The 72,089-nt window shown below is 36.7% G+C and overlaps 2 pseudogenes; both read left to right on the top strand.

The window, feature by feature from the left end:
* The first annotated feature begins 29,577 nt into the window (after window positions 1–29,577).
* LOC143639465 (RNA polymerase II subunit A C-terminal domain phosphatase SSU72 pseudogene) lies at window positions 29,578–30,162 on the top strand (annotated as a pseudogene).
* An 18,705-nt stretch (window positions 30,163–48,867) lies between these two features.
* On the top strand, window positions 48,868–50,407 carry LOC143639392 (G2/mitotic-specific cyclin-B1 pseudogene; annotated as a pseudogene).
* The last annotated feature ends 21,682 nt before the right edge of the window (window positions 50,408–72,089 follow it).

The following is a 72,089-nucleotide window of genomic DNA, read 5'->3' as shown; positions in this document are numbered from 1 at the left end:
ATTGATGCAAAACAGCTGAAGTGGCTATATTAGTATCCAACAAAGTTATTTCAGATCAAGTAAGATTACTACAGACCAAGTAGCATTACTTAATAATAAAAAGATCAATCTACCAGGAAGATATAAACCTAGATATGTATGCACAAAACAACAGAACCTCATAATACATGAAGCAAAATGTGACAGAAAGGAGAAATAGTCAAGTGTAGAATTGTTGTTGGAGATTTCAACAGTCCTATCTTATGGTAATAACCGCACAGAAAATCAAGAATTCAACAACACCATTGGCAAAGAGTAAAGTTGACATTTATAGAACATTCTTTCCAGCAATAGCAGAATAGTCATTCTTTTTAAGTACCCATGGTATATACAGATGCTCTTCAACTCATGAAGTGCTTATATCTCAATTAAACAATTACAAGTTGAAAGCATTATAAGTAAAAAATGCAATGCATACATTAAATTAATTAATATAGCATACTGTAAAATATTAGTCATTTCCTTTTGTGATCAGATGGCTGAATAGGAGCTGCAGCTCACTGCCACCACTCAGAATTGCAAGACAGGATCAGGGTATATTGCTAGCCTAGGAAAAGAACAAAATTCAAAATTTCTGCTGAATGTGTATCACATTTGTGACACCATGAAGTAAAAAAAAATGTAAGTAAAACCATCAAGAGTTGTTACACCAAATAGACTATATCCTGGGCAATAAAACAAATATCAACAAATCTAAAAGAAGTCAAATCATACAGAATGCTTTTTATAACCATGATGGAATTAATCTAGAAATTAAAGAAAGGCCAGAGGAAATTTTCCAAATACTTGGATATTAAATAATATACTTCTAAGTAACCCATGGGCCAAGGAGGAAATCTCAAGTGAAATTGGAAAATGGGTTGAACTATAAAAACTATGTATCAAAATTTGTAAGACACAGCTAAGGCAATATACAGAAGGAAATTTATAGCACTACTAAACACTTATATTAGAAAAGAAGGAAAGTATCAGATCAATATTATAAGTTTCCATCTCAAGAATTACAAAAAGATGGGGCTGGAGCTGTGGCTCAGTGGTAGAGTGTACTTGCCTAGCATGTGTGAAGCACTGGGTTTGATCCTCAGTACCACATAAAAATAAATAAATAAAAGGTATTGTGTCTATCTACAACTATTTTTTTTAAAAAAAAGAATATACAAAAAGAATGGGAAAATAATCTCAAAGCAAGCAGAAGGAAGGAAAGAATAAAAAATAGAAATCAATGAAATTGAAAACAATAATAATAAAGAAAATCAACAAAACAGAGTCAAAGTCTTTGGAAAGATCACTAAAGTTGACAAACATCTAGCAAGACTCACAAAGGAAAAAAGAGAAGATGCTGTTAAGGTTTGGATGTGAGGTGTCCCCCCAAAGCTCACGTTAGACAATGCAAGAAGGCTTGGAGGAAAAATGATTGGGTTATATATGGCCTTAACCTAATCAGTGAATTGATCCCTGATGGGATTAACTGAGTGGTGACCAGAGGAGGCAGGTGGGGTGTGGCTGGAGAAAGTGGTTCATTGGATGGACGTGTCTATGGGGTATATATTTTGTATCTGGAGAGTGGAGTCTCTCTCTCTCTGCTTCTGATCATGGTGTGAGCTGGTTCCCTCTGCCACATTCTTCTGCCATGATGTTCAGCCTTACCTCAATCCCTGATGAATGGAGCTGGCCTTCTATTAACTAAGACCTCTGAAACTGTGAGCCCCTAAATAAACCTTTCCTCATCTACAGTTGTTCTAATCTGGTCTTTCAGTCACAGCAGCAAAAAAGCTGACTAAAACAGATACTGATTACCAATATCAGGAATGAAATAAGGAATAGTAATTGTAGATCCTGAAAAAAAATTTAAAAATACTATGAACAACTTTATAGGCACAATTTTGACAACTTAGGTAAAATAGACTAATTCCTCCCCAAAAGCCACATAAAATATTACAACTAACCCAATATGAAATAGATAATTCAATAGCCCTATAACTATTTAGAAAATTGGGTCTGTAATTTTAAACTTCCCCAAAAAGAAATCTTCAGGCATAGATGCATTCACTGGAGAAGTCTATAAAGCATTTAAAGAAAAATTAATATCTATCCTACATAACCTTTCAAGAAATAAGAAGGGATATTTTTCAATACTTTCCTTTTCTTCATTCGTTCTTTCCTCTTCCTCCTCCTCCTTCTTACTCCCCTGCCCTCTCTCTTTTTCTTTATATTTTTTAGCATAGGGGATTGAACCCAGGAGCATCCTACTTCTGAGCTATAGCCCTAGCCTTTTCGTAAAAACATTATTTTGAGACAGGGTCTCACTGAGTTGTCCAGGCTGCCCTCAAACTTGTGACCCTCCTGTCTCAGTCTTCTGAGTCAATAGGATTATAGGCAGACAACACTGATTGGTTTTATGAAGCTATGTATTACCATTATACTAAAACCAGACAAAGACTACCAAAGTACAATTACAGATCAAAAACTCTCATGAACAGAGACACACAAACATCAACACAATCTTAGCAAACAGAATTCAGCAATATATTAAAAAGAATAATATGATCAACTGTGGTTTATTTAAAGTATGCAAGGCTGGTTCAATATTTAAATACCAAGATAATCAATGTAATCAATGTAATAAAGAAGAAAAAGCACATTATCATATCAAATGATGCAAAGAAAGCATTTGAAAAAAATTACTACACACTCATGATGAAAGACTCTCAGAAAAACAGGAATAAAGGGGAACTTCCTACACTTGGTAAAAAAGCATCTACAAAAAAATCCTACAGCTAATATTATGCTTAATGGTAAAAGACTGAATGCATTCCCCCTAAGATAACGAACAATGCAAAGATGTCTCATACCATTCTTATTCATTATAGTGCTGCCAACAATGCAAGAGAAGTAAAAAAAATCCTTATAAAGAAAGAAAGAAGACCACCACTATTTGCAGCATTCATTATTATCTACATAGAACAAGGAATCTACAAAACAAACAAAAAGAGAAGAAAAAACTCCTAGAAGTAAAAAGTGAGTTCAGCAAGGCTGTAGGATACAAGGTAAACATACAAAAAAACAATTGTACTTATATGTACTAGCAACGAGCACTGAAATTAAAAATAACATTAATCATTATGCAAAAGAAAATTAAATTACAGGGCTGAGGTTGTGGCTCAGCAGTAGAGCGCTTGCCTAGCACGTGCGAGGCCCTGGGTTCAATCCTCAGCACCACATAAAAATAAATAAAGATATTGAGTCCAAAACAACTAAAAATAAATATGAAAAAAGGAAAATTAAATTACTAAATGTGACTTTAAGACTTACATGCTAAAAAATGTAAAATGCTGATGAAAGAAATCAAAGAAGACCTAAGTAAATGGAGAAACATGTTCTGTTTGTGGATGGGAAGACTTACTGTAGTAAATATCTCAGTAAATATCCTCAAACTGATATATGGGTTTAACATAATTCTTATCAAAGTCACAGGAAGATTTTTTTTCTAGATACAGGCAAGATTATTCTAGAACTTATACAAAAGTGTAAAGGAACTGGAATGACAAGAACAATTTTGAAAGAAAGAATTAAGTGGGAAAAAAAGCAATCTACCTGATTTCAAGACATAATAGCTACAGTTATCAAGACTGTAAAAGGATAGATGCATATAACACAGTAGTAAATCCAGGAATAGAGCCACACAAATATGCCCAACTGACTTATTTTGGGAGGGGGTTATTAAGGATTAAATCCAGGGGTGCTCAATGACTAAGCCACATCCTCAGCCTTTTTTTTTTAGAGAGAGAGAGACTTTTTTAATATTTATTTTTCAGTTTTTGGCAGACACAACATCTTTATTTTATTTTATGTGGTGCTGAGGATTGAACCCAGCAACCCGTGCATGCCATGTGAGCGTGTTACCGTTTGAGCCACATCCCCAGCCCCAGCCCCAGCCCTTTTTATTTTTTTTTTTAAATTTTGACACAGGGTCTCACTAAGTTTCTTAGGGCCTCACTAAGTTGCTGAGGCTGGTCTTGAATTTGTAATCTCCTGCCTTCAGCTTCTCGAGTTGCTGGGATTACAGATGTGTACCATTGCCCCCCAGCTTCAACTGACTTTTGATGTAGAAGCAAAAGTAATTCAATGGAGAAATTATAGCCTTTTCAAAAATGGTTCTGGAGCAATTAAAAATCCAGAGGTAAGTAAACCCTGATCTAATTCCCATGCCTTATATAAAAATTAACTTCAAACGGAATATGAATTTAAATATACAATTGTAAAAGTCTTAGAACAAAACAGGAGAAAAGCTTTGGGATCTGGGGCAAAGCAAAGAGTTCTATATTTGATAGCAAAAGAATGATCCACAAAAGTAAAAATTAATTAATTGGACTTCATCAACATTAAAAAGTTTTGCTTCATAAAATACCCTTTAATAGTATGAAAAGAAAAACTATAAACTAGGGGGAAAAGACTTGTATTTCAAATATATAAGGAACTCTTAAAACAACAATAAAAAAGAACAACCCAACAATTCAATTAAGAACTGGGTGAGCCGGGCGTGGTGGCACATGCCTGTAATCCCAGCGGCTGGGGAGGCTGAAATAGGAGGATCACAAGTTCAAAGCTAGCCTCAGCAACAGCGGTGAGGCATTAAGCAACTTAGTGAGACCTTGTCTCTAAATAAAATACAAAGTAGGTCTGGGGATGTGGCTCAGTGGTTGAGTGTCTCTGAGTTCAATCCCTGGTACCAAAAGAAAAAAAAAAGAATCCAGTAAAATATAGGAACAGGCATTTCACCAAAGAAGATACCTATATATCTTACAAACAAAAGAGGATATTCAACATCATTATTCATTGGGAAAATACAAATCAAAATCATAATGAGATATCCATACGTGGGTAGCTATCAAAAAGGCAAAAATAAAAATTAGTGAAAACACAAAATGCTGAGAAGGATATGAAAAAATTCTGTCACTCATATATTATTGGTGGGAATGTAAAATGATATAGTCCTTCTGCAAATAACTTGATAATTACTTAAAAAAACTAGATAAGCAATTACCAATTACCTAGCAATTGTACTTTTGGACATTTGTACAAGATAAATGACAACTCATAGTCACACAAAAACCTGAACACAAATGTTCACAGTGACTTTATTCATAACAACTAAAACCTGGAATCAGCCCATATGTCCTTCAACAAGTGAACAGTTAAACAAATGTGGTATTTATTGTGGGCTACTACTCAGTAATAAAAAGGAAAAACTATTGATACATTAAAACTATATTAATGAGTCTTTAGGAATTTATACTGAGTGAAAAAATCAATCCCCAAAGGTTACATATTATACGATTTTATTTATATTATATATATATATATATATATATATATATATATATATATATATGTTTTAAAATGACAACATTTTAGAAATGAAGGACAGATAAGTGATGCCAGAGGTTAGAGACACTGAGGGAGAGGAGGAGAGTGAGAGTGGTTACATGGTTACATAAGGGTAGCATGAAAGATCCCCATAGTGTTGGAACTATTTAGTATCTTGACTATTGTGGTGGATACAGAAAACCACAAAGGCAATATAACTGTGTGGGATATAATACATATAAATACACACGAACACACACACACACACAAACACATACACACACACAGGTAAAACTGGGGAAATCAGAAAAAAAATCACTGCATTGTATCACTGTCAAAATAATAGTTATTATACTACTGTTTTGAAAAATATTAATGGATATAGTGCACAAAGGATCTCTGTACTTTTTCTTACAACAGCATGTGAATCTATAAGTATCTCAATAAAAATTTCAATTAAAAGGTAATATCAGTAGGATCTCAATTTCATTTTTAAAATACACAGAAATATTCTGGATTACTCAATGATCTGCTAACCACTATTATTTTGATATTTTGGAATTATGGGTGATATTTATTTTTATATGATTCTGAGTTTTCAAAAAATATTCATGATGAACATCCAAAGATGGTACTGTCAGAAAAATAAACTATTCAGTCTGAGCTTCAATGTAACAACACTATGTTTTGAGAAATGTACAAAGAGAAAGATTGAGTCTAGGTAGCCAAATTGATTCTAGTAATATTTTCATTTCTCTAAAGATGGAATATATATATATATATATATATTTATTTATTTCCAATGTCTCTTCTGCCACCCCATATGTCTGTGTTCATAGCATCTAGATTTCTAAAGACTGTACTGATTAGAAGGCACAATTTACTAGGTTATAAGTTTAAGTGGTTCAGCTTTTAAAACAATATTACTTACTTATGGACCTACATTTATGAAGTTGATCCTTTTGAAGTACAGAAGAAACACTAAGGAGATAAAGCCTATGGGTGCTAATTAAGGAAGAGGAGGAGTGTAGAAGGAAATCTAAAGTGTGACCAGAAGTCCAGGTGAAAGGCAGTGAGAGCCTGATGCATGTAAAACAGTGGCTGTTAGAGGAGCACAAGAGAGAACAGCCACCAAACATATTAAAGAACAGGAATTTGACTGGATCACTTGGGAGATTTAATGCAGAAAGTTTATTGAATAGTGAGAAAGGGGCAGAGAGCCAAACAGAGGACAGGAAAGAACTCTAGAGAACAGCAACACTAAGGAGCTCCTGCCATGCCCCAGCTGGAGAGAGAAGGGCTTCAGCCATGTTACTGAAGCCATAATTGCTCACAGGAAGCTGGAAATATAATAGCCTGTCTGGCAATAGCTAAGGCCACAGATGTAGCCACATCTGGAAAATCTGCCCACATCAGAGAGAAAGGGTGAAAGCACCCTAGCTTATTTATTCTTCCAACTCTCCAATCCCCTACCAATGCCAAGTCTAGTTGGAGGCCAGATGACTTGAGAGGTTGGGGAACGAAGCCATAGGAGTCAGCCCTTAGGGTACACAGCAGAGCTTGAGAAGAGTGTGAAACAGATCTGATGGCAAATGAGCCCAGGACAGAGTCGATCTTTTTAGCTACTCAGCATCCATTCTCATCTCATAGCCTTATTAAACAAATTCATGCTTCTTTCAGACATGAGACAACTACCCATGATAAAACTCAGCATCTCTTCAATTTTCCATCCCAAGTGCAACATCTCCAGGCGTTACAGAATTTGTCCTAGAAATATCAGATGTGGCTCCTTATAGTCTGGTGATCAACAAACTACCAGTCATTATTACCAATACTTCTCATACAAAACAGCAGGAAGGAGACTGTTGGTTAATATATGGAAAATAAATTATGCTAGGTGCTACAGTTCTTGTTATGCAACTGGTCATGTGGCCATACTTGATATTTGTCACTTTTTTCTTCTACCATATATTTTATGTTATTCTTGCTCTTTCAGCTAGAATATTAGTTGCAGTTCTTTGCCAGTGCGGTGCGGTGATCCAATTTTTCATTCCTGCAACGTCTGAATCTTTGGTGGTCCATACTTATCAGGTTGCTACAGACTTTCATCGACTTTTACTATCAGAAGAGGAAGTACTAAAAATGCCCCCAATGAATCCTCCTGTATTTGTTATGTAGCAGCAAACCAGTTTTCCATTACTAATCATGATCAGTCACACCTTAGCCAATATAGTCACTCTCCTTTGCTTGTTGACTCAGTGTTCTGAGAAGCTCCAAATGCCAGTTGATGGTCTCAAATTCCATTAATGAGACTGGGTGAAAGCATTTCTTCTTGAGAACAAAGACCAGAACTGAAGGTTGTGGACAGGAAGCAAAAATTCTGTGACTATATTATTACATATAAGAGTGAGAAAAGCCATCCCTACTTCTGCCTTTTAATTCCTGGACCCATGTATGTATTCCATATAAGGGGGAAACACACCACTGTTCAGGCACTGGTTCAAAGCATATGCCATGTCTTGAGAGATAACATTCTAACCCCACAGAATTTGATCTCCCATTTGGTACTATAAATATATCTTAATTAAGCCATTCCACCATTTTATCAGGCCAGCAGCTCCTGAGTGATGGGGTACATGCCAAACAGCCAATTTTAGTGACATGATTTATTACTGTACTTTCCTTGTAATGAAATATGTCCCTTGAACAGAAGCATTGTTATATGTGATAACATAATAGTGACTTAGGTTTTACATAAGCCTTTAGATGATAGTGATGAGAAGGTGTTTTAGTCAGCTTTTTCATCACTATGACTAAAAGACCCAACCAGCACAATTGTGGAAGAGGAAAAATTTATTTGGGGGCTCACATTTCCAGAGGCCTCAATCCAAAGACAACTGGCTCCATTCCTTGGAGCTCAAGGTGAGGCTGAACATCATGGCAGAAGAGTGTGACAGAGGGAAGAAGCTCACATGATGATCAGGAAGGAGAGAGAGAGAGAGAGAGAGAGAGAGAGAGAGAGAGAGAGAGAGAGACTCTCCACTTGCTGAATACAAATATATACCCCAAAGCCACTCCCCCACAGCCCCACCTCCTCCAGCCATACCCCACCTGCTTTCAGGCACCACTCAATTAATTCCATCAGATGATCGGTCCACTGATCGGGTTAAGGCTCTCATAACCCAATCATTTCTTCTCTGTACCTTCTTGCACTGTCTCACACATGAGCCTTTTGAGGGACATTTCACATCCAAACCGTAACAGAAGGCAAAGCTATACTCATAATAGTAAGAACAGAGTGGACCCCTCCATGGTAGGAAAAGGTTAAATGTAGTCAACTTGCTAACAAGTGGCTTGCTGGTTCCCCCAAAGAATGGTGGCAAATTAAGAACTCGGTATCGGCCTCTAATTGGGTGGACAAAGCACTCAGCAGCAGCAGTGGCAGATCATCATTGGTAAGGAAAAGACAACATTCTTAAGTTTTGCTAGTCTCTAAACAAAGGGCTTCCCAATTGATAAATCCAGCCAGAAGCTGCCTGATTAAAAAACTTGGGAGATGCAGGTTTCAGAGGATCAATCCCCTTGAGTTAGAGCAGAGAAATGGCAAGGAGCAGTTCTGAGGGAGAACAGGCTCAGCTTATTAAATGGAGATTAACGGAGAAAAAGTTCTTTCCCAGTGTTCTGACTAAGGTAACTGGGTGGATAGTAATTAACCAAGATGAGGATACAGGAGTTTGAGAACATGTCGAGTTTAAGGACCCTGTACAATGTTACAGTAAAACTGCCCAGGGTACTGCAGTCTGAAATTCAGGAAAGAAGTCTATGATGTAGAACCAGGAATCATCAGAATATAGAGTCACTGAAGTCATGGGAATGGGCACAGTCACTCAGGCTCAATGTAGGATGAAAAAAGAGAACCAAAGATCAGGCATCACCAACATTCAAGTGACTGTGAGAAGGCTGTGAGGAATATGTCAAAATGTTATCTCAGAAACCAAGGGAGGAATTACTGTCAAAAAAGAGAGAGTACTAGGCTGGGGCTGTAGCTCAGTGGTAGAGTATTTTGCCTGGCATGGGTAAGGCCCTGGGTTCCATCCCCAGCACTTCAAAAAAGAAGGGAAGTAAGGAAAGTTGAAGGAAGGGAGGGAGGAAGGATAAATCAAAAGGTCAAATTCAACTGGGAGGTCAAGAAAGATAACTTAAAGGGGAACTACTGGGGAATGATATTAGCCAAATTTTATTGTTATATTGTGTGTATGTGGAACATCCCACCATTATGTGTAACTATAATGCACCAATAAAAATACGGGAAAAAAGAAAGATAACCTGAGTAGATGGAAAAGAACTGAATGACAAAAGGCTGATGAAAATTGTTGCATGGCTAAAGGTAGAAATGGATGCTCCCTTAAGGAAGTCCTGCCAAACACCAAATATGTGACAAGGCTGTCCTAGATTATCCAGCATCAAGCTAACCTACCAGCAGAGATTAGCAGAGCCTATCCAGACCAGAACCACCCCACCAATTCACAGAATCAAGAATGAAATAATTGGTTGTTTTAAGCTACTATGTTTTGGGATTTTTCTACACTGCAAAAGCTAACAGATGCACATATTTCTTCATTATGCTGACAACTGACTCCAATAAAGTAACTCATACTTCATGTCTCATAGTTTCTTGAATCAGGAGGCAAGGAAATATATTTTTCTTGTCTTAATTTTTGTTCTATTATTTTCATTTAGGTATCTAAGCTTCAAAAGAGAATTTATAGAATAATTTTTTGGACATGCAAGTCTATGTATAGCTCTTTGCAGGCCATCTGCTTTGAAAGGAGCCAATGGTAGACTCCTTTATTTTTACCATCAATCTCCCCTTCTCCTGCCCACGTCTCAAAGCATTCAGCATAGCTCTGTACATTCGGATCAAGGTGGTACTAAAGGGGAAAGGAGGGGGAAGGCAGCTCCACTCTAAGTTAGGACATGGTAGTGATATAGTTTTTTTAGTTTGATTCCAGTCTGGGGCTCTCTAAAGAAACACTTCAGAAGTATCTCCTCTAGTGATGCACTGAGGAAAATGAAGCAAAATGAATAGATTCCTGATCTGGAATATGTTGATGAACAGGCTGGAAACTCCTACTCCTGTCAAAGGCTCTAGGGATTTATCATTCTTAGCTATTCAATTCTATTGAATATTTAATTTGATATAAACTTACTCTTAACAAAAATGAACTTACAGGAAATGTCCACAATTGGCTGATTAGATTGATGAAGCCACACAAACTTTCAAATTCCAGTAATTCAATTTTGTGATCAAGTTTGATATTTAGTTTAATGAGATTATACCAAGCACAAATTTAGGCTCTGCTGCACAGCAAAACATTAACCTGGATGATATTGAGAGTTACCATTACATGCTTACACTCTCTCCCAGAAAGGAGACTCTGGTAGAGCATTATCATCTCTTTTTAGATTTAGTTCCTACAATCACACCCTGGTCAGTCAAGACTTTTTATATTTTATCATTTAAACAATGATATTATTTAATATCATTATTAAATGGTTGCCTAATATGTAAGATGCCCTCAGTTCCATCCCAAGTAAAACATACACACACTCACACACAGGTAAATATACTTGAAAGATAAGTAAATATTCTTTTTTTAGAGAGAGAGAGAGAATTTTTTAATATTTATTTTTCAGTTTTCGGTGGACACAACATCTTTATTTTTATTTTATGTGGTGCTGAGGATTGAACCCAGCACCCCGCAAATGCCAGGCAAACATGTTACCACTTGAGCCACATCCCCAGCCCCAATAAGTAAATATTCTTTAGTGAGATTTGCAGTGAGATATTTTACCTTTTATCTTATTGCTTGCTTTTTTTCATCATGGTGTTGTAGCAAGAAAAAAAGAAATGAAAAATAACCCTGTGAGGTCACAGATATATCAATGAGCTTGATGATTTAATCATTTCACAATGAATACATATGCCAAAACATCTTGTTGTATACCATAAATATATGCATATTATATTTATCAATTGTACCTTGATAAAGCTGAGGAAGAGACAAAAAGCAAATGTTGCTACATCAAAAAAAAAAAAAAAAAAAAAGGAAAAAGCCGCACTAGTATGATACAGAATCTAATTTACCATAATCAACTAATTGCTACATTAAAATTCTATGCAGTTTCAAAAGACAAGAAGTAAACTTAATAATCAAGAAGTATCCATCTTTAAGAAACCATTATTTACTCAACAGTTTATTGAGCACCTAATCATATGCCTCTGAAGATTCAGAAATAAACAAGAAAGATCCTCAACTCATCCCTAGGAAACTGTCAGATTGTCCTGTTCTTAGGCTGATTTCCACACTTCTAATTACATCTTAAGTTAAAGGTCTGTATCAAGAGAAAAGTTGCCTAGTGATATAATTTCTTTACAAGTAATAATAATAATAATTAATAGCACAGTAAGAAAAAAGCTAATACTTATATACCACTTACAATGAACCAAAAGCATTCTAAACACTTTCACAGATTAGCTAATTTAATCTTCAATGATCTTTCAATGTACTCTTATTATCCCTTATTTTTAAAAACAGATGACTTCACTGAGGCATAAATGTTAAGTAATTTACACCAATTTAGATTATTAACTTCACTTTTCTAAGACAGAATATTGTAAAATTTGTTGTTGTTGTTGCTGTTATTGTTGTTAATTTGTGGTACTGGGGATTGAACCCAGGGTCTCACACATGCCACACGAGGCTCTATATTATGCTATGTCCCCAGCACTCTTTGAAAATTTTATTTTGAGACAGGATCTTGCTAAGTTGGTGAGGCTGACCTCAAATTTCCAATTGTCCTGCCTCAGTCTCCTGAGTAGCTAGGATTACAGGCGTGCACCATGATGCCTAGTGAGCATTGCTTTTTTTTAAACAACAAATAAAAGGTGTTAGCCCCATGTTAATTAATAATTTTGAGCATAAAAGCATATCATTCTCTAAACACTCAGCCTGAGATTTAATAATCTAGCATGAATGCTTTCCACCTAAAAAGATGCTCATAAAAGCCACATTCAAAGGAAAATAAATTGTAGAATCTGTTAAATAACCTTTAAACCTACTGCTGATTTTCAGTCAGCCTATCTATATATTTTCTCAGATTTTTAGCTGGCATATCTGCTTCTATATTGAGTGGAATGTCAGGTTTCTCATATTCCCAAAAGAAACCAGGAGAATTTGGCCAAGTGTTTACTAGGTTTCCTTAGAGGCCCATTCTTCTAAATATTTGAAAATTTCCTGTCATGGGCTTTATGAAGAGGTCCAGTTTCAATGATTTACTCCATGTGCCAGAGCATGTATCAGATGAACCATTATGTTCTGTCTCATGCATAAACCTGTGTGTAACTGAGCCTGGTGAGCAGCATGCTTTACCTAAACTTATTCTGGTCTCCTGTAGATAACTGCAACCCTGCATCTAATACCTTGAGCCAAGAACACATGACTACTTGTTTTACTAAGAAAACCAGCATACCAATAAGACTTGCTTGCCCCGCCCAAGATATGAGTATGAAATCTTCTAATCTTAATGATTATCTTTTAAAATAGTAATGATGGTGTTGGTGATAGTAATAGCTGATATTTATTCATCTCTTATAACATGCCAGGTCCCAGGCTAAATGATTTTTAGTCTTTTAATTAAATTTTCACAATAATCCTTATTCTGAAGGAATTTTAAATAACTATGATGACATATTTTTGATCTTTGGTATGTACAAAATTTACCTGTGAAGCTTGCTAAAAATGTAGTTTCTCAGGCCTCACTCTGGAACATCTGATTCAGTAAGTATGAGGAAAGGTCCAAATACTTTTTTTTTTGGTACCAGGGATTGAACCCAGGGGTGCTTCAATCACTGAGCAACATCCACAGCTTTTTTTATACTTTATTTAGAGACAGATTCTAAGTTGTTGAGGCTGGCTTTGAACTCATGAGCCTCCCATCTCAGGCTCCCAAGCCTCTGGGATTATAGGCATGTGCCACCACACCAGGCTCCAAATACCCTTTCTTAATGAAAGTTGACTTAAATGACTAAAATCAACCTAATACAGTTAAATAAAATTTACTGTGCTTCTGTGTGGACCACACATAAATCAACAAAAGAGAGTCCATTTTGGGACTGGGGTTGTGGCTCAGCAGTAAAGCCCTCATCTAGCATGTGCGAGGCCCTGGGTTCGATCCTCAGCATCACATAAAAATAAATAAATAAATAAATAAAGGTATTTGTGTCCAACCACAACTACAAAATAAATGTTTTTTAAAAAGATAGAGTCCCTTTTGTTCATCATCTTATTTTAAAAAGCCTAACAATATTGAGCACATCCTCTTAAAACAAAAAAAAAAGTAGAAGGTAGCCAGGGGAAATGGTGTAGGCCTCTAATCCCAGCAACTAAGGAGGCTGAGGAAGAAGGATCACAAGTTTGATACTAGCCTGAGCAATTTGGCAAGATCCTGTGTCAAAATTAAAAAACAAAAAAGGGCTGGGGAGGTGACTCAGTGGTTAAGTGCCTTGGGTGCCAAACGATAACAACAACAACAAAGTAGAAAGTATGTGTTGATTATGTGCCATATTGGGGCAAAAGCAAGTGAAATTAACAGGGAGAAGGAGGAAGGAAAGAAGTTTCAAAGAAGGGGAATGTTCTGATTACCTCTTGTTTCACATAAAATTACTATGATTTTAAATGGTTTAAAACACAAGTCATTTATTTGGTTTATGAATCTAAAATTTGGGCAAGGCATAGTGAGGAGTTGTCTTTGTTCCATGTGGTGCCATCTGGGATAGCTTGACCTAGGCTGGTAAATCTGTTTCCAAAATAGCTCACTCATATGGCTAGCAAGTTGGTAATGGATACTGGTTCCTTTCCATGTTGGTCTCTCCATGAGGTAGCTTGGTTATAAAAGTGATCATCACAAAAGACAAGGAGTAGATTCATAATGGGGGGGCATGGAAAAATGGAGGAACTTTGATTGGGCAAAGGGGAGGGAGAGGAGGGAGGATATATGGGGGCAGGAAAGAAGGTGGAATGAGATGCACATCATTACCCTAGGTACATGTATGACTGCACATATGGTGCAACGCTACATGGTGTTCAACCAGAGAAATGAAAAGTTGTGCTGCAATTGTGTATGATGAATCAAAATGCATTCTGCCATCATATTTAAAAAAAGACAAGGAGTAGAAACTGCAAATTCCCTCAGGCCCAGGCTCAGAAGCCAGCACAATATCACTTCTGTCATATTCAACCAGTCAAACAGTCATGGATTCAAGGGGAAGGGACATAGATTTTGCCTTCTGATTGTAGGAATGCCAGAGAACACTGAGGTCAGACTTCAAATTGCAATAGGAACACAAAAAGGAAAGACTTGAAATAAGAAAGAAAAAAACTACCTGTTTTGCTAAAACAAGTTAAACCAGGAAGAGAGCAAACACACCCCTCTTGGATCTTCTGGAAATCCATGCCAAGTAGAATCTGCACCCTTTCTAGAAACTTGCTATAGATATAGTAAAGATGGAAGGTTTCCCCTACATACTCAAATGGAAAGAACACACTTTCAAATGCCACTCTCATTTCCACTTTCTTCTTGTTGTTTAATAAGTAGCAAATATACTTTACAGGTTCAGTACTGTGCTAGATGTAGAGGATATGGAGATGAATAACAATCTTTGACTTTAAAAGTGCATAGCTAGCTGGGCACGGTGGCACACACCTGTAATCCCAGAGGCTTGGGAGGCTGAGGCAGGAGGATTGCAAGTTCAGAGCCTGACTTAGCAACTTAGCGAGGCCCTAGGTAACTTAGTGAGGTATTAGGTAACTTAGTGAGACCCTGTCTCAAAACAAAATATAAAACTTACCTAGCCAGGGGCTGGGGCTGCAGCTCAGTGGTAAAGCACCTGCTTTGCATGTGTGAGGCACTGGGTTTGATCCTTAGCACCACATAGAAATAAATAAAGATACTGTGTGTTCATCTACAACTGAAAAAAAAGCATAGCTAGCCAGACACTATGGTGCATATCTATAATCCCAGCTCCTTGGGAGGCTGAGTCAGGAAGATGGCAATTTATTGGCGCCAGCCAGGGCAACTTAGTGAGACCCTATCTTGAAATAAAACTTAAAAAGGGTTGGGTATATACCTCAGTGGTAGAGTACTTGCTTAGTATGTTCAATCTCAGTGCCCTCCAAAAAATGCATAGCCAGAGGGAGAAAGCTGAGTATATAACCAGAAGAGTCATGCTACACATTGGATGTACACCGTTAAGAAAGACTGGTGGGGGGCTGGGGATGTGGCTCAAGCGGTAGCGCGCTCGCCTGGCATGCGTGCGGCCCGGGCTCGATCCTCAGCACCACATACAAACAAAGATGTTGTGTCCGCCGAAAACTAAAAAATAAATATTAATAAATAAATAAATATTAAAAATTCTCTCTCTCTCTCTCTCTCTCTCTCTCTCTCTTTAAAAAAAAAGACTGGTGGGTGTGATCACCTCAAATCTCACTGTCCTTAGGCCATAGATCCTTTATAGTCATGCATCTTGATCTACACCTTCACAACTTCCCATATCATGGTACTTTATTAAATATCTGTGGGACTCTATAAACAACATCTCTCCCTAAACCATGTCATAGAATTCATAGAATTTTCTTGAATATTGGGCCAGCTTTAGTGATTCACTTCTAATGAAAGGTGTAAGAAGAACTAACTGTATATGACCTCAGAGGTTAGACTGCCCAAGTTTCTGCCTGCTTATCCCCCTCCCCCACTTCTAAATATATACTTTGAGACCACACTGAGAGGTTTGTGTATGTGTGTGTGTGTGAGGAGCCCCAGCTGTTTTAGCCTCAGCTGTTGGAGTTTTACCAGCATCAACCACCAGAAGTATGGATGAGTAAGCTGTAGATGATTCCAGGCCCTAACCTTGAAGCTGCCTTAGCTGATGCTGAGTGAAACAGACATGCCTTCTTCTTTGTAGATTATCTGAATTCCTGATCTACAGAATCTGTAAGCATAATAAATGGCTGTTTTATGCTACTAAGTTTTGGAGAATTTGTTATGCAACCATAGTTATTAGAACAGAGAAACAGCAGGATCTAGACTTAAAGACACTTTTCATGAATGAGAGGGAGTATGTGCTTTTTTTCCTAGGGCTACAGAGAGACACTGAGAGATTTTAGGCAGAAAAGAACAGTCAAGAGTTTTACAAAATAACTCTGACTACATGTAGTGAGGATCTTATAGGAGATAACACAGGATATTGACAAAGAACAGCACTTAAGGTACAAATGATGAGAGTCAAGTTCCAGGTCACTGTGTGGCTGATAACAAGTCACTTAATAACCTCATTAAGCCTCAGTTTCCTCATCTGTGTGTTAGGAATAACAATTTTTCCCTTTCAATGAAGATTGTGAAGACAATCCAACTGTGGTCACTGAACATGTATCATTTCAAGCCTGCTTTTCCATTATGAAATAAGCTGGTTCCCAGGAGAATATGAACCATGAGTTAACAGTATGTCTTCATCACAAATAATACCAATTAAAAACTATTCCTCTGCTTCTAGGTGGTTTATTCAAAGTGAAATACTTTAAAATATAGTCAACAATTATACTGCTTCAGGACCAAAGTTCACGATTTTCCGCTGAGAATAAGATGCCTTATAAAGACTAAATTGTAATTCAAAAATTTCAATAACAAGATTTGACTCTTCCAACACTGCATGGTTTTATTTACTCCATAAAAAAAGTAATTGATATATCTTGGAGCAAATGTTAAAATCACATCTAAGTACTGCATGAGAACTTGAGGAAGCCAGGCACAATGGTGCATGCTTGTAATCTTGGCATGAGGCAAACATGCCTTCTTTGTAGACTGAATTCCAGTCACATGACTTGGGGTTGGGGGTGTACCTCAGTGGTAAAGCACTCGCCTAATATGTAAGATGCCTCAGTTCCATCCCAAGTAACACACACACACACACACACACACACAAGTAAATATACTTCAAAGATAAGTAAAAATTCTTTAGTGAGATTTGCAGTGAGATATTTTACCTCTGAGGAGGCTGAGGAAGGAGGATCACAAATTCAAAGCCAGCTTCAGCAACTCAGCAAGGCTCTGAGCAACTTAGGCAGACCCTGTCTCAAAATTTTAAAAAATAAAATAAAAAAGACTGGGGATGTGGTTCAGTGGTTAGGTGCCACTAGGTTCAAAATCTCTGGGAGTAGGAAATGAGGAAATATTTTCAGAAAAGACTATATGACCAGAGAATAGATCAATAATGTATTTGCTGTTTTTTCTTAAGCCAAAACATTCATCACTACATTTTTTCCTTCAATATACTATTCAGCTTAGCATTTGACACAACATTAATTTTTACTTGGAATTCTCTTCATAATTTCTAGTTCTATGCTTTATTCCAATATCTAAAATGCACCTAGTCAATGCAGCAAATACTTGATACTATTTCTACAACTCAAAATTGTCAGTTAGGGTCTTACAATTAGTAAATATAAATTAGTATAAATAAAGAGGAGAAAAAAAGAAATAAAGAGGAAAAAAAGAGATACATATGGAACTTGACCTAAAACACAAATTATTCAACACTGAGCCAGATATACAGTAAAGAAAGATCACAAATGATTTTATAACTTTCTCTATTATGAAATTATCATCACTATTTCATTAGGAATAATTATGAATTTTGCATTTACAAAATGAATTACAAATAAAAATGAATCTTTTAATTAAAAAAATTGTTAGTCCAAGTGTGTTATTATTCCATTAGATTCCAAATGTTTGAGAAAAACTATACAGATGGTGATGATATAGGCAGTTGGTTACATTGATCCAAAATAGTGTAAATGATAAGAAAAAAGGAACAAGAACAGATACCAGGGAACACCCACATAAAAAAGACAAAGAGGAGTTAGAAGGAGACTGAGGAAGAAGAGGCCGGAGATGTAGAAGGAAATATAGGAGAAAGTGTTTTCATGGCACAAGAAGAAGCCAGAGTTTGAAGAAGCTTTGCTGATCATAGAGAGGGCTCAACATCACATGCTTCACAAGTTACACAGGAGAAGAGTTGAGAAGACTTACCCAAAAGAACATTATTGAAGTCAATGAGAACAGTTACATCAGAGCCATGTGACTGGAAAACCTTTTTGCTTGGATAAAAGTGTAACAGGAAATAAGACAAGAGAAACAGGGAGTGTGTAATGCCCTTTCTAGATTCTTGGCTAAAATAATGATAGGATGTCAAGTGTGTGTGTGTGTGTGTGTGTGTGTGTGTGTGTGTGTGTGTGCTTCCTGAAATAGAAATGCAAATCATGTTAAAATACTGACTGAAATCAGTTCATATAAAGCGAATGTTCTAATTACAACAAAGGTTTGAAGAGGCTGGAAGGGATATGATCCAGATCTTGATGCACAGAATAATCACAAATAGAAAGGAAACAGAGTAATATGAAGGAAGTAAGAAAGAATGATTAGAGGACTGGAGACATGGCTCAGTGGTAAAGGGCTTGCCTAGCATACATGAGGCCATGGGTTGAATCCCCAGCACCACAAAAAAAAGATAAAAGAAAGAAAGAAGAATGATTAGCAGTTCTGTTTTTAAAAGATGTGGTCAATTAAATATTGGCTATGAGTTGATAATTATTGAGGCTGGATCACATATACATGAGGGTTCATTATACCATCCTCTCTAATTTTGTGTGTGTTTTAAATTTTTCCATTATAAAATATTTGAAAAAAATATTGACAAAAATATTGGGGTAAAAATTGCTATATTACTCAGGATGACTGTGAAGTAGAAGGAAAGATATTTGTTGATAGTGAAGGTTGTGAGTTGAAAGCTTAATAAGATTTTTAAAAAGTTTTTAGTTGTAGATGGACACAATACCTTTATTTTATTTTATTTTTATGTGATGCTGGGGATCGAACCCAGGGCTTCACACATGCTAGGCAAGCGCTCTCCCACTGAGCCATATCCTGGCCTGCTTAATAAGAATTTTGAAACTGCTGCTATGGGAATGTGAGAAAGAGTTGATGATCCAGTTAAGGTTGGAGGTCTTCTGTTTCTAGTGGCAAATATTTGTGTTTGTTATAAGATTATCTCTAGAAGCTCTCTGGAATGTAAGTATAGAAGCTCTTGGGGAATTCCATAATTGAATTTTTTTTTTTTTTTGGTACTGAGGATTGAGCTCAGGGGCATTCAACCACTGAGCCCCATCCCAGCCCTATTTTGTATTTTATTTAGAGACAGGGTCTCACTGAGTTGCTTAGTGCCTCACCATTCCTGAGGCTGGCTTTGAACTCGTGATCCTTCTGCCTCAGCCTCCTGAGCTGCTGGGATTACAGGCATGCATCACCACACCCAGCCCATATTGATTTTTTAAAAAATTTATTTATTTATTCTAATTTTTTATACCATAATTAATTTTTGATGGGGTGGTTCCAACCAAATATTTAGGGAAGCATCAATAAGAAAGATTTATGTGATGGAGAATGTTGCTTCCCCCTTCATAAAAAACCTATAGGTTTTTTTTTTTGAAATTTTATTGTATTTTTTTATTATTACTTGTTCCAAACATTACATAGCCCTTGACATATCATATTTCATACATTTGATTCAAGTGGGTTATGAACTCCCATTTTTACCCCGTATACAGATTGCAGAATCACATCAGTTGCACATCCATGTTTTTACATACTGCCATACTAGTGACTGTTGCATTCTGCTACCTTTCCTATCCTCTACTATCCCCCCTCCCCTCCCCTCCCCTCCCATCTTCTCTCTCTACCCCATCTACTGTAATTCATTTCTCTCCCTTGTTTTTTCCCTTTCCCTTCACTTCCTCTTATATGTAATTTTGTATAACAATGAGGATCTCCTTCCATTTCCATGTAATTTCCCTTCTCTCTCCCTTTCCCCCCACCTCTCATCCCTGTTTAATGTTAATCTTCTTCTCATGCTCTTCCTCCCTGCTCTGTTCTTAGTTGCTCTCCTTATATCAAAGAAGATATTTGGCATTTGTTTTTTAGGGATTGACTAGCTTCACATAGCATAATCTGCTCTAATGCCATCCATTTCCCTACAAATGCCATGATTTTGTCATTTTTTAGTGCTGAGTAATACTCCATTGTGTATAAATGCCACATTTTTTTTTATCCATTCATCTATTGAAGGCATCTAGGTTGGTTCCACAGTCTAGCTATTGTGAATTGTGCTGCTATGAACATTGATGTAACATATCCCTATAGTACACTCTTTTAAGGTCTTTAGGGAATAGTCCGAGAAGGGGAATAGCTGGGTCAAATGGTGGTTCCATTCCCAGCTTTCCAAGGAATCTCCATACTGCTTTCCAAATTGGCCGCACCAATTTGCAGTCCCACCAGCAATGTACAAGTTTACCCTTTTCCCCACATCCACGCCAGCACTTGTTATTGCTTGACTTCATAATGGCTGCCAATCTTACTGGAGTGAGATGGAATCTTAGGGTGGTTTGATTTGCATTTCTCTGACTGCTAGAGATGGTGAGCATTTTTTCATGTACTTGTTGATTGTTTGTATGTCCTCCTCTGAGAAGTGTCTGTTCAGGTCCTTGGCCCATTTATTGATTGGCTTATTTGTTTTCTTATTGTTTAATTTTTTGAGTTCTTTGTATACTCTGGATATTAGGGCTCTATCTGAAGTGTGAGAGGTAAAAATTTGTTCCCAGGATGTAGGCTCCCTATTTACCTCTCTTATTATTTCTCTTTCTGAGAAAAAACTTTTTAATTTGAGTAAGTCCAATTTGTTTATTCTTGTTTTTAACTCTTGTGCTATGGGTGTCCTATTAAGGAATTTGGAGCCTGACCCCACAGTATGTATATTGGAGCCAACTTTTTTTCTATCAGACCCAGAGCCTCTGTTCTTTTTTTTAAACCCTTTTTTTTAAGAGAGAGAGAGAGAGAGAGAGAGAGAGAGAGAGAGAGAACTTTAATATTTATTTTTTAGTTTTTGGCAGACACAACATCTTTCTTTGTATGTGGTGCTGAGGATCGAACCCGGGCCACACGCATGCCAGGCGAGCGCGCTACTGCTTGAGCCACATCCCCAGCCCCAGAGTCTCTGTTTTGATATCAAACTCCTTGATCCATTTTGAGTTAACTTTTGTACATGGCGAGAGAAAGGGATTCAGTTTCATTTTGTTGCATATGGATTTCCAGTTTTCCAAGCACCATTTGTTGAAGATGCTATTCTTCCTCCATTGCATGCTTTTAGCCCCTTTGTAAAATATAAGATAGTTGTAATTTTGTGGATTGGTCTCTGTGTCCTCTATTCTGTACCATTGGTCCACCCGCCTGTTTTGGTACCAGTACCATGCTATTTTGTTACTATTGCTCTGTAGTATAGTTTGAAGTCTGTTATCACTATACCGCCTGATTCACTCCTCCTGCTTAGAATTGCTTTTCCTATTCTGGGTCTTTTATTTTTCCATATGAATTGCATGATTGCTTTATCTATTTCTACAAGAAATGCTGTTGGGATTTTGATTGGCATTGCATTGAACCTATAGAGAACTTTTGGTAATATTGCCATTTTGATAATGTTAGTTCTGCCTATCCATGAACAGGGTATATTTTTCCATCTTATAAGATCTTCTTCTATTTCTCTCTTTAGGGTTCTGTAGTTTTCATTGTATAAAACTTTCACCTCTTTTGTTAGGTTGATTCCCAAGTATTTTATTTTTTTTGAGGATATTGTAAATGGGGTGGTTGTCCTCATTTCCATTTCAGAGGATTTGTTGCTGATATACAGGAATGCCTTTGATTTATGCGTGTTGATTTTATATCCTACCACTTTGCTGAATTCATTTATTAGCTCTAGTAGTTTCTTTGTAGACCCTTTTGTGTCTGCTAGGTATAAGATCATATCATCCGCAAATAGTGATAATTTCTTTAAGTTCTTCTTTTCCTATTTTTATGCCTTTAATTTCTTTCGTCTGTCTAATTGCTCTGGCCAGTGTTTCGAGAACTATGTTGAACAGAAGTGGTGAGAGAGGGCATCCCTGTCTTGTTCCAGATTTTAGAGGGAATGCCTTCAATTTTTCTCCGTTCAGAATGATGCTAGCCTGAGGCTTAGCATAGATGGCTTTTACAATATTGAGGTATGTTCCTGTTATCCCTAGTTTTTCTAGTGTTTTGAACATAAAGGGATGCTGTACTTTGTTGAACGCTTCTTCTGCATCTATCGAGATGATCATATGGTTCTTATCTTTAAGTCTATTGATGTGGTGAATAACATTTTTGATTTCCGTATATTGAACCAGCCTTGCATCCCAGGGATGAATCCTACTTGATCATGATGCACGATCTTTTTGATATGTTTCTGTATCCGATTTGCCAGAATTTTATTGAGGACTTTTGCATCTATGTTCATTAGAGATATTGGTCTGTAGTTTTCTTTCTTTGAAGTGTCTTTGTCTGGTTTAGGAATCAGGGTGATGTTGGCCTCGTAGAATGAATTTGGAAGTTCTCCCTCTTTTTCTATTTCCTGAAATAGCTTGAAAAGTATTGGTATTAGTTCTTCTTTGAAGGTTTTATAAAACTCTGCTGTATACCCATCCGGTCCTGGGCTTTTCTTAGTTGGTAGTCTTTTGATGGCTTTTACTATTTCCTCAATTGATAGTGATCTGTTTAGGTTGTGTATATCCTCCTGACTCAGTCTGGGCAGATCATATGACTTAAGAAATTTATCGATGCCTTCAATATCTTCTATTTTATTGGAGTATAAGAATTCAAAATAATTTCAAATTATCTTCTGTATTTCTGAAGTGTCTGTTGTGATATTGCCTTTTTCATCCCATATGCTAGTAATTTGAGTTCTCTCTCTTCTTCTCTTCGTTAGCATGGCTAAGGGTCTGTCAATCTTATTTATTTTTTCAAAGAACCAACTTTTAGTTTTGTCAATTTTTTCAATTGTTTCTTTTGTTTCAGTTTCATTGATTTCAGCTCTGATTTTAATTATTTCTTGCATTCTTCTACTTTTGCTGTTATTTTGCTCTTCTTTTTCTAGGATTTTGAGATGAAGTGTGAGATCATTTATTTGTTGGTTTTTTCTTTTTTTAGGGAATGAACTCCAAGCAATAAATTTTCCTCTTAGAACTGCTTTCATTGTGTCCCATAGATTCTGATATGTTGTGTCTGTGTTTTCATTTATCTCTAAGAATTTTTTTATTTCCTCCTTGATGTCTTCTGTAACCCATTGATCATTCAGTAACATATTGTTCATTCTCCAAGTGATGCATGATTTTTTCTTCCTTCTTTTATCGTTGATTTCTAGTTTCATTCCATTATGATCAGATAGGATGCATGGTATTATCTCTACTCGTTTATAATTTCTAAGAGTTGCCCTGTGACATAATATATGGTCTATTTTTGAGAAGGATCCATGTGCTGCTGAGAAAAAAATGTAACTGCTTGATGTTGGATGGTATATTCTATATATGTCAATTAAGTCTAGGTCATTAATTGTATTATTGAGTTCTATAGTTTCTTTATTCAACTTTTGTTTGGAAGATCTGTCCAGTGGTGAGAGAGGTGTGTTGAAGTCTCCCATGATTATTGTGTTGTGGTCTATTTGACTCTTGAACTTGAGAAGAGTTTGTTTGATGAACATAGCTGCACCATTGTTTGGGGCATATACATTTATGATTGTTATGTCTTGTTGGTGTATGGTTCCCTTGAGCAGTATGTAGTGTCCTTCTTTATCCCTTTTGATTAACTTTGGCTTGAAGTCTATTTTATTTGATACAAGTATGGACACTCCTACTTGTTTCCAAGGTCCATATGAGTGATATGATTTTTCCCAACCTTTCACCTTCAGTCTATGTATGTCTTTTCCTATCAAATGTGTCTCCTGGCAGCATATTGTTGGATCTTTTTTTTTTTTTTTTTTGATCCATTCTACTAGCCTGTGTCTCTAGATTGGTGAGTTTAAGCCATTAACACTTAGGGTTACTATTGAGATATGGTTTGTACTTCCAGCCATATTTGTTTATTTATGTTACTTAACATGGTTTGTTTGTCCTCTTTGATTATTTTTTCCTTTACTGTACTACCTCCTGCTGTTGGTTTTCATTGTTATTTTTCATTTCCTCTTCCTGTAATGTTTTGCCAAGGATGTTTGAAGAGCTGGTTTTCTAGCTGCAAATTCTTTTAACTTTTGATAATCGTGGAAGGTTTTAATTTCATCTTCCATCCTGAAGCTTAATTTTGCTGGATACACAATTCTTGGTTGGAACCCATTTTCTTTCAGCGTTGAAATATGTTGTTCCAGGATCTTCTAGCTTTCAGAGACTGTGTTGAAAGATTAGCTGTTATCCTGATTGGTTTACCCCTAAATGTAATCTGCTTCCTTTCTCTTGTAGCTTTTAAAATTCTCTCCTTATTCTGTATGTAGGGCATCTTCATTATAATGTGTCTTGGTGTGGATCTCTTATGATTTTGCACATTCGGTGTCCTGTAGGCTTCTAGGATTTTGAATTCTGTTTCATTCTTCAAGTCTGGGAAGTTTTCTCATATTATTTCGTTGAACAGATTGCTCATTCCTTTGGTTTGGACCTCAATACCTTCCTGTATCCCAATGACTCTTAAGTTTGGTATCGTTATGTTATCCCATATTTCTTGGATGTTCTGCTCATGGTTTCTTAACAGTCTCGCTGAGCTGTCTATGTTCTTTTCAAGTTGAAATACTTTGTCTTCATTGTCTGATTTCTATCTTCTAAGTGTTCTACTCTGCTGGTAATACTCTCATTTGAGTTTTTAATTTGGCTTATTGCTTCCTGCATTTCCAGGATTTCTGTTTTGTTTTTTTTTAATAACCTCTATCTCCCTGTATAGTTGATCTTTTGCTTCTTGGATTTGTTTATGTAATTCATTGTCAAAGTGTTCTTTCATTGTCTGATTTTGCTGTCTAATGTCTTCCTTGAGACTTCCGATCATCTGAAGCATGTATATCCTGAATTCTTTATCTGACATTCCATCTGTTGCAGATATTACCTCTTCTAAAGTTGAGTTGACCTGCATTGCTTGTGGTCATTTCTTTCCTTGTCTTTTCATACTGCTCACATTTCTTTCTGCTTTGTGAAACTGTTGTGTTATTTATTTTCCCCCTATATTTTTGTATTGCTCTTGTATAGTTCCAAAGTCTCCCTTTTGTGGAGAAAGACAATGTTAACAGTTCCCAATACCAATAGTACATCATCTAACCACACGTTTTCCTTATTACTACATTTATAGCTAGACTCTATGTCTACAAATGTTGGTTTCGATTATCATTTACAAATATAGTCATTAGTTTCATGAAAGGCTTACCATTTCTGGTAGCATGAAGAAAACTGAATTTCAGATGTAGGATGCTATGTTTAGGGGGAAAGGTGTGAAGGTATGGGGTTAATCTAACTTAGTAACTTTGGAGAGCTCTAACCAATAGATGGGTAATTTATGGAAGAATGTATAGATTCAAACTCCTATCTGTATTTATAAGATTACCCTACATATAAATAGTAAAATTTAGGGGGGTTGCAAGTGGGATAGAGGGAGTAAGAAGGAGAAAAACAAATAACAAGGAAAGAAAGAGAAGAAAGAGAGCGGGAAAAAGAAAATAAGAGAAAAAAGAAAAGAAATAAAAGAGGGGAGGGAGGTGGGGCATATGCAATTCCTCTATATTATATTATTCTGGTGATTCAGTTGTTAAAGACCTTTTTCATGCACAATTCTTGGTATCACATATGTTGAGGTTGCGAGGACCCGAGGGGGAAGGGTAGAGGAGACTGGATGAATGGATGAAAAGAGAGAGAGAAGAGAAAAAAGAAAGAAAAAAATGTCTCTCAAACTCTGTTTTCTTTTCTTCCAGTTGGTGGCGCTGTCTATTCCTAGCTTGAGTCTCTGGGTTCAGGGTGGTGGTGGTAGTCAGTGTGAGAGGACTTGAGCTTCCACCTGTGGCCTCTCTACTCTTATTCTCTGAGATGTAAACCAGGTGCCTGATCCACTGCAGAACCGAGCTGGTAGCCATGCCGACCAGTTGGTGGGTTTTAAGGGTTGGTGGGATTTTTCAAGATGAGTTCCATCAGTTTTTCTCATAAGGTGTTTGATGAGGTGGGGGGTGTTGGGGAGACCTTATGTTTGTCCAGTGCTCAGTCAGGTGACCGCACGGGCGGGCGGCTGGGCCCCTCCACCAGTTGGGGTGGTCTGTCTACTGCGCCGGCGGGCGGCTGTGCCAGCTCTCCGGGCCGCATGTTCTGCCTGCCGTGCAGGCGGGAGGCTGGGCTCCTCCTCCAGTTGGGGTGGTCTGTCTACCATGCAGGCGGGCCGCTGGGCCCCTTCGCTGGGTCGCGTGGTCTGCCTACCGTGCAGGTAGGCCGCTGGGACCCTCCTCCAGTTGGGGTGGTCTGTCTACTGTGCAGGCGGGCAGCTGTGCCCCCTCTCTGGGCCACGTGGTCTGCCTACTGTGCAGGCGGGAGGCTGCTAGTTGTTTTTTTTTTTTTTTAAAGAAAATACTTCAGTATAGCTGTCAAGAGCTTTCAGAGGAGAAAAAGAAACTAAATTGAGAGGTAAATTTTTTTAAAAAAATCCTTTCAAAGCTGGTTGCTGTAGCATATACCTGTAATCCCAACAACTCAGGAGACTGAGGCAAGAGGTTTGTAAGTTTGAGGTCAGCTTTGGCATCTTAGCAAGATTCCGTCTCAAAATAAAAAATAGAAAGGAATGCAGATGTAGCCCGGTAGTAGAGCACCCCTGTGTTCAAAACCCAGTCCAAATAATGAAAAAAAAAGAAATACTTAGGACAATTTTAAATGGATGTAAATACACAGGATGGCATACACACAAAAAAATCCTCTCATATATTGTTGTATAATGCTGATCATAAATATTTATAAGGAATTGAATGATAGTAAAATAAAATAATCTAAATGCACTTTCAGTAATATTTTTAGATTTTAAACCAATATGCTTTTAAGTACTTGCAAATTATTTATACTAAACAACTAATATCCATCTAGAGGAAAAACCATTTTGGATATTGACCTTCAAATTTAGTAACCTTTCTGCTATCTCCATTGATGGCCTTGTTCCAATTTCAGACTTCCAAGTTTAACTCCAACTTAAATTTGAATGTACTTTTAATGAAGACTAATTGCTCTACATCTTCCGCATTTCACTAATATCCGCATAGCCTAGGAATCCCTTGAAGCAGAATGAACTACAGTCCATTAGGGTTAAGTGATCAACAATAAAGATATCAATTTTCTATAAACCCCCTACACATATGTATTTAGATTTTGTAAACTAGATTCCAGGATTTAAACATTGTGAGGTATCATAACCAGTAACCAACAGTGCAAAATACTATTCCATCAACCAAAGCTATAAGATAAGGGTTAATATAACTAGGGAAAATAAGGCCTGTACTATGAACAAGATCGGGATTAGTGGAAATCCTGGTGCACTGTAACTAGCATACTTACAGGTAAATTGATTTGTATACATTCTTTTTATTTATTTATTTTTAATTTATACATGACAGCAGAATGCATTACAATTCTTATTACACATATACAGCACAATTTTTCATATCTCTGGTTGTGGACAAAATATATCCACACCAATTTGTGTGTTCATACATGTACTTTGGATAATAATGATCATCACGTTCCACCATCATTTCTAACCCCAGGAAGTGGCATGGAGTTAGAGATGTATACTTTCTTTCAATATTGATTTAATTTTATCCTTTAAATACCAGAGCTGTCAATGGTTTTAGTTTGCACTGTAGATTTTAAAGAGTGAGGGACATCTTTGAAACTCTTTACAAATGTAAACCAGATCATGGAATGATATGTCATTGTCCATGAAGGTAACCACACACTAGATAATCATACCAACTTTTCAATTGAAGACAACTGTCAAAGCTGGATGAAGTATAAAAACTATCTTCATAAAGACATCAGAAAACTTTAAAAAGAATGAAAAATTAGATAGTATGGAGTGAGGGTAGCGGGGGCAGAAAATGAGACCATTATTTGGACCTTATTTTCTCTGGGAATGTTTTCATAGTTCAGAGGAGACTAAGTAGTTGAGAAGCTGAATTGTGTTTTTAACAATTTCACACAGCTTTGTAGACAGATATTGAACTCTTGGGATTGTCAAAGGTGGGACAGGTGAAGGATAGAGGCTAGAGTGTCTCATAGATGGGACTCTGAATGCCTGAACCATTGAAGAATGGACCTAAAAATGTCCATCATTAAGATTGGACTAGCTCCACTTCTGTACTGAAGAGATTCCCTCATTGCTACTGCCAACAAGCACTTGATGGAATTAAATATAAACCCTTTGTAGACAAAGACAATATTAATTAAGACCACAAAATACTTCTTGAAACAATTTTGCAAATATAACATCCAGCATGCAATAAGAAATAGCCAAACATCAAAGGAGATAAGATATATGATTAAAAACCATAACAAAAGACTGTAGAAATATATCTAAAGAGGCATCAGATATTAGGGTTAGCAGAAAACAACTCTAAAATAATCATATTTGCTATAAACAAGGTGAAAGACATGATTAAGACTTGAAATTCTAGAACTCAGAAATAAGAACTTGTGGATAGGTTTCACAGCAGATTAGATATAGAAATTTAGAGAGCCAGAAGAGAGATCAGAGAATGTCCAGACTGGAACTTGGAGAGAATACAAAGGTAGAAAGCACTGAAGGGAGAATAAATGATGTTTGAGGGTTCAATGATAAGTCCTTGTTAAGGTTGTGACATGAGATGCTGGCGCAGGGGGTGGGGTACGGGGCACGGAACTAACCTTGCAGAGTCTTTTCAGAAAGCCATGGTGTTGGCAGGCTCACTGCCTCTCTCATCTGCAGGCTGGGGAAACGCGCATGCCCGAGGGGCGGGGCCTCCCCTGTGACGTTACCCTTACGTCGTAACCTGACGCGCTGTGCCGCCATTGCTCCTTCTGAAGTGTCTCGCTTCAGGCTGTGCGGTCGCCATTTTGCTCGCTCGTGTTGAAGCGCCACAGTTGAGCAAAAGTTCTAGAGCGAGAGCGTTGCAGATATTGTGGTACCATGCCGTCCTTGCCGCTTCAGCTGGCGGTGGTCTGCTCTAGCAACCAGAATCGGAGCATGGAGGCACACCACATCCTCAGCAAGCGAGGTTTCAATGTCCGTTCCTTTGGAACAGGATCTCACGTGAAGCTTCCAGGACCGGCACCCAACAAGCCAAATGTTTATGATTTCAGAACCACATATGATCAGATGTACAACGATCTTATTAAGAAAGACAAGGATTTCTATACGAAGAATGGCATTTTGCATATGTTGGACAGAAATAAAAGAATCAAGCCCGGTCCAGAAAGGTTCCAAAATTGTAAAGAGCTGTTCGATCTGATCCTCACTTGTGAAGAGCGAGTCTATGACCAGGTGGTGGAAGAGCTGAATTCCAGAGAGCAGGAGACCTGCCAACCCGTGCATGTGGTCAATGTGGATATACAAGACAACTATGAAGAGGCCACCCTCGGGGCATTCCTCATCTGTGAGCTCTGCCAGTGTATCCAGCACACTGATGACATGGATGATGAGATTGAAGAGCTGCTGCAGGAGTTCGAAGAGAAAAGCGGCAAGGCTTTTCTGCACACCGTCTGCTTCTACTGAAGAAGGCTGCCTCCTGCACTCCGAAGCCATCTGGAGCTTCATTTTGTTAGTACTTTTGCCTTCCTGATACTTGCTTAGTTTCCTGCCTGATACTTTTAGGCATTTTGACATTGGACAGAGTATCACCCTGATCAACCTCAACCGCATATGAAATGAAATATATGAATACCAGGCTTGAAATAAAATATCTTCTATCCCACTTTTACAGAAAAGTGGGATGTCAGTTATAAATGTGTTCCTTCAAAAAAGAAAAAAAAAAGTTGATGGTTAATTTCCTCCAACATACATACTCTTAAACTGTGCCTGCCTTTCCCTTTCCTATTTCCCTGGCCAGAGTGTACGAACACCTGGAGAAAAGTAGCAAGGTGTATCTTATTAGAAAAACTTGGAATTGCTCAATAAATAAATGTTGCTGGTTGTCAAGAAAGCTTGTTTACATTTAATTTGAGTTTTAGAAGGAGAAAAGAGAAATAATATGAGTAATATTTAAAGATAGAGTGGCTAAGAATTTTCCAAAATTAACTTTAAAAAATCATTTTAAAGGGTTTATGAACCCTAGGAAGAAGGAAGGTGAGATTTGGAGTGAATATCAATATTTTCTCAGTCTATTCAGCTGAATTTTGGTGTGTAGACATATTAGGATATCTATGGTGATATTGATATTCAGGGTGAGACCCTAGAAGCACAAATAGGGATGTGGGGCCATTTCCTTGAAGAACCCAAAAGCAGGAAAGGGCAACACATGAGTACTTAGAAGGAGTCAGGAGTCCAATTTGGAGAGCTGAGCTTAATATTTGTTACATTTTTGGATCTTAAATTTCCCTCAGAGGCCATGTGTTTAAAGGCTTGGTCACCAGCATGTGGCACTACTGGAGATGGTGGAACCTTTAAGAGGTGGGGCCTGATGGAAGGATGTTAGGTCACTAGGGTCATGCCCTTGCAAGGGATATTGGGACCAGAAATTGCTTCTCTCTCCCAGCCCCACTTCCTGCTGCCATGAGGTGAGCAGTTTTGCTCTACTATGCACCCCCCCCACTATGATGTTTGGCCTCACCCCAGTCCAAAAACAACAGAGCCGAGTGACCATAGGTCACTCCTTTTAAGTTGATTATCCTAGGTATTTTGTCATAGCAATGGAAAGCTAATGCAATAACCAAGTTTAAACAAATAGAAGAGAGAAAGCAGAAGGAAAACATCCTACAGGTTGGGACCTAGGCAGAACTTAAATGGAATACAAAACCAGAGCTAAGCAAGGCTGTAAGATTCCATCCACAACATCTGAGTATCTGAGGCAAATGGCTTAATTTGGCTTAAAGGCATAGTACTAGGGTGGATGATCAAAGGCTTCAGAGGGGCAAATAACTTGATACTAAATGTCTTTTACAAAGATAATTCTCTAATCAATGTGAAAGGTGAACTAGAGAAGTTGTGATGGTTATGATCTCAGGACTGGAGATTAGACAGACTTGAGCACAAACCCTAAATTACTTTAACTAACTCTGTCTCCTGGGGCATGCTGTATAATCTCTCTAGACTTCAGTTTTCTCATCTTTAAATTGGGCATCTTCACTGGATTCTTTTGAAATAAGTGTGATAATGCTTGGCCAAGTGCCTGCCATGCAGTGAGCATGCAGTAAGCACACTGTGAGCACTGATTGGGGCTCTTCTGAGGAGAAACCAAAGGCAGCAAGATTGACCAAAATGGTACTGAGATGGTCTAAGGAAACCTAGGGAGGTCAATGCATGGGCTTGTCAATAGCTGTAAGAATGAGGAGGGGGATATGTATCAGGGCTTGAGGCCACAGATTCAGTGTACATGAGGGAGTTAGTGGGGGTAGGAGGAAGATAGGAACAGTGAAATAACACAGAGACAGAACAAAAGAATCCCTCCAACTCATCCTAGGCACATACTCCATGTACAGGTGGGTGCAGCTGAATGAGCACTGTGACCAGAGACAGACCTGATGAAACAAATGCCTGTGTGTGCAAAGATCCATATAATTTTCAGAACTGAAGTGGCCCACTGTATTCCAATATTCTTTTTTTTTTTTTTGGTACCAGAGATTGAACCCAGAGGCACTTTGTCACCGAGCCATATCTCCAGCCTTATTTATTTATTTATTTATTTAGAGACAGGGTCTGGCTAAGTTGCTCAGTGCCTCACTAAGTTCCTGAGGCTGATTTGAACTTGTGATCCTCCTGCCTCAGTCTCCCAAGCCAGTGGGATTATAGGCATGTGCCACTGCTCCTGGCTGTATTCCAATATTCTGCAAAAGTGTAGAAGCTCAGTGTGAACTTTGACCAGAGGCAAATAGCTTTTTTAATGATCATGGTCAGTCATACCATGACACTCAACAATTTGCACAAAGGTCAGCAGGCTGTTAATTTCTCATAGAACTGAAGAAACAATTAAAAATATTAATGTAAAACTTAATTGTTTAATTAATTTACTCTCCCTTTCCACATGGCCACTTCTTCAACCATCCTAATACTTATGAGTAACAGCTCATAAGAGATGCTGCTTATGTTCTCAGCCTAAGCAAGCTGTCTTGCAAAAGAGGTTAAGAATAGATTGCAACTCCCTCTGAAGTCTCTGTTTTCTACTTTTGCTGTTTTCAATTAGAAAGAAGGAGTCAGTTTTATCAGAGGATTTTCTGAGGCTCTAATTTCTCTGACAAGGAGAAGTGTGAAGGCCAAATGGCCCACTAGGGAAGATTTCAATCAGTGGACATCACCAGTAGATGGTTTGCCTTAGTTATTTTTGGTTACTATAATTCCAACACTGAAAGAACCAGGCAGAGGGCAGAAAGAAGTGACAAATGAAGAGATGGGAAAGAGGAACAGAGAAGTAAAACCTCATAATGTGCTAGAGCACATTAGAGGTCTCATAACAAAAATCCTGTTTCCCTCAGTTTAGCCTCTCCACTGTTAGTTTGCCCATCAGCTCGCTGTAAGAAAAACAATTTAATAGACAAAGTGATTTATGGTCCACTCATCTGCTTGCATCTCCTGAATCATTATCCCCTTCTCCAATATAGAACCCCCATTGCCCTCATGCTGTTCTTCTCCCTTGCCATCAGACTGAATGTGATCCTATTCTACAATCTAGATTTTTCCTTTCCTTTCTCAGCTTTTCCCCATAGAACCTGATCAAATATGCATGTTCACTCTACCAAGGCCTAGAAAGAGGTTACCCACATTGGCATGTTCAGAAAAGTATGGGACTCATAAGAGTCACTTTCAAGTAATTGTATCTGGATTCTACCAGAAAGAAGGGTACCTTGAAGGAGTTGCAACAATTTGAATAGGCACAATCTTCTGATGCTTTTGTTCTCAACTACAGCTAAATTCAGGGCTAATTCAGATTGCTTTCAGTTTTTGTTTCTGTGTATGGACAACTACTTGGGGGCTTGTTTGGGAAAGGAACTATGACCATCTGGTTCACCATCATACTCACACACAATTCTCCCCCCACAACACCTGTGTGACACATAGAATTTCACATTTGTTCCCCAGACAAAATGAGACAGAGCACATGATTGCTCATATGTTGATTTTCTCATACTGATCCCAGTTTTCCATTCTAATAGCAGTCCTTGAAATACCAGTTTTAATATTTTCTGGGGATTGTGTAAACATTCAATAATTAATTCTCATAATACCTTGTAGAATTAGTTATACTTATGAAAGTTTCATGGATAAAGAAACCGTGTTGAAATTCTGGTTTAAGATTAAGGGAGAAGCAAAATTTAGGTTTAAACATCAGATGGAAATTGCTGAAAGCTAGATTCAGGCCACCCCATGCTTAAAGATAATCAATCAAAGACAGATGGTGAAGATTCTGAGATGCCTATTTTCTAATTGGAAGTCCTCAACTAAGTACTTAACACATTTGTCTTTTTCCTAACAAGATATAATTTGATAACAGAGGGAAAATAGTTGACTTTTTAATGGCCTATCATATTCTACACTCAAGTGTTCCACTCATCCCAGTCAAAGACATAGTCATTTTCCCAGTGAGTCAAGGTCATTATGGCTTTCTTCCTCCTCCCATTCACAGCCATCCATCAGCAAGTACAATCACGTCGGCCTCCTAGATCCAATTTAGTTCATTACTGCTACCACTGCAGCACTAGCCCATCCCTGGAAAAATGAAATAGCCTCTTAAATATTCTTCCTGCAATCATTCTTATTTCCTTCCAACCTATACTCCCCTGATTAGTAAAACTTTGATGCTTTTTATAAACACAAAGCAGTTGTCATATCTCTGACTCTCATTATGTTTCAAATAAAACCAAAACTCTCTATCAAGTCCTATAAGGCTTTGCATTTTCTAGTTACTTTTTGACCTTAAATCCTTTCATTCTTTTCCTTGATTTTATACTCCAGCCATTGCATTGCAGTCATCTTATTATTCTTTAAACATGATGAATTTTTTTTCTCAGAGTCTTTGTATTCACTTATTACTGACCATTGTATTAGTGTTGCTAGCATCATTATTAATAGGTATTCATCAAGCCAGCTAATTTCTGTAGAATGAAAGCAGAAAACAACTTTTTTTCTTCTTATTACTGTTCTTTTGTCAAATGACTTCTTCCTCAGGCTTGAATGAATACACTGGACTGATCCCATAGTTTAATTGATGGCTTTCAGATATGAAACCCCCCGGCAGATGGTGGCCCGTACGGGGAGCCCCGGGACACTCGGGGGTAAGTGACAAAAAAAAGCTGCCCGTCCATAGATAGGACGGGAGCAAATCTGCTCGTCCCTAGGCAGATAGGACGAAAGGAAAAATGGCCATTTCGAGAAAATGGAGAAGATTGATGCAGTATGTTTGTGTCTTGTTTTGTCTTGAAATGTTGTATTGTCTTTGTGACGAAAATATGGAAGGGGTGTTAAGTAAATTACTAAGGGAGGAAGGCACCCCAGTGGAACCAAGAGCAATTAGGGCATGTGTTGATAAAAGCCCAGGAACTCTAGTCAGAAAGAAAAAGAAAGTTCAGAAGAAGAAGGATTATCAGAAAAAAAGTTGCAGCAAAAGGCTATTACTGAATACTTTTCGATACTGGAGGGTGCCTGAATCAGCGCAATGGTGGCTGCCACGTGCAGGAGCCAGTCACAGCGCAGCAAGGAATTTCCAAGGGGCAGCCGGCTCTTCCCTGCCCCCCGCCCGGGGAGCGAGATACCACTGCCGATAGCCCAAATCCAAACCTGACCCAGAGGCACAGTCTTGCAAGCTTTTGCTCCCTGTGCCCGGTGGCAATTTGAGTCCTGGACGCTCCCCGCCGTCTGGGGCTGCCCGAGGACGCTGCAGCTGGGCAGAGGACGCACATGGCGTCCCTGAAGTTTGATCATTTCCAAGGCCAGTAGCTACAATGTTTCTCCCATACCTGGAGGCTGATAAGCAATAAGCACTATTAAGCCTTGTTTCAAATGTAAAAAACCTTGAGATGATGTACTAAATTGTTCAGAAGGTTGTTTTCTTAGTGCCTGCTGGAATACTACAGGATTTTCTTTAGCATCATTGCTGGAGTTCCTGCCTTCATCCCAGTGCTGGTGACAACGAGGGTGGAAGAATTTCCAGTGTTGCTGAGAACCAGACGAGACTTCGGATCAAGCTAGCTGCCTGCAGAACTTACCTGGACTGTGATTTACCTAGACTGTGAGTTAATCTATTGAGACACTGCTTTACCTGGACTGAGACAACAAACTGTAATCTACAACAAATTTTAACTCAGTATCTTGGCTAACGGTGTCATTGCTGGTATAATTTTTCCAAGGGCTTCTTGCATGGAGCCATCAATTGGCTTGGTATTGTGGCATTTTGTATGCTCCCTTTCTGTTTGTAGCGGGTTATTTATGGTGTTTCTGTAAAATCCACTATGGCTGTTATTTAAATTAAACAAAAGGGGGAAATGTTAGAGTCTGTAAACAAGTCAGGATGGTGCCTGGCATTTTGCCAGAGAAATGTTAGGGTCTGTAAATAAGTCTGCATGGCGCCTGGCAAAATGCCAGAGGGAGTGGTTTGTGAAGTAAGGCCAGTGAGCCATTAAGTGTGGAGATTCCTTATTGGTTGACTGCTGTATCTATTTTATGCTAATTAAGATAAGCTGTGTGGGCTGGGGATGTGGCTCAAGCGGTAGCGCGCTCGCCTGACATGCGTGCGGCCCGGGTTCGATCCTCAGTACCACATACAGACAAAGATGTTGTGCCCGCCGATAACTAAAAAATAAATATTAAAATTCTCTCTCTCTATCTCTCTCTACCTCTCTCTCTCTCTTTAAAAAAAAAAAAGATAAGCTGTGTGGAATGTATAAATACCACTCCTGTCCTACAATAAATGGCTCCCTCTCCTGCTGTATCAATCTACACAAGTTGTTCGTCACCCCCCAGCACTTTCAGATATAAAAAAGTCCAGGAAAATCTAAAGTTCTGGTTCTCAACAGGTAAGATACCACTCATTGCAAGGGAGGTAGATATATGGAAATTCTTGGGATATTTTTGGTTGCTGCCCTGACTGGGTGTGACATTCAATGGCATTGGGTAGACAAAGGCCACAAATACCAGGTCAGTAAGAGAACACTTGTTTCTGGTAGCAAATGATTTTTTAATGTCTTTTTGGACACTTATGTATACATAAAACATATAAATACAAATTATTTTTGCCTTGGTTTACTACACACTAAATTTTCCAAAATTGAGAACACTGGATATATCAAAGAATAACTGCACACTGTTTTTGCTCAGAACTTTGCCAAGTGTTGCTCACCATTTCAGAAAACCATTTCACTAACAGATACAATATTCGTATCATATAAATAACCAATATGACTATCAAATTACTCATTAGTAGGTGTTGTTGTTGTGGCAATTCTATGTGTATAGGAATACACTTAATCCTTATTCAAATGGTTAAATAGAAGGAAAAGGACTTGATAACTCATTTGAATACTGTTCTTTATAACTAGCTGCATGCATTTGATTAATTATGTTATCTAGTGTGATCATGCCAAAGCATTTATATATGGTTATTATTTTTATTATAAATCTATTTTATTTCTTTTTGATATTGCAGTTAGAGCATTGCATTTTTTATCTTGAAATTTTGTGTGTAGGTAGGTGGTCTTATCTATAAATTCCATTTCACAATTTTAAGAAGGAATGTTATGAAATATTTATCACAAAAACAGTCTGGTATGATTGAGGTCTATCTCAGATTTTCAAGAAATTTTACTATACTGCAACCCCTCAGTGGAAAAACAGCTCACTTCCGCAGCAGACTTTCTTTTTGCTTTGTTCTCAGAGAAGTTTGCAAGTCCAATTTCAGTCCATTTCCTGCAGCTCCCAAATCCCAGAAAGCACTGCTGTCCACGTGGCTTCTTTAAACCACTCTAACTTTTAAGTAAAGAAAGAGGAAAAAGATGGGAAACATTGCAGTGTTCAATGACTGTCTCTCTAAAGAAATATTTCCTATTAATTTAACAATTTCTCCTCATCAATCATGTATGCCCTGTGTATGTAATGGGCCATGTAGAGCAAACCAGCTTTTGCAACCTCTTCTGCAAATCTTCCATAGATTATCTGGCACCTTGTTTTAGAATTTGACACAGTTTAGGGATCACTGTCACAACCCTGAGGCAGGCAAGAACACAACATTCAAGAGGATGAGGATTGCACTATGAGTATGAGTATTGGGTGAGAATGTCATTCTTTAACTGTTGAATGTGTTGTTGCTCAAATGTTATTATTATTTTTTCAATATTTATTTTTTAGTTATAGGTGGACACAATATCTTTATTTTATTTTTATGTGGTGCTGAGGATCGAACCCAATACCTCACGCATGACAGGCGAGTGCTCTACCTCTGAGCCACAATCCCCCCAGCCCTCAAATGTTATTATTAATAACATGCCTAGCATATTTGATACCCAGAGTATATAATTTTTTGACATCTCCTCTATATTACATAATTATTTTTACTAACAATATAGTAATAATCATTAGCATATTGATTCACTAATTAGTTTCAAAAGAACAAAGTTCAATTAAAATATTATTCAAATTCATGAATTTTATGTATGAACTTAAATTTGTATTTACCAATGAAAGTATTACACTCTTGTAATTTTCACTATTTTATTTATTTATATTTTGTGGTGCTGAGAATTGAACCCAGGACCTCACACATGCTAGGCAAATGCTTTACAACCTCAGTCCTGATTGTGGTGTGATTTGTGACAATCACACCACAATCAGGTATGATCTAATTGTATAGAACTAGACACATACACACACACACACACACACACACACAGAAAGAGTGAATAAAAATGGTCAGATAGCACTGATGTACATTCTCAGTCCTATTTTACTATTTTAAACACAAATGAAGACTCTAAGTGGTATGCATTATGACAAAACTAAAGTAACTAAGTAGTTTTTGCCTTTATAATCACTCTGTCTTTATAGTTATGTTTATTTTTAATATACTACATATGTGCAACAATATGTAGTAACACAGGGATTGGAAACACAAACTATAGTCCAAAGGAGCTCAAACAATGTTGTACCATTATATATATACTCCCTAAATGAATGTGGGAAGCTGCATACTTATGCCAAGGGTGAATTATTTAATTAAGAGTTCTCCAAATTAATTTGCATGCATAATAAAAAGGTTATTAAAGGATAAGAAATTACAACGCAAATTTTTAATTTTTTAACAGAGAAATTAATACACAAGCAGTGATATGTCCATACAATGGACTACTACTACTTGGCAACAAACTAGTCCATGATGCATGGAATTGGAGATTATCATGCTAAGTGAAATAAGCCAGTCCCCCAAATCCAATGATCACATGTTCTGTCTGATATACAGATGCTAACACATAATAAGTGGGGGAATAGAAGTTCAGAAGTTCATTGGATTAGAGAAAGGGGAATGAAGAGAAGGGAGATGGGATGGGAAAGACAGTAGAATGAATCAGATATAACTTTCCAATGCTTATATATGAATATGCAACCAGTATAACTCCACATCATGTACAACCACAAGAAAGGTATCAAAATTATAATGGGTTGCACCCCATGTATGTATAATATGTCAAAATACATCTATTTTCATGTATATCTAAAAACAACAACCACAAAAACTATTCCATGATGCAACTTGATCCATGATATAACTTGTATGGATCTCAAGAACACTGAGCTGGATGAAAAATATAATATCAAAATATTATATACTGGGTGGATGGAGGGAGGAGGATCACAAGATCAAGGTCACGCTGAGCAACTTAACAAGACCCTGTCTCAAAATAAAATTTAAAAGGTCTAGGGGTGTGGTTTACTGATAGAACACTTGCCCAGCATGTGTGAGGCCCTGGGTTCCATATCCAGCCCTGCAAAAACACACACACATAAATGTATATAATAATAATAATAATAATAATAATATATCAGGGGCATTGTAAGCTCAAGGCCCACCTGAGCAACTTAGGCCCTAATCAACTTACTGAGACTATCTCAAAATAAAAAAATATAAAGGGCTAGGGGCTAGGGATGTAGCTCAAGGGTAACACATCCCTGGGTTAAAGTTCTAGTACCAAAAAAAGGACACACACACACACACACACACACTTACACACACACTTATACAGTGGTTCTACTTCTATAACATTGAAATTACAAAGTTACAGAGATAGAGAACAAAGAAATAGCTGCCAGGGGTTAGGAATGAAGGGTGTAGTTGAAGATACAGCTACAAGGTATAGAATAAGGGAGATATTTGTGGCAATGGAATACTACTGTATCCTGCTTATGGTATGATTATCACAAATCCACATTTGTGATAAAATTGCATGGAACTATATACATGCACTTACATACTCAGAGGAAAAAAAATGAATGAATGTAAAAATGGTGAAATTCAAGTAGTTTCTGTAATCTAATTAATAGTATTATGCCAATGTTTACATTCTGCTGTTGATATCGGACTATGATTTTGTAAGATGTTATCATTGAGGGAAACTAGGGAAAAGGTAACAGAACTCTCTGTGATATTTTTGCAAATTATTGTGAATCTATAATTATTTTAGAATAAAAAATCATGAATATGCTAACCTGATTCTTACTTATTTATTATTAAAACTCATCAAGAGGAGTGGCATCAGCAACAAGGCACACTAGGAAACTCAAGGCCATCATCCATCCCCCAATGTAAAAACTATTAACAATTAACATTAAAATAATTAAAATATTATTAATTAATAATTAAATAATTAATAATTAAAAACAAGTAACAGGGGCTGGGGATGTGGCTCAAGTGGTAGCGGACCTGCCTAGCATGCACGAGGCACTGGATTCGATCCTCAGCACCACATAAAAATAAAGATATTGTGTTCATCTAAAACTAAAAAATAAATATTAAAAAAAAACAAGTAACAGTTATAAACTGTTATATAAGTTGTTAACAAAACTTTATAGGAGCTCTGGAAAGATTAAGACAAGTCACAAATAGATATTAATGCAGTGATCTCAAAGATCCATACTTCCCTTAACATCACTGTTTGGCATGTTTCTGTTGATGTTATTAGCATTTACAACCTGTAATCTTTCTTGTGAATTGCATTAGCAAATAGAACTGTCAAAAACAAAATAAACAATAGCTTCCCATCTCTCTCAGTATAAAGGCATACAAGTCCCCTATGCCATCTGTATCCCTTTCTGCACACAGACACTGCATACACATACACACCTGCTACATCTCTTCTACTTCAATTCCCTCCCTCTGTCATTTCTCCTCCTAATACATCGCCTAATTTTTTTTCTCTTGAACATGCCAGGCATAATTGTGCCTCAGGGCCTTTGTATTGGCTATTTCCTCTGTCTATAACTCTCTTCTCCTAGACATCAAAATAGATCTTACCTTCAAGTTTTTGTTGAAAAGTTTGTGTTGCTTTCTCAAATGAGGACACCTGTCTAAAGTTACAACTCCCCTCCACCATTCCACATACACATTCTTTTTCATTTTTGTTACAAGGAATTGAACTTAGGGGCACTCGACCACTGAGCCATATCCCCAGCACTATTTTGTATTTTATTTAGAGACAGGGCTTCACTGAATTTCTTAACACTTAGCTAAGGCTGACTTTGAAGTTTTGATCCTCCTGCCTCAGCCTCCCAAACTGATGGGATTATAGGTGTGAGCCACCGTGCTCAGCCACATACACATTCTTAATCTCTTCCCTACTAAATTTATCTACAGAGCATGTATCTACCAATAAACTATTTAGCTCCTCCCACTGAAACATAAGCTACATGATGGCAGGAATTTTTTGTGTTTTGTTTACTATTATAGCCCCAGCATGAAGAATAGCACCTAACAAAATAAGGCACTCTCGTTGAGAGTGTGTTGAATGAATGAATACATAGGAAAGGAAAAAGAAAACTTCTAAGAATATTTCAGTTTCAAGAAGATACAGCCAAATAGTGGCCAATACGTGAACTTTTTCTTACTCTTATTATTCTTGCTTCCTTTGATGGATAGATAGAGAAGAATAAACAAAGCATTTGTTAGAGCACTTAGAAAAATTTTGAAATACTTCTATATACAATGTCATTCAACTGAATTGTTGGACTACATTTCTGAAGAAGAGGTCTGCAATCCTATATTTGTATTTTTTCACTTAAGTTAAATTGTCTACAGAAAACAACCCATCTACTTATCGGATACCTCTTCAAGTTATTTTAAGAAGTCTGGTTTCCGAACTGCTCTCTGTTTAGGCCTGCCCCTATGCCTTTACCTCATGCTGTTATCTTTAGCAGAAAGACATTCCTTATTTAATTTCTAAATGTCATTAATTCTTCAAGGCCCAGTATTGGTGATAGAGTGGGGAAGCAATATATTAATAATTAATGAATTCTTCTATTCTTCAGTTACAAACTTCACATGTATAATCCTGCTTCTTGCAATGTGAATTTTTATAAATAGTATTCACTGGGAAGGAAGTACTTTGTCAGCTCTGTTTTCCTATGACCCAGTGGTTCCACCATGGACCATTCCTAGCATATGTTTGGTATTTCATTGGTACTTGATACTTGAAAAAATGAGTGATTCTGAATCTCCATGTAGTCAGAACTGAGCTCAGTTGTGCCTTGAACCAAACAAAATAAGGAATCAGCCCACATTTGAGTTGATACACTGAGTTAGGGAACCAGCAACATTTCATGACAGATCATGTTTTTATATTTCCACATACTCTCAAGAAACTGCCTCCTAATTGTCTCCAGTACTACCTCACAGATGCATATATCTGTGCACAATGGTCTTGCTTTATGCAGACCCCCTTTATAAGTACCCCATAGCAATATTGTCTACTTCATAATTCAGTGTATAGAGAGCTATGACTATAAATGTTAATTCAGCATATGATGACTTGATGACTCATTTTATTGGGGGACCTTGTATCTCTGAAGTTTTTAATCATCATAATCAAAACATTTCCTCTTTTTTTCCATGAAGTAAAACACCTATTCAGAGAATAAACTAGAGTAAAAATTCTAGACTCCAAAAACCAACATATGAAGACAACATCTGGCTCTGAAATCTGAAGATAAAGCATTCAGGAACTGTCCTCAGAGCTTCTATTTTCTTTTCTTTTTTTATTATTTGTTCTAATTATTTATACATGACAGCAGAATGCATTTTGACTCATTGCACGTAAATGGAGCGCAACTTTTCCTTTCTCTGGTTGTACATGATGTGGAGTCACATCATTCATGCAATTGTACATGTACATAGAGTAAAAATGTCCATCTCATTCTACCATCTTTCCTACTCCCATACTCCATCCTTTCACCCCACTCTCCTCTGCCCAATCCAAAGTTCCTCCATTCATCACTTGCACCCCCATTATTTACATGTGGTTCTGAGAATTGAACCCAGTACCTTACACATGCTAGGCAAGTGCTCTATCACTGAGCCACAGCTCTAGCTCCTTGGGCCTACTTTTTCTTCTATTAGGCATGGAGTCTCTGGTCTAATTTGTAGGTTCTCCATCCACTTTGAGTTGAATTTTGTGCAGGGTGAGGAATAGGGATTTAATTTTATTTTGTTACATATGGATTTCCAGTTTTCCCAGCACCATTTGTTGAAGAGGCTATCTTTTCTCCAATGTATGTTTATGGCGACTTTGTCTAGTATGAGATAACTGTATTTAAGTGGGTTTGTCTCTGTGTCTTTTATTCTGTACCATTGGTCTACATGTCTATTTTGGTGCCAATACTATGCCATTTTTGTTACAATTAGAGCCTCTCTTTTCATATAAAATGTAGACATTGTCAACAAAATTCATGTCACTATTGTGCACAGAGACAATCATGTTTTGAAGGTGCTGAAAGTATAGAAGACACAAATGTAGTATATCCTGTATATTTTGTCTTTTTCAGGTTCCAGCTACAACATGTGGTCAAGTTCTCCATGTAAGAAGGAATATTTCTCTCCAGGGTTTGCATTCATTTTTCATGTGAATATTTGGATGGTGTCAGTATCCCACCCACATGCCACTAATGTGATCAATTTTAGGCCAACTCTTTTCCTTTACTTTCAATTGAAATGCAAAGCATGCTCAAATACCAAATAATGTAAGTTCTCTCTCCTCTCTCTCTCTCTCTCTCTCTCTCTCTCTCTCACACACACACACACACACACACACACAATTTATACAACATTTTGTAATAGAACTCACATTCCATTTCAGAATCTTTTTATGATCGTGCCATTATGTAAACACTGAAAATTGATGGATATTTTGTGTTAAAATGGCTCAAATATCAATTCCATTACAATTGGTTTCTTTACCAAACCATTGCAGGTAAATTTTTCATGAAAGTTTACATAATTTTCTTTAGGAAATATGTATAGAACTTGGAAGTAGCCTAAAATTCTGATCAAGAATGAAATAATCATGTTTCAGGTTAATTTTTACAACCAGCAAAATTAAGTTTCAGATTTGGAGATGAAATAAAAACCTTCCATGATAAACAAAAATTAAAAGAATTCATAAATAGAAAGCCTGCACTACACAACATTCTCAACAAAATATTCCATGAAGATGAAGTGGAAAAAAAAAGTACAAACCAACAAAGGGAGGAACTACACTACAAGACTAGTCATTCAAAGGAGATACTAAATCAAATTAAAAACAGAAATAAATCAAAATGACAAGGAATACAAATCATATCTCAATAGTAACCTTGACCATTAACAGCCTAAACTCATCAATCAAAAGACACAGACTGGCAGATTAGATTGAAAAACAAGACCCAACAATATGCTGTCTCCAAGAGACTCACCTCATAGGCAAAAACATCCACAGACAAAAGGTAAAAGAATGGGAAAAAAACTAATCACTCATATGGATTGTGTAAACAAGCAGGGGTTTCCATCCTCATTTCAGATAAAGTGGACTTCATGTCAAACTTAATCAGAAGGGACAAAAAAGCACATTTCATACTATTCAAGGGAATTATATATCAGTAAGACATAACAATTGTAAATATTTATGCCCCAAACAATGGAGTATCTATGTACATCAAACAAACCCTTTTCAATTTTAAGAATCAAATAAACCACAATACAATAATACTGGTTGACTTTAACACACCTCTCTCACCACTGCATAGATCTTCCAAACAAAAATGAAATAAAGAAACTATAGAACTAAATAATAAATCAATAATTTAGATTTAACAGACATATATAGAATATTTCATCTATTAATAAGCAAATACATTTTCTTCTCAGCAGCACATGGATCTTCCTCTAAAACAGACTGTATCTTATGCCACAAAGCAACTCTTAGTAAATATTTAAAAAACCAGAGATAATACCCTCATTCTATCAGATCATAATGGAATAAAATTAGAAATCAATGATAAAATAAAAAAAATAGAAACTACTCTAACACAAGTAGGCTAAATAATACATTATTGAATGATGAATGGATAGTAGAAGAAATCAAGGATGAAATAAAATAAATACTTAGAGATAAATGAGAACACCGATATGACATATCAAAATCTCTGGGACACTATGAAGGCAGCACAAAGAGCAAAGTTTATTGCGTTGAGCTCATTTATTAAAAGAATAAAAAGTCAACAAGTAAATGACCTGACATTACATCTCAAAGCCCTGGAAAAATAAGAAAAATCAACACCAGAAACAGTAGAAGACAGAAAATAATTAAAATCAAGCTGAAAACAATGAAATTGAAACAAAAGAAACAATTGGAAAAACTGTCAAAACAAAAAGTGGGTTCTTTGAAAAAAATAAATACAATTGATAAACCCTTAGCCATACTAATGAAGAGAAAGAGAAAACTAAAATTACTAAAACTTGTGATAAAAAAGGAAATATCACATTGAATACTACTGAAATACAGAAGAAAATGAGAAACTATTTTGAAAATTCATACTCCAATAAAATAGAGAATCTTAAAAGACATCAACAAATTTCTACAGACATATGACCTACCCAAACTGAATCAGGAGGACATACACAATTTAAACAGTACAATTTCAAACAAAGAAATAGAAGATGCCATCAAAATCTTACCAATCAACAAAAGCCCAGGACCAGGTGGATTCTCAGCTGAGTTCTATAAGACATTCAAACAAAAATTAACACCAATATTCCTCAAATTATTCCATGAAATAGAAAAGGAGGAAACCCTTCCAAACTCATTCTTTGAGGCTAATATCACCCTGATACCAAAACCAGACAAAGACACATCAAGGAAGGAAAACCTCAGATAATTATTCCTGATGAACATAGATGCAAAAATTATCAATAAAATTCTGGCAAATTGGGTGGGGGTCATAGCTCAGAGGTAGAGTGCTCGCCTACCATGTGTGAGGCACTGGGTTCAATCCTCAGCATGATATAAAAATAAAATAAAGATATTGTGTTTGCCTACAACTAAAAAATAACTTTATTTTTTTTTTTAATTCTGGCAAATCACAAACAAAAACACCACGACCAAGTGGGGTTCATCCCAGGGATGCAGTTTTGGTTCAACATATGGAAATCAATAAACATAATTCATCATATCAATAGACTTAGAAACAAGAATCATATGATCATCTCAATAGATGCAGAGAAAGCATTTCACAAAATACAACACCTCTTCATGTTCAAAACACTAGAAAAACTAGGGATAGTAGGAACATACCTCAGCAGCATAAAAAGCTATCTATGCTAAACCCAAGGCCTACATAATTCTAAACAGAGAAAAATTGAAAGCATTCTCTCTAAAAATTGGAACAAGACAAGGATGCCCTCTTTTACCACTTTTATTCAACATCATCCTCGAAACTCCAGCCAGAGCACTAAGACAGAAGAAAGAAATTAAAGAGATACAAATAGATAAAGAAGAACTCAAACTATCACTATTTGCCAATGATATGATTCTATATATAGAAGATCCAAAAAATTCCACCAGAAAATTTCTAGAACTAATAAATGAATTCAGCAAAGTAGCAGGATATAAAATCAACACCCATAAATCAAATATGTTCCTATACATCAGCAATGAATCCACTGCAAGAGAAATTAAGAAAACTACCCCATTCACAATAGCCTCAAAAAACATAAAATACTTGGAAATCAATCTAACAAAAGAGGTGAAAGACCTCTACAAAAAAACTATAGAACATTAAAGAAAGAAATTGAAGAAGACCTTAGAAGATGGAAAGACCTCCCATGCTCCTGGATAGGTAAAATTAATATTGCCCAAATGGCCAGACTACCAAAAGTTTTATATAGACTTTATGCAATTCCTATTAAAATTCCAATGACATTCTTTATAGAACCAGAAAAAGCAGTCATGAAATTCTTTTGGAAAAATTAGAGAACCAGAATAGCCAAAGCAATCCTTAGCAAGAAAAGTGAAGCAGGAGGCATCACAATACCAGACCTTAAACTATACTACAGAGCTATAGTAACAAAAACAGCATGGTATTGGCACCAAAACAGACATGTAGACTAGTGGTACAGAATAAAAGACAGAAATAAACCCACACAAATACAGTTATCTCATACTAGACAAAAGTGCCAAAAACATTCACTCGAGAAAAGATAGCCTATTCAACAAATGGTGCTGGGCAAAACGGAAAGCCACATATAACAAAGTGAAATTAAATCTCTATCTCTCAGCCTGCATGAAACTCAACTCAAAGTGGGTCAAAGACTTAGGCATTAGAACAGAGAACTTGTGCCTAATAGGAAAAAAAAAATAGGCCTAAATCTTCACCATGTCAGCCTAGGATCTGATTTCCTTAACAAGACCCCTAAAGTGCAAGAAGTAAAATTAAGAATCAATAAATGGGATGGTTTCAAACTAAAAAGCTTCTTCACAGCAAAGGAAACAATCAATAACATGAAGAGAGAGCCTACAGAATGGGAAAAAATCTTTACCACATGCACCTCAGGTAAAGCATTAATCTCCAGGATATATAAATAATTCAAAAAGAACCAAAAAACACAAATGATCCAATCAAAAAATGTGCAAAGGAACTGAACAGATACTTCACATAAAAAATAGTCAATCAATAAATATATGAAAAAATGTTCTACATCTCTAGCAATTAGAGAAATACAAACCAAAACTACTTCAAGATTTGTCTCACTCCAGTCAGAATGTCAATTATCAAGAATACAGGCAACAATAAGTGTTGGCAAGGATGTGGGGGAAAAGGTATACACATACATTGCTGGTGGGACTGCAAATTGGTGTAATCACTTTGGAAAGCAGTATGGAGATTTCTCAGAAAACTTGGAGTGGAACCACCATTTGACCCAGCTATCCCACTCCTCAGTTTATACCCAAAGGACTTAAAATCAGCATACTACAATGTTAGGGCCAGACGATATTTATAGTGGGGAGGGACATTAGGGAAGAATAGAGGTACTTTAGATTAGGTAGAGGAGAGTGAATAGAAGGGAGGGGGTATGTGGATAGGTAGGATAATCGAATGAAACAGACATTATTATCTTATGTTCACATATGACTACATGACTGATGTGATTCTATAATATGTACAATCAGGAAAATGAGAATTATACTCCATTTTATGTATGATATATCAAAGTTCAGAAATGCATTCTACTGTCATGTACAACTAATTAAAACAAATAAAAAATTTATAAAATAAGAAAACATTGTGTGTAAATACAATTATTTGTATCTGTTCACATTTTCAAAGTTGATTTTTAATTGTTTCTTTTCAGTGAAAATGTCTAAAAGAATAATAATATGGTTTATCAAATTTGGCTTCAAAAATAAAGATTTTCATTGACAAAGATGTACTGGCTTACAGCTGGGATACCAAAACAAGCAAATAAAAACTACAAAGAAGGTATATTCCTGCTTCTTCCCTCTGAACCTCTGCCTGGTGAAGAGAGGGCCATAGTTCTCCAAGTCACCAGGGTGAGCAGCTGCGGACTGGGAACAAATGTAGCTTTCCTCATGTGTGCCCTCTGGCTTTTTCTCCACCTGCAGGATGGGAGAGGGCTTACCAAGAGAGGGCCAAGCAGGGCTCCTTGCCTAAGTAGGGGAGTTTGGAGGATGTAGGAACAAAGAAGAACACAGAAATTTAGGCCTGGATATTAGGCCAAGACCAGTATGGTAGGGCTCAAAGTGGATGCCTAAGACCACTGCAGTAGCCTCTGAGCCTGGGCTGAGGTCAAGAACAGCTCTTGAAGACATTGGTGATGAAGTTGGTAAACCACTACAGGTCTTTGAAAAAGGGAGCAAAAACATTAACTACTGGAAAAGTTATAGCTAAAAACTACCCAGACCTCTGGAAAAGGCACCTGTGTTTGTGCCAGAGCCAGAGCTAGAACCAGGGCAGAATCTGAACCTGAGTCTAAGGAAGAAAAACCTTCATCTGAACCTATTTTGATTGATACTCCCTCTCCAAGCCCAATGTAAACATCTGGTCGTGCCTCTGAAGAAGATCAGGATCAGGTTTTCTTTGATGTGAATTCTTTTTTTTTTTTTAAATATATATTTTTAGTTGAAGAGAGATATGATATCTTTATTTTTTTTTTATGTGGTGCTGAGGATCAAACCCACTGTCTCACATGTGCTGGCAAGTGCTCTACCACTGAGCCACCACCACAGGCCATCTCTGATATAATTCTTGCAGTGAATGATGTGGATGCAGAATATGGAGCTGAAGCCAGGGGCAGTGGTACATGCCTGTAATCCCAGAAGCTTGGGAGGTTGAGGCAGAAGGATTGCAAGTTCAAAGGCAGGCTCACTTAGCAAGGCCCTAAGCAATAGTGAGATCCTGTCTCTAAATAAAATATTATAAGGGCTGGGGATGTAGATCAGTGGTTAAGAACCCCTGGGTCCAATCCTTGGTACAAAATAAAATAAAATAAAGATGGAGTTGCTCAAAACCTTTGCAGAAAATATATATGTTTACTTCAGACAACTTAAAGAGGAGCAATCAGTGAGACCAGAATACCTACTGGGTAGGGAAGTTTCTGATAGCATGAGTGCCATCCTAGTTGACTGACTAGTACAGATTCAAATGATATTAAGGTTGCTGCAGGACACCACATATATAACTATTTCCATTATTGATTGGTTCATGTAGAATGCTCCAGAACATTCAAAGCTGGTTGGTGTCACTGCCATGTTTAGCACAAATAAATATGAAGAAATGGATGACTTTGCTTTTGTGAACAACACCACTTACACTAAGCACCAAATTATTCAGGTGGAAATAAAGATTCTAAGAGTTTTAAACTTTGCTCTGGATTACCCTCTACCCCTGTATTCCCTTCACTTCCTTTGTAGAGCATCTAAGATCAGAGAGATTGATGTTGAGCACTATATTTTGGCCAAATGCCTGATGTATATATGTTGGACTAAGATATCCTGCACTTTCCTCCTTCTCAAATTATGGCAGGAAAGTCTTGATTAGCACTGAAAATTCTTGATAATGATGAATGGATACCAACTCTACAATATCACCTGTCATACAATGAAGAGTCCCTTCTTCCTGTTCTACAGCACCTAGCAAGAACTGGTCATGGTGAATCGTGGGTTTACAAAGCACATGATTATCAAGAATCGAGTATGCTGCATCAAAGCATGCAAAAATCAGCACTCAATCACAGCTGAATTCTACACTAGTTCATGATTTAACTAAGGCTGTAGGAAAGGTATAACTTGAAAACTTGAGTTTTAGTACTATATCTGCAAATAAAAATTGGCATCATGTGCCACCTGTACATATCATTCTGCATTTAAATACTTGTTTGTTTTTTATTATTTTATTTAATTAGGATACTGAGCCACATCACCAGACCTTTTTTTTTTTTTTTTTGCTAAGTTGCTTAGGGCCTTGATAAGTTGCTGAGGGCCTTGGTAAGTTGCTGAGGCTGGTCTCAAACTTGTGATTCTCCTGACTCAGCCTTCTGAGCTGCTGAGATTACAGGCATGTACCACTGTGCCCAGCATGTTTATATACGTGTTAATAAATGTTGTACTTCTATTTTGAATAGCTTAACTGCTTTTAATGTGGTTACTTCCTATTTTATGTTAACATGAGATTGTCTTAAAAGGATGATGTGGGATATTTTTTAAAACTTTTTTCAGTTTACCAGGGAATCCAATTAATATATATACTTATTCTTTATATATTTATATAATTGTTTCTTGTTTTACTTACCTGGCATTTACTTTTAATATAAAATTATTACTTCCATTGAGACATTCTACATATTAATCAAGTCACCTTGGAGAATCTTCTGCCTAGTTCTATTTTAAAGTAAAAGACCACCATTGCATCCCTTAAAAAAGTACAAATAGTAACTTTTTAAGTACTAAGAAAATTATTTTTTATTATAAGGTAAATTGTCAAAACCAATAAAAAGTGCGAACAATGAAAATCTTGGGATAAGAAACTGAAATTTTGCTTCTCCATAAAAGCAATGACACAACTGACAAAAGTTATTAAAATAATTTTTTGCAGTACTTTGGAAACTAAAGGCTTGTAGCAACATGGAGAGTGTTTATGAGAAAACAAAAACATAAAACTCTGCTGCATTTCAGTAAGAACAGCAAGGTTTGTGGCATTTAAACCTACAATAGCCCAATCTTCTGCTCCCCTGCTCCACATAACCATGAAAAATAACAGCCTGCCTTTCCAGTACTGGAGGAGGGAAGGCTGGTGATCTTTCAAAGCTTCACTCCCAAGTAAGAGTCGTTATTAAGTAGTATTGCCTTGTCTTTAGTAGAACTCAATTGGAACTTTCCTAATGCTAAATATTTCTCTCCAGGTGATCGAGGGGCATTTCTCAAATGTTTTAACATCACAGCTTTCTGAAGAAATGGTTAGCAGTTAAGGCAAACAATAGACCAGCAAGGGGACTTAAAAGGAAAAGCTAAGGAATGACATGTTCATAGGAACTTTGGAAAGTCCCAATTTATTCTTGGAAATCTAGGTCACAAACATGCATGGAGCTTTTACATTGCTCAAGAAAGACCTAAGAAGGCTGTCATCTTTCATCTCTCACATACATAAGGCTGTGCACAAGCAGGCAGGGAAGGGTAATGTGGAGATGTAAACTGCTTGGTAGAGTGTTGCAGACATGTCACAAAATATACATTCAGAGACCTTAGTCAAGGATGGGGAGACTTATTGGTTCCAGGCATTTAAAAAAAATGCTGTTCAATCATTAGCTGACCACTGAGCTAGGCAAAGAGGGACTTCAGTAGATGGCTAAAACAAAGAGAGTTTACAAAATTACTTAACAAAACAACCAGGCACAGGGGAGAATACCTGTTTTCCAGTGCCTCAGAAGGCTGAGACAGGAGGATCATAAGTTCAAGGCTGGCCTCAGTAACTTAACAAGACCATCAGCAACTTAGTTAGAACCTGGCTTAAAATAAATAAATAAATAATCAAACAATCAAGCAAACATAAAGAGAACTAGGGATGTAGCTCAGAGGTAGAGAGCAGTATCCCCCCTCCCAAACAAACTCAGCATAATTAATAAAATTTGCTCGATGAACAAACAACTGCTTAAAATAACTATAAAAACAAACCATGGGAGAGTGGGGGACTGATTTCCAGAGTTGCCACATTATTATATTTTAAATGTCCAGTTTTCTACAAAACAAGGAGACATGCAAAGAAACAAAAATTAAGATCCATATACTTTCTTGCAATCAATAGAAAAATAAGCAATCAGTTGAAATTGTCATTGAGGAAGTCCAGAAAACTGACTTACTATAAAGGCTTTGAAGACGGTATTTTAAATATTTTCAAAGAGCTGAAGTAAATCATTCCTAAAAAATGAGAAGAGAATTTGGAAAGGATGTCTCACCAAATAGAGCATAAATAAAGAGATAGAAAGAATAAAAAGGAACCAAATAGAAATTTTGGAGTTTCAACAGTATGGTAACTGAAAGAAAATAATCAGTGGTGGTGGAGAGTCAACAGCAGATTTGAGCAAGCAGGAGAATCAGAGAACTTGAAAAGAAATCAAAGGAGATTATCCAATCTAAGAAATAGTGAAAAAACACAAAGAACAGTAAGCAGTATCTCAGAGATCTGTTCTATGATGTGGGATATCATCAAGTATACCAATACATGCATAATGCAGAATCCAGGAGGAGAGAATAAAAACAGAAGTAGAAACATGTTTTAATAAATAATAGTCAAAAACTTTACAAAGTTGAGTAAAAACATTAACCTGCATATATAAGAAGCCAAGGAACTCCACATATGATAAACTGAAAAGACTGACAATTAAAAACATCATAATCAAACTGTTGAAAGCCAGAGAAAAGAGAGAATCTTAAAAGAAGCAAAAGAGAAATAGCTTATTGCATAGAAGTGGTGTTTGATGAAATTATCTCATGAGAAATCATGAAGGGGGGGCTGGGATTGTGGCCCAGTGGTCTAGCATGTGCGAGGCCCTGGGTTTGATCCTCAGCACCACATAAAAATAAATAAACAAAATAAAGGTATTGTGTCCAACTACTTCTAAAAAATAAATATTAAAAAAAGAAATCATGAAGGGGGCTGAGGGTGTAGCTCAGTGGTAGAGTGCTTGCCAAGCATGTATGAGGCACTGGGTTCAATTCTCAGCATTACATAAAAATAAATAAATAAAATAAGGGTATTGTGTCCATCTACAACTAAAAAGATTTTTTTTTTAAAGAAAGAAACCATGGAAGACAGAAAGCAATGGGAAAAGATATTTGAAATGCTGGGAGAAAAAAATTATAAGGCAAAATTCCTATTTTTGTCAAAATCATCATTAAAAAATATCCAAGTAATTAAGACCTTCTCTGACAAACATAAACTGAAGGCATTTGCGACAAGCAGACCTGCACTAAAAAAATGCTAAAGGCAGTCCCTCAGTAAAAAAAGGCCACTAGACAACATCTAAAATTCACATGAAGAATTATGGTAAAGGTAACTACATGGGTCAGTATAAACCCACAGCCCTCCTAGAAAACTCTACTGAATAGTGGCAAAATCCATATTCTCAAGTGCACATGGAACACTCTCCAGGATAGACTATATGTTAGACCATAAACAAGTGTTAACAAATGTAACAGGATTGAAACAATACAAAACATCTTCTCTGATCATAATGAAATGAAATTAGAAATCAAAAGGCAAAAAGTTTGAAAATTCACAAGTATGTAGAAATGAAGCAAAAATACTCCTTAATAATCAATGGGTCAAAGAAAAAATCACCAGAAAAATTAGAAAATATGTTGATATTAATACAAATTAAAACCCATAAAACAAACAAAACTCATGGGTTGCAAAAGTGTTCACAGGGAAAATTTGGACCCTTAAGCATCTATATTAAAAAGGAGAAAGTTCTCAAATTAACAACCTAAACTCATGACTTAAGAAGTTTGCCAAGTTTTTTTTTTGTTGTTGTTGTTGTTTTTAGTATCACAAATGGGTATTAGATTTTGTCAAATGCCTTTTCTACATCAGTTATTGATTATATGATTTTCTTCTTTAGCTAGTTGATGTGATAGCTTACATTAATTTTTAAATGTCGATCCAGCCTTGCATACCTGGAAAAAATTAAACTTGGTTGTGGTTAATAGTGTGTCTTTTTATTTTATTTTATTTTTTATTGTAATTTATATTAGAATGCATTGCAATTCATATTACACATATAGAGCATGGTTTTTCATATCTTTGGTTGTATACAAAGTAGAGTCACACCATTCATGTCTTCATACATGTACTTAGGGTAATGATGTCCATCTCATTCCACCATCTTTTTTACAACCCCTGCCCTCTCCCTTCCTCTCCCTCCCCTTTGCCCTATCTACAGTTCATCTAGAGCAGTGTGTCTTTTTTGTGTATGTGGTACTGGAGATTGAACATAGGGACACTCTACTACTGAGCTACATCTCTAACCCCCATTTGTATTTTGAGATAGGATCTTGCCAAGCCTATCAAACTTGCTATTCTCTTGCTTCAGCCTCCCCAGTCGTTGGGTATACAGGTGTACCTCACCATGCCCAGCAGCAGAGTGTCTTAAATTACATTTTCCAATCAGATATGACTGGTCCCTTGTATAGACTAGTGGTTCTCAAAGTGTGGCTTTTAGTTTGGCAGAATTAACTTCATGTGGGAATATGTTAGATGTGTGAATACTTGGGCCTCATCCTAAACCTACTGAATTAGAAATTCTAAGGTTGAGGTCTACCAATTTGTGTTTTAAGGAGCACTCAAGATAATTCTATTGGACACTAAGATCTAAAAACCACTGGCATAAATGGAGTGAAATGAGTAGCACTGTAGTGTCCAGTGATTCACAATCCTGGAGTATAACCATTTTTCATTATTATTTTAGCAAAGATGCGTTTTTCAGATTAAGTGAGGACCCTTTGAAAACACTTTTCAAGTAAACTGTTCAAAAGATCTGATATGGGCTGGAGATATAGCTCAGTTGGTATAGTTCTTACCTTGCATGCACAAAGCCCTGGGTTCAATCCCCAGCACAACACACACACACACACACACACACACACACACACACACACACAGATCTGATATGGAACCTAGCTAGGTATGTTTTAAAAAAGCATCCCAGATCAATGAATTTTAACTTTGGATCATAATTCATAGAATAAAATGTATTAAATGTATGGTAATCCAGCAGATACATACTTGTATATATATATATATATATATATATATATATATATATATATATATACATACACACATGTGTATGTATGTGTGTGTGTACATAAAGCCTTCTTGAATTAATATTTATCCATACTACATACCATGTACTCTGGTATTTTCTATTCCATTTCACTTTTTAATGGTGGTTTGATGGCTAATACTCTTTGGTTTTTGACTTAGTAAAGGCTTACAATAAATACTTTGGAAAGGGCTATGTAAGATTTACAAGCTCAGCGTGATGGTGCACACATGTAATTCAGTGGCTTGAGAGGCTGAGGCAGGAGGATTGCAAGTTCAAAGACAGCCTCAGCAACTTAGCAAGGCCCTAAGCAACTTAGCAAGACTCTGTTTCTAAATAAAATATAAAAAGAGCTGGGGATGTGGCTCAGTGGTTAAGCTCCCCTGGGTTCAATCCCTGGTATATTAAAAAAAGATTAATTCAAACTATTCAAATCCATCCCTGTGTTGTCAAATGATCCCTTCCTAAATGGATGGAGGCCCATGAAATTCAATGGGTTTGAGAGTGAAAGATGGTAGTGATCTTTGTTGTATGTCCAAAGGCTGGGCAAATGTCTATTGCAATAAATATCAAACTTGGGAATGGAAAAAAAACTTGGGAATGGCTTCTTAAACTTAAAGAGAAATCAATGCATGGAAATATCACTAAGCAGCCATTTTTTTTTCTATTTTGTCATTTCTCAAGGGAAAAGAAAGCCCTGTATTGCTTCCCAAGGTCTTTTCAATGGTAAATTTCAGATATTCAGTGTAATAGAGAAGTTATGAGTCTGAGGGCTAGTAGCTCATGCTTTATGATGACCAAACGCCAACTAAAAAAAGTGAAATGAGCAGTGATTTATTTTTATGGATACTATTTTATTGCCACTCAACTTCTTTTCATTATAAACTAAAAATTTTCAATTGAAATTAATAAAACAAACAGCATGCATTTGTTGGTAAGAAACTGAGAAGAATTATTCCAAAGCTTGCACATCTGGTAGTAACTTAAAAGATGTAAAATATTACTGGGGTTCATTGGTGATACAGTATCATAATTACCCATGAAAAGGTATGCTAGTGCTTTATTGTGTGAATTAATTACCAATCCCATGAGACAACACCTGCAAGTCCTTATTTAAAGCTTCTCTGTTGCCATTAATAATGTAAGTGCAAACAGGGCATTGAGGGAGTACATTTACCAACTTATTTTTTATTACACAAATCACCACAGTATTCAGTTTTTTCAAGGAGAACGTTGAATCACTATACTTATTGATTACCCCTTGTAGCATTGAATCTGTATGAGTCAACAATGATAAGCAAGACCTTAAATTAGACAAGCTTCTGGTATATCCACACCTTTATATCATTCTTGCCATTGACCTATTCTGGTTAGAAATTGAGAGAAGGAATTTTACTATATATGCTGATATACAGATTTGTGGTCATCAAAACACCTTGGTGAGGAAAAATGTAACTTTTAATCTTCAAATTTCCTAGAATCCATTCCTTAATACTAATAACAGTGCTATCTCTTTTGAAGATTTGGTGAGTGGGCTAGAGCTGTAGCTCATTTGCAGAGCACTTGCCTAGCATGTGTGAAGCATTCAGTTCCATCCTTACCACCACATAAAAATAAACAAATAAAATAATTATTTTTAAAATAAGATTTGGTTAGATCAGTTAAAAAGTCCAAAAGGTCCTGACTGTTGCCAACTGATGAAAGAATGACTGGCCACCCTTCATAATCCTCAGAAAAGAATGTGCCTGTAATTTTTCTACTCTTGCTTATCTACTCTTTTTCTGTGGAGAAATTGCTGTCAAAATGAACTTTCTAGTAAATCACACAATAAGGAAGATAATGTATAACCAAGAATATACCAATGGAATTCTCTGGCCTTAAAACAAAAAGAACCCATCAAATACAAATAAATAGACTAGTGAAAGGAAGTCTAGTGATTTCTTTCAAGGCAACAAAAGAAGAGGGAGGACTAGAGGAAAAACGAGGGATCATGAACTGAAATCAATTTTTATGCATGTATGAATTTGTTGGGAGGAACACAACTACTTTGTATAACCATAAAGCTCTTAAAAATTCAAACTAAAGTGTTTTTTTTAACAAGACACGTGACCAACATTCCCCTAAGTTGCCACAATGTTGGGAAGAAACATGGATCATGAGGGATGGAAAAGGACTGCAGATGCAGTTACTATTACTGGGACTTTTCCATCACCTGGTAACATAAAGAAGATCATCTTTCCCCTGTATTCTTAACCCTTTGCACATCAGCCAGTGGCTCAGGACCTTGTTTCTGTCCTTGAAATGCTCATACACTCTCAGAAAAGAATTAAAGAAAAATGCTAGACAGCACTATTTAGTATTACAAAGGAAATTAGAGGCCAATGCATACTCATGAAGATCCAGGCTAATCCTGTTAGGCAAGATTAATTATACCTGGAGCCAATCATTTAATAATTTGTCAAGATCTTACTATGTGCTAGGAGCAGTCCTAAAAGATACAGCAGAGAGCAAATCAGATAAAGACCCTTCCCTCATGGAACTGACATGTTAGTTAGGGAAGAAAGACAATATGAACATGAACAAAGATTAATAAATGTTAATTTATAAAACCAGGTGGTGGTAAGTACTACAATGCCAATGCAGAAGATAGCATGGTATGGAGATAGAGAATGGTGGAGGTGAAATGTATTTTAGTTTTAGCACGACACTCTTTAGTTATCGGGAACAATATCTAAAGGAAACAAAGAATGAAACTAGTGGGTATCTGAGAAAAGAGTTTTCCTGCAAATGTGAACAACCTGAGGTAGAAGTATGTATGATGAGTTCAAGAAATGACAACAATGCCATTGAGCCTGGAATGAAGAAGTTGAGGGAGTCAGTGAGTTTTAAGTTAAAGATTTCTCAGGGGATTAGACCATGTGAAACTTCAAGGATCATAATGGAAACTTTGGATTTTACTCTGAGCTGAGAAACTACTGGAAGGTTTTCAGCAGAAAAATTACATTATCAAATCATCTAATGTCTGTGTGAAGAACAAGCAGCAGTAAAGTGGTGGGCGGGGGAGTAGGAACCAGGAGACCAGCCAGGAGACTGAAAGAATTCAAGGGAGAGATGATAGTAGCTTAGATCTGAGTAGTGGTGATGAAGAAGCTCAAAAGTTACTAGGTCCTGGATTGAATGACAGGGCAAAAACAGATTTTAAAATAAAATTAAGAAGACCCCTTCCTTTATGCCTATGGTATATTCATCTAATTCCCCACAGACATTTTTGGATTTGCCTGGATTTTAAATCACAAGAAACTATTTCTTTCTGGTGCTGTTAAACACATTTAAATGTACTGAGCCAACTGAAGCTGTTGCAATGATTTCTTTCAAGGCAACCAGAGTAGTGAATTTTGGATTCAAGAGAAAAGAACTACATTTTATAAAATGATGCTGAAAAACTAAAATCTCATAAAATTATGGTCAATTGATAATGTGGAAAAATCTAAAAATATTTCCTTGGTCAATTGTATAAATGGAAAGGAGGAGAAAATATCAGGACCCTACTCTATAAAATGACCTTGGCATTTTGCAATTTTTTTCTTTTTTTCTTTTTTTTATTGGTTGTTCAAAACATTACAAAGCTCATGACATATCATCTTTCATACCTTTGATTCAAGTGGGTTATGAACTCCCATTTTTACCCCAATTACAAGTTGCAGAATCACATCGGTTACACATCCACATTTTTACATAATACCATATTAATGACTGTTGTATTCTGCTACCTTTCCTAACCCCTACTATCCCCCCTCCCCTTCCCTCTCATCTTCCCTCTCTACCCCATCTGCTGTTGCTTAATTCTCTCCCTCGTTTTTTTTCCCTTTTCCCCTCAAAACTCTTATATGTAATTTTGTGTAACAATGAGGGTCTCCTTCCATTTCCATACAGTTTCCCTTCTCTCTCCCTTTCTCTCCCCCCACTCGTCTCTGTTTAATGTTAATCTTTTCCTCATGCTCTTCTTCCCTGTTCTGTTCTTAGTTGCTCTCTTTATATCAAAGAAGACATTTGGCATTTGTTTTTTAAGGATGGCTAGCTTCACTTAGCATGATATGCTCTAATGCCATCCATTTCCCTGCAAAATCCATGATTTTGTCGTTTTTTAGTGCTGCATAATACTCCATTGTGTATAAATGCCACATTTTTTTATCCATTCATCTATTGAAGGGCATCTAGGTTGATTCCAGAGTCTAGCTATTGTGAATTGTGCTGCTATGATCATTGATGTGGCAGTATCCCTATAGTATGCTCTTTTAAGGTTCTCAGGGAATAGACTGAGAAGGGTGATAGCTGGGTCAAATGGTGGTTCCATTCCCAGCTTTCCCAGGAATCTCCATACTGCTTTCCATATTGGCCTTACCAATTTACAGTCCCACCAGCAATGTACAAGTGTACCCTTTTCCCCACATCCTCGTCAGCATGACTAAGGGTCTGTCGATCTTATTTATTTTTTCAAAGAACCAACTTTTAGTTTTATCAATTTTTTCAATGTTTTTTTTTTGTTTCAATTTCGTTGATTTCCGCTCTGATTTTAATTATTTCTTGTCTTCTGCTATATTTGCTGTTGTTTTGCTCTTCCTTTTCTAGGTTTTGAGATGAAGTGTGAGTTCATTTATTTGTTGGTTCTTTCTTTTTTTGAGGAATGAACTCCAGGAAATGAATTTCCCTCTTAAAACTGCTTTCATTGTGTCCCATAGATTCTGGTATGTTGTGTCTGAATTGTCGTTTATCTCTAAGAATTTTTTGATTTCCTCCTTTATGTCTTCTGTAACCCATTGATCATTCAGTAACATATTGTTTATTTTCCATGTGATGCAGGATTTTTCCTTCCTTCTTTTATCATTGATTTCCAGTTTCATTCCATTATGATCAGATATGGTGCATGGTATTATCTCCACACCTTTATATATACTAAGAGTTGTCCTATGGCATAATATATGGTCTATCTTTGAGTAAGATCCATGTGCTGCTGAGAAGAACGTGTATCCACTTGATGATGGTTGATATATTCTATATATGTCGGTTAAGTCTAGGTTATTGATTGTGTCATTGAGTTCTATAGTTTCTTTATTCAGCTTTTGTCTGGAGGATCTGTCTAATGGCGAGAGTGGTGTGTTGAAGTCCCCCATAATTATTGTGTTGTGGTCTATTTGACTCTTGAACTTGAGGAGAGTTTGTTTCATGAACGTTGCCGCACCATTGTTTGGTGCATACAAATTGATAATTGTTATGTCTTGTTGGTTTAACAGGATATAGTGTCCTTCTTTATCCCTTTTGATTAACTTAGGTTTGAAGTTGATTTTATTTGATATGAGTATGGCCACTCCCGCTTGCTTCTGAGGGCCATGTGAGTGGAATGATTTTTCCCAACCTTTTACCTTCAGCCTGTGTATGTCTTTTCCTATCATATGAGTCTCCTGAAGGCAGCATATTGTTGGATTTGTGTTTTTGATCCAGGTTACTAGCTTGTGTCTCTTGATTGGTGAGTTTAGTCCATTAACATTTAAGGTTACAATTGAAATATGATTTGTACTTCCAGTCATGTTTATTTATTTATTTATTTTAGTTTGGCTAGTTTTTCCTCTTTGGTTATTTTCCTCCCCCTTTACTGAGATACCTCCTGCTGTTAGTTTTGGGCACAATTTTTCCATTCCTCTTCTTGTAGAATTTTGCCCAAAATGCTTTGCAGTGCTGGTTTTCTGGCTGCGAATTATTTTAGCTTTTGTTTATCGTGAAAGATTTTAATTTCATTGTCAAATCTGAAGCTTAATTTTGCTGGATACAGTATTCTTGGTTGGAATCCATTATTTTTCAGCGTTTGAAATACATTGTTCCAGGATCTTCTCGCTTTCAAAGTCTGTGATGAAAAATCGGCCGTTAACCTAGTTGGTTTACCCCTGAATGTAATCTGCCTCCTTTCTCTCATAGCTTTTAATATTCTCTCCTTGTTCTGTATGTTGGCTATCTTCATAATTATATGTCTTGGAGTTGGTCTATTACGGTTTTGGATGTTTGGGGTCCTGTAGGCTTCCAGGATTTGGCAATCCATTCCATCTTTCATCTCTGGGAAGTTTTCTAGGAATATTTCATTTAATAAGTTGTCTATTCCTTTGGTTTGAAGCTCTGTGCCTTCTTCTATCCCAATGACTCTCAAATTTGGTTTTTTGATGAGATCCCATATCTCTTGGATAGATTGCTTGTGAGATTTAAGCATCTTTTCTGTGTTGACTATATTCTTTTCAAGTTGATAAACTTTGTCTTCATTATCTGATGTTCTGACTTCTACTTGATCTAGTCTATTTGTAATATTCTCATTAGCGTTTTTAATCTGGTTTATGGTTTCTTGCATTTCTAAAATTACTGTTTGGTTTTTTTTCAAGATCTCTATCTCCTGGTAAAGCTCGTTCTTTGCAGTTTGAATTTGTTTGTTTAGTTCGTTTTCAAAATATACTTTCAACGCTTGGACTTGCTGTCTCATGTCTTCTCTAATATTCTGTTCCATCTGAGTTAGGTATGCCTTGATTTCTTTCCCTATCCATGTTTCTGATGCTTCTAGGTCCTCCTGTAGATTTAAGTTGTCCTGCATTGTTTGTAATCCTTTTTTTCTTTGTTTTTTCATGTTGTTCACATTACTTTCTGGCTCTGTTTGACTGCTTTGTAACTGCTTTCTCCTATACATTTGTTTTGGCTTTGTATATCTCTGTGGTCTCTCCTTTGTGCTGGGAGATTATGCCTAGAGATGTTGGGCTTTATTGTACTTTAGAGCTGATTCATTCAATTTATAAAGGGCTTCCAGATTTTGTATGCATATAGTGATTTGTTGTTTGTTCTTAGGACTTTAGGTTAGGTGCTATGAAGGTATGTCTTGGCTACTTTAGAAGATTGCTCTACTGAAGGGGGATACTAACCGTCGATTGGATCAGGGTGTTGGTAGTAGCTAGGTATTTAGGAGCCCTATAGATAGCCTAGAAACATTCACCTATTTGCATTTAGACAGTTACTCGAAATGGAGGACATAATGCTTGGGATGAAAGTTGGGGGGAAGGGAAAGGAAGGTGCTCTTGAAAAGAAAGAAGGAGAGGGAGATAGATAGCATAGAGGAGAATGGAAAGAACAATTAAACTTGGAAGGGGAAAGAAAGAGGGAAAAAGGGAGAGAAAAAATGAAATAAGAAATAAAATTAGGTCTTAGAGATCCATTTTCTTCTCTTCCTGTAGGCAAAGCTGTGCTCTCTGGGCTGAGTTTTGCCCTCTATGTGCCAACAGCAATCCCTGTAAGGCGGCTCCTGGGAGTCTCTCAATCCTGTTGGTCCAGAGCCGTTTCACTTCTACGGCTCCTCCTCCCCTTCCTCCTGCCAGCCAGCCAGGTCCTGCTCACCAGAGGCAGTTCCCCAAGGATTTGGTTACACTTTCAGCCCCACCGAGTGCTCTATTTCCCTAACGACTGAGCACTCTCTCTGTCATTCATCTAAGCCCCAGTGCTGTGGAGCTGTGGTCTGGGAGTCAATAGTTTAATTTAAAAAAAAAAATAGTTTAATTTTTCCGGACCCCTTTGGTGGGCACACCCTCGGAAGCTGGCGGCTAAGACCTTTGATGTCACCGCTGGTGGTAATGGGAGTTGGGGGTCGAGGATCCCCTCTGCTTCCCTCAGCCCCTACAATCATGACCCCACCGCTGGTGGTAGGAGGAGTTCGGGGTCTGGGGTGTCCTCTGTTTCCCTCCAACCCTACCGTCAGGCCCTCTCAGATGGTGGTTGGGGGAGTTAGGGGTGGGGAGTCTTCTCTGCTTCCCTCCACCCCTACAGTCACGCCCACGTCACTGGCATTAGGGGGAGTTGGGGGTCGGGAGTCCCTTGGCCCTTACGGTCACGCCCACGGAGAGATTTTTGAAGTTTCCCTGTTGTTTGTATCTGATGTGGGTGGGAGTCACATACCTGCTAAAGTAGATTCTGCTGGGAAGGAATCTCGTTGGCCGAACTTTGGTGACTTCCCCTCTCTGCTATGGCGGGCCCCTGGCTCCTTGCCGGAGTGTCCGAAGGGAGGAGTGGAACTGGCTTGTCTCTGGTCTGACTCAATCTCTGGTTTTAGTTCCCAGTTCGCTATTTCATAAAGCCTTGGTTAGATTCCCTTCACGTCGCCTCCTGAGCTGGGCGGGCGGGCCGTTCGCCGTGCGGGCGGGGCGTTAGCAGGGCTGGGAGGGCGGGGGCCGTCTGCCGGTCCAGGAGGGGACCCTTCTCACCATGCCGGGCTGCCAGGGGCCACTTGCAGAGCCGGGCAGGCAGCGGCCAAGGGACTGGACCTCTGCGCCGAGTGGCCAAGAGCCGAGCTGGCGTGGTGGGGGGGGCGTTTGCCGGGTGGGCAGGGGGCGTTTGGGGGCCGTCTGCCGGGCCGGGTGGGGACCCTTCTCGCAGCGCCAGGCCAATGGGGGCCGCTTGCAGAGCCGGGCAGGCGGTGGCTGTGGGACTGGGCCTCTGATTAATATCTAGAATATATTAAGAATTCAAAAAACAACAAAAATCAAATAACCCAGTTAATAAATGGGCAAATAAATTAAACAGACACTCCTCAAAAGAAGAAATCCAAATGGCCAATAAATATGTGAAAAAATGTTTAACATCATTAGCAATTAGGGAAATGTAAATCAAAACTACACAGAGATTTCCTCTCACACCAATCAGAATAGCAGTTATCAAGAATATACATGATAATAAATGCTGCAGAAAAAAATGGAGAAAAAAGAACACATTTACACTGTTGATGGTATTGCAAATTAGTATGGCACCTATGGAAATCAATATGGAGGTTCCTCAAAATTCTAGGCATAGAACTACCATATGACCCAGCTATACCACCCCTCAGTGTTTACCCTAAAGAATCAAAGTCATCTTACTACAGTGATACATACATACACCCACATTTATAGCAATACAATTCGTAATAGCCAAACTATGGAACCAGCCTATGTGTCCATCAACAAATGAATGGATAAATAAAATGTGCTATATATACACAATGGAGTTTTATTCAGCCATAAATAAAAATCAAATTATGTAATTTGCAGGAAAATCAATGGAATTTGAGAATATTATGTTAAGCAAAATAAGCTAACTCAGAAGGTCAACAGTCATATGTTTCCTCTCAAATGGGGAAGCTAGAAAGGAAAAAGGGGCCAGGGATCTCATGAAAATCAAAGGGAGATCATTAGACAAAAGGGACCAGGGGGTGAGAGGTGGGAAAGTGCTAGGGGCTGATATTGGCCAAAGTATATTGTTATATAGTGTGTATGTATGAATATGCAACAATAAATCCCATCATTATGTACAACTATAACAGCAATTAAAAATGTGGAAAAAAACTGAAGAGGAAAAATAAAGTGGACCTGTTTTGAAGCCAAGAAAGTAATTTCTCTATTTTTGATACTCAATGTCAAGTTATCAGAAAGGATCTCAGAACTAGTACAGAAATGCAAACTCTCTGGCTTCAAGGAAGGGGACAAGCAGGGAAAGAAAGAGAGGAAGCCAAGCAATTGTGACAATAGCAAATATTGCAGACAAGTGATATCTGATTTTGAAAAAATAATTCAGCATGTTTGGAAAAAATAAATACCAAGTCTGTTTAAAAATTAATAATAATAAGCAGTAATAAGTAAGAAGACAGAGTGCTGAATTAGGGCAGAGGTGAAAACAAGCAAAATTTCAGGATTCAAAGCCAGGAGTCAGGGCTGGGGTTGTAGCTCAGCTGTAGAGCACTCCACTAACATGGGTGAGGCCCTGGGTTCGATCCTCAGCACCACACAAAAATAAATTAACTAATTAAAGATATTGTATCCAAGTACAACTAAAAAAATAAATATTAAAAAAACAAAGCCAGGAGTCATTGTATCCATGTTAGAAAACCAAGGGTAACTTCTTTAAGGAGGTAGTATTTGAGATAGACGTGAAGAATGAGGATAAATTGGATAGAAGAGATGGAGCTTAATAGGAAAGAAATAAGACAATTACCATGAGATAAAGCATAAAACTGGGAAGGCAGGGAATATATATTTCAGTCCCTGAAAGGACTTCAATGCCAGGCTAATGGAGATTAGGTTTTATGCTCTAGAAACTGGAAAGGCACTGAAGATTTTAAGCAGAAACATGAGTGTGCTTTTTTGAAATATTATGTGAAGGATACCAGTCAAGAAGTTTACTTAATTTTCCCTAAGGACATGCCAATAAAAGATGAAATATGAAAAAAAGGAGAACCAAATATATATATATATATATATATATATATATATATATATATATATATATATATATATATATATCTGAGCTCAAAAAAAAAAAAATAAGATGGGAATCATTGACCAGAAAGCAGTGATAGAAATGAAACCAGGGGCACCTGGGCTCTGTGTCTTCAAAGCCTAGAGTTCGGCCTCGGTGAAATAAAGGATACTAAACATTCTCCTAAGGATATGGGTGACCAGAGCTTGACTTATTACATGAAACTGAGGACTGAATGGAATGTCCTGTTCTTGGAAGGAGACTGGAGGTGTAAATCAAGACTGATGGGAGTTATGGTTATGACAAGATGCAGAGGGGGATAAGTTGGAAAGTGGGTTCTTTAGCCCCAAGTTATTTATTATTTTAGTAGCTGTATATGAAACATCTCTAATATCATATGGGTCAGGAGACTCAAAATGTCATTAAAAGACCTATTTCTGGACCGAGTGTCACCAAGGTTAATTGAAAGCACCCACATAGCCACAAAAACACAAAGGGACAAATGGTGGAGGGTGGGGGCAGTGAACAAACTAAAAGTCAATTAGGAGCCACTATAAATAAGTCTGAAGAACAACATCTTCTAACCCACAGAGAAATGAAATACCAAGATAATCAATAAAATCATCCATTGGAACAGGAATTCTCTATAGATAAAGTTTAATTTTCAGAATAATATGATAAATTCAGAAAAATAAATAGATTTTGGATGTTCAAGGAACCAAAAATATGGATATATCCCATTAAAAACAGTAACAAAGTCATAACACAGAATCTAACAAATAAAACGACAGGCAGCCATTTTTTAAACCATTATATTAAAATATGATCATTGGAATAAAAAACTCAATAGAGCAGGTAAATTCTAGACTTCAATATTCAAAAATAGAATAAGTAAATTAGAAGAATTTACTGAAGCCAGCAAAAAGAAAAATATTCTTTAAAAGAGAAAATCATTTAAGTATTAAAAACAAATTGTAAGACTCCAACATAAGACTGATATATGTCACCATAGAAGAGAATGGATAGAATTACATAAGAAACCATATTTTGGTCATTTAAGAGTTAAGAACTTTCTAGAATGGAAGAAAGACAGCAGTTTTCAGATGGAAAGTTAACAAATATTTAGAAACGTTAATAGTCACATATTTACACCAAGATAAATTTTATAACAAAACAATAATCTCAGATTTGAAGAATCCATCTGTTTATTTTTTGTTTTTAACTCTCTCTTTTTCCAGTACTGGAGGTTGAATCCAGGGGCCCTCTATCATTAAGCTGCATCCCCAGCCCATTATTTGTTGTTTATTTTGAGATAGGGTCTTGTTCAATTTCCCAGGCTGACCTTGAATTTGCAGTCCTCCTGCCTCAGCTTCCTGAGTACCTATAATTATAGGCATGTACCACCACCCAGGTTGAAGAGTCCATTTTTAAGATACCTTTAAAGCTGTCAGAGCAATGAGACAGATTACCTACAAAGAAATAACAGATGTCTTATCAGCAACAGTTACCAGGAAAAAAAATTAATGATATCTTTAGATGACTTACTAAAAATAACTGTGTTAAAGTTGATATCTGGCCTAATTATTACTCCAAAAATGTGAAGAAAATCACGGATGTATAAAGTGAAAGAATCAAGGGCAAGTACTTAAACATAGAATGTTTTGCCTACTGTAAAAATAACTTGTTATCCCCTAAGTAAAGGAAAACTTAAATTATAGATAATGGTAGCAATAGGGAGGAAAGAGTGATCATCAATCATAATATTGGCTCATATTTATGGTATTTATTATGTACTATATACATCATTAGTAATTTTGGAGGGTGGTACTGAGGATTGAATCCAGGGTGCTTAACTGTTGAACCACATCCCCAGACCTTTTTTGTATTTTATTTAAAGTCAGGGTCTTGCTGAGTTGCTTAGGGAATTGCTAAGTTGCTGAGTCTGGCTTTGAACTTGCGATCCTTCTACCTCAGCCTCGTGAACTGCTGAGATTAAAGGCATGTGCCACTGTACCCAGCTTCATTAAGTAATTTGGGGGAGGGAGGTAACGGAGATTGAATTTAGGGGCACTCGACCACTGAGCCATATCCCCAGCTCTATTTTGTGTTTTATTTGGAGACAGAGTTTCACTGAGTTACTTAGCACCTCAATGAGGCTGAGGCTGGCTTTGAACTCATGATCCTCCTGCCTCAGCCTCCTCAGCCATGGGATTATGGAGCATGCACCATGGCACCTGGCTTCATTGAATAATTTACATGAAACAATTTATTTTTATTTTTATTTTCATAAAAGCCCTTGAGTTAAATATCATCATCATTATCACCATCATAATTACATCATCATCTTATTTTTCAAATGCAGCAATTCCTTATTTAGAGTCACACAACATATAAAATGACAGATACAGGACTGAACATCACTCAAGTATAAATACTAACATTTAGTAAGTTCCGTGCTGTTTTCAAGAGGAAGAATTATTGAATAACTTAAGACTTTGCTGGGGAAAATTCACTTAAATAGGTGTTTTTTTTTTTTTTAAAGATAACTATCTAAACTAGGCTTGGTGGTACTTGCCTGTAATCCCAGCAACTCCAGAGGCTGAGGCAGGAGGATCTAAGTTCAAGGCCAGCTTCAGCAATTTAGGTAAATCCTGTCTCAAAATAAAAAGTGCTGGGGATGTGGCTTTGTGGCAAAGCACCTCTGGGTTCAATCCCCTGTAGCAAAAAAGAGATGACTACCTAAAAGGACACAAATGCAACCTACAGCTTCAATAAAACAGGAAAAAAATAATTTAATCCAACAGAAGGCAGGAAAGATGAATGAAAAACAAAGACATGGTAAAAACAAAACAAAACCACAAATAGTGGCTAAAGTAAGTAAAAGTACATTAACAATCTAAACATAATGTTAATGGATTAAACTCATTTATTAAAGTCAGTTATAATTAAATAAACAGAAAGCAGTTGAAATCCAAAAATATGTAGCTTACTGTGATATAGTCATAAAACAGAACATTACTCAGCAATATATATATATATATATATATATATATATATATATATATATATATATATATATAGACATTTTGCTAAGTAAAAAAGAGCCAATCTCAAAAGATTTCATACAACACAAGATGTATGTCTCACTCAAATGTACACATATGCACATAATCACAAGTTTTCAAGATTATAGACTAATAGAGAGTGAAAAGAAACTAATATTAACCAGAGATTAAAGTTGAAAGGAAGGTGTAGCTATAAAGGGGCTGATGAAAGAGTTTCTTGGTGGTGGTCCTATGTCCTGATTATGGTAGTGGCTGCAATGAATCTATGTATTTGATAAATATTTATAATATTATGCATTTTTAAATGTGTGCATGTAGAAACTTGTGAAATCCAAATAAGAAATGAGGTTTATTAATAGTATTCTACCAATATTAATTGCCTCATTTTAATCATGCACTTTAGCAATGCAATGTGTTGTTATTGAGTAAAGCTAGTTGAAGGGTACATGAGAACTTACTATGCTTTGTTTTGTTTTGTTAGTTTTTCACCATGCTTTTTGTGACTTCTTTTGAATTTTAAATTATTTCTGAATAAAATGTTTCAAGTGCAGCTTACAAAATTCACACTGAGAATAAAATCATACAGGAACTATCAAAATAAAGCGATGGGAAAAATATTTTAGATACTAACTACTAAAAAAGGACAGATGAAATAGCAAAACTAAGGCCAGACAAAATAGAGTTTAAGTAAAAGGCATTAATAAAAATAAATAAAATACTATGTAATAAAATATTTCACCAAGAAAGTATAATCATGAACTTCTATGCATCTAACTCTACAGTCTTTACATATAAAGTAATTTTATGCAGAATTATGACAGCAACCCTCAAATAAGCATAGTGACAGATTTTCACACAGCTTTATAGGAACCAACAGATATAAAAAACAAAAAATAAGTAAATATTAATAAAAATTAAGGAATAAAATGTACATTTTATCTAATAAGATTTTAACCCACCTGATAGAGCTGGAGGTGTTGCTGAGTGGTAGAGCACTTGCCTAACATGCTCAAGGCCCTAGGTTTCTTCCCCAGACCACACACACACACACACACACACGCACACACATGTGCACACACATGTACACAAATATACATACAAAGCCTCAAAAGCCAACTGATAAATTTTATATGTACATAATGTACATGTGAAAATTTACAAAAATAAGAAACATGATTCTAATCATGCTAACATTAAATATGAAATTAATAATAAAAAGGTAGTCTAAACAGAATACTGCATATGTTTAAAAACCTGAAGATAGACTTCTGAATATCTGAATGATAAAGAAGAATCTCACACTGGAAATTATAACTTACCAAAACTATACAAAAATGAAAGTTCTGTACATAAAAATATGGGAGCTAAAGTAGTATGAAGAGAAATGTACAACCTCAATTTTTAAGAGACTGAAAATAAATGAGTTACAAATTTATTCCAGAAAGCTAAAACTTAACAAACAAAAATAAAATATAAGGATTTTAATAACAATAGAATTCACTGCATAGATCAATAAAATGAAAATGAAAAAACAATGGAATAATCAAAATCAAAAGCAGAGTTCTTAAGAAATGGTTAACTTTCTTGTAAAACTTGTTAGTATATAAAAACAGGCAAAATCAATATCAGTAGGGAAAACACAGAGGCTTAATTACCCATGAGGTCTTAAAAATTATAAATAAATATTATTAATATATTTATTTTGAAATCTAATAAATGTATAGTTTTCTAAAATTATTTAATTACTCCAATTGGCTCAAGATGAAATGGAAACTGAAATAAATTATTAACCATTAAAAAAATTTAATCTCTAATCAAACAAATGAACCTCAAAGAACAGAAAGTCCAAATGATGTTACAAGTGTTTTATCAACCTTTAAAATTTCAGAAATGAGAAAAAGAAAGTTAACTAACTTATTTTTGGAGCTTCATATAACTTTGTTGCCAAAAAATGGCAATGAAAGTTAAGAAGAATATTTTTGACCAACCTGCCTAAAGAGTTTTGCAAATCTTAAATAAAAGATGAACAAATCAAAATCAACAATGTAAAAGAAGTAATAATTTATCACAACTAAGTAGGATTTGTTCCAAAAATGCAAGAATGCCTCAACATTCAAAATATAACATACTGCCAGGTGTCATGACATACACCTACAATCCCAGCCAACTCCAGTGGTTAAGGCAGGGGGATGGCAAGTTCGAGGTCAACCTGGGCAACTTAATGAAACTGTATCTCAAAGTAAAATTTTAAAAGGGTTGGGGTTGTAGCCCAATGGTAGAATGCTTGACTAGCATGTATGAGGCTCTGGTTTCAATCTTCAATGCCACACACACAAAAAAAAATCTAAAAGACAAAAATATACTGAGTTATTACACTTCATTACCAGATAAAGGGAGAAAGCCATACAATCACTAAAGAACTATGAAAAATTATTCAATTGAAGTTAACACTGATATATAATATTAAAATGTAGCAAACTATGAACATAAGGGAATATCCTTCCTCTGATATAATGCAAGTATACTATATATAACATATGTTACTTATTATATTAGTATATTATATATGGTAACACATACAAATGAAGAAATTTTAGAAAAATTCTCAATCAAGTCAGGCACAAGAATTGTGCCTTTATCATCACTCTTATTCAGTGTCATACTGGATGTTCTATCCAATTCAGTATAAAAGAAATGACATACAAGAATTGGTGGGCTGGGGATGTGGCTCAAGCAGTAGCACCCTCACCTGGCATGCGCGGGGCACTGGGTTCGATCCTCAGCACCACATACAAATAAAATAAAGATGTTGTGTCCACTGAAAACTAAAAGATAAATATTAAAAAAAAGAATTGGTAAGAAAAAGACCAACATTCCCCTATTCTCAGATGATATGATTATTTTTTAAAATTTTTTTATTGGTGCATTATAATTATATATAATAGTGGGATGCATTGTTTCATATTCATACATGCAAATAGTTTAATCAATCTCATTCCATAGTACCTCCTCTTTCCCTCCACTCTTCCCTCCTCCTCATCCCCTTGCTCTACTCTTCTGGTTTCCTTTGTACTATTTTGTTTTAAATTATTACATTATAATTATATATAAAAGTAGGATTCATTGTGGTATATCCATGCATGGATGGAGCATCATTTTGTAGGTTTTGTTCCCCAGGACTTCCCCATGTCCACCTCTTTTCTCCCTCTCTATGCCCTTCCTCTAATCCATTAATCTTTCTTTTGTTTTCATGAGATCCATTGCCATTCCTTTTTTTCTCT

Source organism: Callospermophilus lateralis, chromosome X (assembly GCF_048772815.1).
Source record: "Callospermophilus lateralis isolate mCalLat2 chromosome X, mCalLat2.hap1, whole genome shotgun sequence".
NCBI lineage: Eukaryota > Metazoa > Chordata > Mammalia > Rodentia > Sciuridae > Callospermophilus > Callospermophilus lateralis.
This window is presented reverse-complemented; position numbering and strand designations above follow the sequence as displayed.